The sequence below is a fragment of the Pleurodeles waltl genome, chromosome 3_2, assembly GCF_031143425.1.
Source record: "Pleurodeles waltl isolate 20211129_DDA chromosome 3_2, aPleWal1.hap1.20221129, whole genome shotgun sequence".
NCBI classification, from domain to species: Eukaryota; Metazoa; Chordata; class Amphibia; order Caudata; family Salamandridae; genus Pleurodeles; species Pleurodeles waltl.
This window is the reverse complement of record NC_090441.1, coordinates 108,071,919-108,144,007: the sequence shown is the minus strand read 5'-3', so window position 1 is coordinate 108,144,007 and position 72,089 is coordinate 108,071,919.

Below are 72,089 nucleotides of genomic sequence, written 5' to 3'. Positions count from 1 at the left end.
AAGATTGGAAATCTGATAAGGCAGATTACCAATAGTGGCATACAAACAGGTTCTTAATCCAAAATGATTATGGATTCCTACATAAAATGTCACCCACCATACCTACAATCCGAACTCTGCCCATAATTCACAAAAGCTTGAATAATCCAACAGAAGGCTCATTATATCGGGGTGTAGATCAATTTACGATTCATTATAGGGGTATATGAATTGTTTTCTGATGCTCTTTTTATACTCCACAAAAGCCTTTGTGATGGATCCAACGCACATTTTACAGGTTTTGGATGGACATGAATTTGAGCCGGCATACAAACTTTTAGCCACTGTGGCTATAAAATGATTTAATATCAATATCCCACAATGTAATGCTTTAAATGTGATCCTGGGAAAAAGAGAGTGTCCCACACAGGTCCCTACCAGATTTATTACAAAAATTTTCCCAATAGCACTTGAAATAAACTTTTTCAAGTTTCTGACTTCTATTTTCAAACTGAAGGCTGGATTTCACCAGATATAGCCAATCTATATATATAATTATGAACAACTTCACATATTTCATGACACCAATACATTCCAAGCGTTTACCACATGTTGGCACAGATATATCAATGATGTCATAATGATGCAGTCAGGGATCTAGTATACACTGGAAACCTTTTAAAGTGGCTTACTTACACTTTTACCTTTAAGTGATAAATTCAGTTTGGAAGTAGTTAGAAAATGTATTACAGGGTTCATTTTAATAGCAAATTAAAATCCCACTTAATGATCAAGTCATATTTTATATTATTAATACCACTTTTGCAAAGCTGTAATTTTCCTGCCTAAAACCAAAAGGCTTCCCTTCCATTATCCAGCTATCATCTGATCCTTGTTGACTCCCCTGTGGTGTGATGTGCACTGCTCTACAATAGTGGACAAGAGGCCCAGGGAGTGAGGAGAGAGATTCTTCAGTTGACTTATGGCCCGGAGAGCTGTTCCCAATCCCTTTCTGAGCATCAAATGATGCCTAACTTGTCATTGGCAGATGCAGGGGTTGCAGTGGGTAAGCAAACCCTTTTGAAGTTCAGCCCAATGTGGGGGCTGCGCTTGCAAAAACATTCCAGTCCTACCAACCTCACCAAACGTCCTGAAAAGCATAACTATCTAAAAGGAGTAGTCAGATGGAAATTGGCAAAGTTTTTGGCCCGTGAATATAGTTATCAAAAAGATTCCTGGGTCCTCTCAGTAGCTTACAATGGGTTTTCCATTAAACCAAAATAGTACCCTTCAAATTTAGTCTTTCAAGAATCCCTGTTTCCAACGTTGGATGTAAAGAAGGGGATACCAGATCTACTAGACAAGGAGGAATTACAGCAATTCCTTTCCCACAGAGACACAGAGGAATTTATTAAGTACTGTTCTTTGTTTGGAAACTGGTTGGGAAGTTCCATCAAGTGTTCAATCTCAGGTTTGTACATCAATTTGTTAAATACTCCACTTTCAGGATGACTACTATCTAGATGGTTATTCCTTGTATTTGACAAAGGAAATGTTCTTATATCACTGGATCATCAGAATCCAGTGATTATTTACAAATGTATTGGGTCCAGTAGTAGCTTCATTACATTGGATAACTATTCATATCTACTCCTACCGTAACAATATGTTAATCCCTGCCCCTCCTTTTTTATCTTATGGACAGACCAATGTGAAGAGGATGTGCAACTGTCTCCAAAGCCTGGGATTCATTTAGAACCAGACAAAATTAAAACCTGCATCTACCAATGCAACACTATTCATAGGAGCACAATTCCATACAGAACAAGTTTTTCTTCCAAACAACAGGTGAATATCTCTACAAGACAGTGTTCATCATCTGCTGTCTCTGGCACATGCTCCTGTTAGAGTCTTTTTTTAAAGGCCATGGTTTGATTGTAGAATCCACAGCAGGAGTTCCTTTGTCTCACCATCACTTGAAGCCCCTTTTTTTGTCAACAGCTAGAGCAGCAAAATTATGAAGCCTTTATTCCAATCTTGGTGTCAATAATTCAAGCTCTCCAGTGGTTAATGGTCCGTGAACATCTTCAGAAAGGGATTTTATTGTCTCCACTACTCCCCTAATATTAATAATGGATGTGAGTCTGGGGGAATGATGGGATACTGTGGGGGGAAAGGTAATTAAAGGGCCCCAGTCTCAAATACAATCCACCCAATCCTCTAAGTTGATAGCTATCAGCAGGGTTACGAGCCCTTTAGCGGTTTTCAACCCAGATAGAAAGAAAGGAGGTCATAATCAGAACAAATTACATCACCAGAAGTTACATAAAATGATAGGGTGGACACAAAGGAGAAATCTCTAGCTTAAATGGCAAAGAACATCTTCAAGTGGAGGGATATTCAACTCTTTTTCCTGAAAGCAGAGCATATTGAGAGGTAGTACAACTTTCATGCAGTCGGTATTTGCCCTTACCTGCCAGTTACCATCTGGGGAGTGAGGAATGCAAATAAATCATGGCTTACTTAGGCCAGCCGAGGTTGGATCTGTTTGTGTCTCACTTCAGTGCTCTGCTTCTTCCTTATTGACAAACATATAGAGGCAGTAAGCATGGACAGTGGATGCACTGTCAATCCTCTTTCTGAGAGGTCTCTTGTATGCTTTTCCTCCCATTTTTCTCCTCCTCAGGGTGCTTCAGAAGATTTGGGATGAGGTGGCATCAGTGATTCTAGTCACCCCATATTAGACTGGGAGACCATGATTTCCATAATTAGTACAGATGACCGTACAGCAGTAGATCCACATTTTCTTGCATTTGTCCCCTCTGAGCTACGCCGGTTGCCTTACAAATCTCTAGCGATGCTTCAGCTCACAGCTTGGAAATTGAAAGGGTAGATCACCAGAACATGGGGCTGTTTGAGTGAAGTAACGGTTGCCATCCAAAAGTCTACAAAACCAACTACAGTGTCTTTTTACACTATACATTCGAACATTTTAAAGATGGTGCACAAACCACATAGGATCGAGATCTTAGATTTCCTTTTAGATAAATTTGAGATGAGAATAGCTGCATCAACCTTATTTGCACAAGGACAACCGTCATGGGTATTATGGAATTCTAGGATCATCTTGATAAGCTTCACCCATATATTAGAAGGCTATTAAAACATTCTAGGCTTAAAAATCCAATCACCTCAAAAGGACTTCTTCCTTGGCACCTTTCTACAGTACTAAAAGGTTTAAAAATTAACCCTTTTGAGCCTCTAGAATCTGTAGCTAAATTGGTATATGTGATAGTTATAACCCCTGCCGGAAGATTATATGAGACAAAGGGCTCTTCTATCAACCTATCTGTATATATTTTTTTCCAGATTGGTTGGCTTGAGACTTTATCCTAAATTCAAGCCAAAGATTCAATTCTAATTTCACTCGTCAGGAGGTTTTCCTTTCAGTTTATCATTCAGATTCTGAATCTGATCCTCCCTTGGCATTAGCTGTAAAATGAGCACTTTTAATATATTTGGAGAAGCAGAAAGAGGTTAGAGACTCTGAATCCCTTTTTGTCTCTTACAGTCCAGGAAAATAGGATAAGAAGCATGGTACATAAAAGTTAAGCAGATGGGTATGACAGATTATTATTCAAACTTACTTTTCCTTGAGAACACTTGTACCGGGTAACATCCCTGGCAGATCTACAAGAGGGGTGCTGCATACTGGGTAAAGGCAAATTAAATGCCTCTGTTAGAAATTTTTAGGTCATCAAAGTGGTCAAAAGTTAATACTTTTTATATAACATCATTGCTTGATAATTTTGGTTCGGAAATGTAAACTAGATAATGTTGAAAATCTCTCAATAAATCAGCATTTATAGCAACTGAAAGCATAATAATGTCTTTATGCTTGCGGAAAGTGATACAAGTAGGTATGCCCTCAACACATGAGGACTTTGAAAGGAAGGAAGAATGAACTAGTAATGATATAATCACTTACTGGTAATATATTTTACCTCAGTGAAAAGGAAAACTAAACTGACGGGCATTTATTTCTCTATAGATACATAATTTCAAAACGTTGTTCAAAGCCGATGGTAATTACCACTATAAAGAGACAGGGAATAACTGTTACAATTTATTTTCAGGGGTTTGCATTTGCTCTATGTTTTTGTGCACATTTCAAATTTTTATAACTGGAAAAGCTGTCGACATGTTTCAGAGTGCAGTTAATATGGCTGTGGGGAACGAATATGGGAGGCAGGGCCGAATTTAGGAAAAGTCAAGATTAGGTGATCACTTGGGGTACCCCTGTCGGGAGTCACAAGGTTACCTCCCTACAGCTTGTATGATTTTTTGACTTCACTTCAAGTTTTTTTGCATCCATAATCCACATGCAGAGATCAGCGATTCAAGCATTAAGGATTTTCTCTGATTGTAAATGACATAACTACTTAATAATAATATTAATTACCCTGATCCATATTCCTGCTTGTCATAGCTTGTGTGTTAAGGTGCCTGGCCCCTCTCAGGAAACGTCACGGCCAAGTACTTCTTTATTATTGGTTCTAAAAGGAAACTACTATTACAATGCCATACATATGTGCCTCCTCCTCGTCCTATCACGCTTCCTGTTATTTTCCACGATCAACATTGTGCTTCAGAAACTGAAATTAGGAGGGAGGAGAGGATGGGTAGGATTGAGACGGGGATAACAATGGATCAGGGTAATGAGGATTAACACCCATTAATATCCCGGATTCCCTCAAATGTGTTTTTTTTTTTTATCAATTAAACAGCTATTTCTATTTCTTGCACTCACCCTTAGGTTCAAGGAGCTTATTGATTAAAAAGTTACTCATCAAAATATTGAGAAGAGAAATAAAGCCCGACAAAAATATAGTGGTCTAAAACTTGATCATAACGGTATGTATGTACATATATATATATGTATGTATGTATATATATATATATATATATACATACATACACACATATGGAATTAGTATAGTAAACCCATAGTTATGGTTACAATATTTTGGTACATGACACTTTGGCCACAAAACTCTTGAAGGATGAGATTTCAGCCACTATATTCTGAAACTATACCTGATTAAAAGTCTACATTGCTTCTTTGCACTAGCCTCCAGTGCCGGGATTTGGGGTGGGAAGGTCCTTTTGGGTGCTCTTTTTCTCTTACCAGCAAGGAGTCTTTGAAGCTATTCATTCCAGACTTGGTGACAACAGTGTTGTCTTAGGAATTTTTGGGGCCCTAGACCACACATTTTCAGGGGCTCTCAATCAAACTAGCCTTGACTTTTATTGCCTCTGTTCTGCCAATTCAAGCCTGCATGAAGGAAGCAATACAAGCAAATTGTTAAAGATGAGATCTAGCGATAGAAAGATCACATTGTCAGGGGGCCCTTGGAAGGTGAGGGCCCTGGGCAATTGCCCACTTTGCCCATGCCTTAAAACGTCTCTGACAACAGGTCTGTCCTATATTACAACGAATGCCCCCGAGTATGAGCAATATTGCAAACACAATGGTTCCCAACAATTAATTTATCAACGTTATCAGTAAAGGTGGCAGTGATTCCACCCAACCATGACTTAAATTTTCCTATACAAAATCTGAATAGTTGGATCAAGAAAAACAGTCAAAAAGACCAGTGCTGACTCACATTATTTATTAAAAATAGCATACGGTATTCAAATTTGCTTTTATAAATAATTAACATTACACTAATCCGAAAAAAGCTGAACAGGAATTAGTTGTAAAATGAACAATGTGCAATCAAATAGTGGTCAGTTAATGCATTAGGTACAGTTCAAATGAAATTAGTGAAAGTTTTAACTAATTAGATTTAATCAGGGAATGAAGTCAGAGTAAGAAGCTACACAGCAATTGGAAGGTATAAATCAATAAATGAGAGACAAACTGATCAAAGTAACAGGGGGAGAAATAAAACAAAGCTCATGTGATCACCTGTTATCACCCTTCCAGGTGCAGCAAACCATCAGGAATCTTGTGTGACTAGCTTGTCTTGGAAGAGGCTCACATTTGCAGCTTGGGATGTGGTCCAAGCATATCACCAACAGGATAGCTGGGTGCCCGCTAGCCAGATTATTTAAGCCAAACAGGAGGATAGCCCTTTCTGCCAGGCACATTTGCTTTAATCCAATCTTGTATACTCCTGTGAAAATGTGGGGTGGCACTATAAGGCAGGAGTCTTTTTTGGCATTAATTTAGCTTCTATCCTTATCACACTTTCTCAGCCAAAAATGAGCTCTGGTTTTCAAGTGGGCATATGCAGAAGCCATTAAACAGTCAAGTTCCTTAACAGTAGGCCACTTTTGAATTACAAAATCTTTGTACTGGTGGAAACAACAGGGTCAATTTATTTACATCGTTTATGCTGCAGGCGAAGCAGTGAATGAAGCAAACAAGATTTGCGCCAGAGCAATATGAAATTTGATTAAGAGGTGAACATGTGACAGGTCTAGGTCTGGTTCACATAAAGTTAAAAAACATAGTGTACATATAGTACAAATAATTGTTCCATCTTTATTGAAAATTTGCATCATACTACAGATTATATAAAGTGACCCAGAAAATAGGTGTTTAAAAAAAAAGAAAAAAATGGTTGGAATGATTAATTTTCATTCAGCTCGCAAATCATCTGTAATTGCATTTATTTGGATAAATAAACGGTGATGCCTTTTATTTCCTTTTAACCTCTTCTAAATCAATTAGTACCCTGTTATATTGCCTTTCCCTCAATGGAGATACTTCATGATTAAACAGATCTTTCTGTTCCTGCCACTGCCCTGCCTGTACACAGGCCCCGGCCATATTTATCAACTAACGTCCGGCCCATTAGAAGAGGCAGGTTTAGCATTAAATAAACAGAGTGAAGGTTGCAGTAAAAACATACCTCTTTCTGAGTCACTGAATGCCAAATCTGTTAAGCATACAGCAAATCCCACTTAACGTCAAGTTTACTGATCGTAATTGGAAATGATATAAACACAGCTGAAGTGCTATGAAAACATTGCCGGAGAAAAGCCTTTAAAATGGAGAGCATATTGTATTAGAGAAGGGCGCGTGAGCAATGTCTTTCTGCTTTAGGCAGATCCGCAGCATTACATCTGAAGGAGAGCGCGTGCTGGAGGATCAAAGCGAGACAGGCGTTTCTAGAAGAACTTGAAGGCAGGCCTTAAACAGCTGAGCGCCATCTTGAATGTTACCTCCAAACAAAATTGTGAAAGAATACACAGACCATACATGTCAACATTTTAGAGCAGCTAAGTGGGAGATTTAAAACAAATAGGAGAATGTATTTTCCCCATTGACTTAGAGACAATCTGACTTAATAGGGTCTATTGTCATGTATGGTGCCAGGCAATCAACATTTCATTTTTGGTAGTTTAATAACAGCACAAACAAAAACAGAGTTCTAGACTGTTTTTGTGTGTGCTATATAAAAGTGCCAAAAATAGGAGCCCTGTCACACTCTCTAATCTCCCCCTCCCGGAATTAATTACAAATGGTTAACATTTGACTTTTGCCTTGTTTACGCAGATCCCAGCAATCCCAACAGGACTTCTGCATGCAGGAATATGGAGGTGGAGATTAGCATTGAAATTGGTAGTCTTCCGCCTCAACTGGTAGGGTTGGCTTGTATGACACAGACCTGCATAAAGTTACTGCACTGGGCAATTAAAATGACTTAAAATGAATGAACAAAAGATGTTTATGTGGTGTGCACCCCACATAAAAATGTTTTTCAACTGTATTTGTGTCCCTAGAAGGAACTCATACCCACCCCCACCCAGGAGGAAAACTGGACGAGCCCATTTAAATTAGAAACAAATTATTCACATTAGTAAGTGGGCACTTTTTTGAAGGATTATAGCATTTCCATTCCAAGCTCGACCTAAAAAAACTTCATTACCAACATTCAACTTTTGGTTACATTAAAAAAAATGCATTGTGGGAGCTGTTTTGTCTCACTTTAATTGACACTATTTGCACAACTGAAAGCAATGAGTGCCAATGTGAGTCAATTCTTTGGTTTTGGTCTTCCTACAAGTGACATATACAATCAAATGTGAGACAGTTCGAGTGACACTTTCCCACTAGTAAATCAAAGCAAAGACCAGTATTAAAATGCCTTTGTGAGTTTTCAGACACCATATCAAGACATAACAGACAGCAATGAACATACGCCTGAAACAAGCCAGAGCTATTGCAAACGCTTATTAGCAGAATCAGATCACTGCGTAACAACAAGGAATTATTTTAAGGATTAGTGCTGAAAATGGTACAATTCCGAAAATATTAGAAAGTGAATGGGATAATTCTAGGTCTGTGCAAGGGGTAGTGGTTTCACTCCTGTTCTCCCTATTACACCATTTCCCTCTGTAGTTTCTCACTCTGATAGCCACTTACTGGGCTGATGACTGTGCTGCAATGTACTATGCTGATTTCAGGCAGACTGAGCCTGGTACTTGCCAGGGACGAAGCCTCTACTGTTATACTTAACTTCTGGTCTGGCTGCAGTGATGTTCTCCACCGTAAGGTCATCTCTGGTCTATACCTGGCTGCCTGGTGGTTTCCTGCTGCAATTTTCACACTGATAGGCAGGCTCCGCTCTGCCTGTCCTTCACAGTTTCACAGCCTTAGTATCATCGACAAGGTAGAGGCTGGCCAGGGCCGTATCTTGGTCAGTAAGAATTACATTGTGAGCTTCTGATTTTCCAACAGTCAGGCTGGCACATAAACTTTAAGGGCCAGATGTTGCAAAAGGGTTTTTCCCATTCTGTGTCAATGGGAAAATGTGTTCCTACATATGGCCCTAAATCCATTAGAACACAAGCAAGATTCATGAGAGGGGTCAAAGGGGTGGTAGAAAAGGAGAGGAATGCAGATTGGTAAAACTACTAAGAAAACTTAATATTTTTTAAATTACCAATATTTTTGAGAACTTTCAAAACAGAGAGAGAGAGTGTGTGTGTGTGCATTTTTGTCTGTAAACATTTCTGGTGAAATCTGACTAACATCTCACAATATCCAAATGAAAGCACCTGTACCCAAATATTAATCAGAAAATACATCTATTAAGGGGTGTTACACCCCAAACACCCCCTGAAGCTACGTCCCTGAGGCTGGCAGGTCGGCACATTTATTAATGTGCACTGCTTGGCCGTTGGGACAAGACACACTCTGTCTCCAAGTCAAGCCCCACCCCCAAACACACATGACCGGAGGCCAGGTGAGGAGTTATTGACTAACTTCACTAAAAGCCATTCATATCAACAAAGTCATCTGGCCCAGGTAGCTGAAATTATGTCTGGGGGGGCTGCTAAATGGGCCGCCACATTGGGTTGTTTTCCCTGGCAGAAGGAAAGATATATATATGTAGTCTCCCAATTGCGGCTCCAGTCATTAGGTGTCAGTCACAGTTCAATCCTGGTATATCTTCCTGCTGACATCGGGTCGCTTTTTCCCAGAGTTCATGCCACTGTGATGCATATTGTGCCCACTTATCTCGATTACAATCTGACATGACGTGGGACCCTATGGGTTAAGCATTTACACTTACGCCACATCTGACGTCAGCTTTAGTGACGTATTTTGATAAGAGATAGCCGTGCAGTGCGGGCTTTGTACACATATCGGATGATTTATTCCCGACGGATTCTTTAATTTGGGTAAATCCAGAGTTTCACGTAAGCTTCATGTCACTGGAATAGAATTTATGAGTCTTTGAAGAACTTTTTTGTCTTCTAATATTCCAGCTGTATATTGGTGGCCGCTCGTTCGTCTCTTTACAGACACTGCTCAGCTCTGTTGTCTAATCCCCGACTGATTCTCTTTGTTTGGGTAAGTCTGAAGTTTGTCGAGAGCTTCATGTCGCTTAAACAGTACTGACAAGACTTTAAAGAATCTCTTTATTACTTGGTTTACAGCAGCTTTTGAGCTCTGGTACTCGTGTGCTCTTATAAATTGCGGGTCAGTCCTTCTCTATTTGTAGACACGTGGATGTCAGTTTTTCTAACCTTTTTCAGGACATACATACAGTGACACTCTTTGTTAGTGTAAAAGGTCATTTATTTTAGGACAGGTTTTTAAAACACAAACATCATTTAACATTTTAACTGTATATCGTCCTTTTAAACCAGACCTTAACTTTTACAACATCCTTTTGCCTTCCTTCTCTCCTCAGATAGCTCCCTTCAATTCTCCTACCGTATACGCTCCCCTATTCCTCCCATGCCTTCCTTGCTTTAAACCTACCCTCCCCCGCTCTGATCCTTCACCTCCTTGTTTTTCCCCCTGGAAGGGTGGACAAGCCCGCATCTGGCTCTCCACCCTCCCCCATCTCCTGCTACCTCTCAAATCACCTGCCCTAAATGACTGCTAACGAACCCTACCTACCTACCCTCCTTGACCTAAATATCATCCTCCCCCCTTCCCTTCCTATGCAGGGTGGGTGGGTGGTCAAAACTTTCCCCTAACTAACTAGTCGGTGCGGAGAAAGAGGCCGACCCCACCCTCCAACCCCCTTTTATATCCTAACTAACTCCCTCCCCTACTTACCTGTCCTCCAATAGGGCGCCTCCGTGCCACTTCTTCCCGTCCCGAACGTACCCGCGGAGAGACTAGACCGGGTCTCTCTCTCCGCGGGCCCCTCCATGGGCACACACAGGTTTCGTCACTAGGGCCCCCCCGGTATGTGCACGTCAGAAATCGTACCCCTCACTCGCCCGACTCGCCACACATGGGGGCTAACATAATTTTTTCGGGCACACACGGGTTCCGTCCCAATGATCTCCCCCTCTCCCCTCCTGGGATTACATGTGCATGCCCATGACTGTTTCCTGCACTTTTTGTCCAAATATACGATACTCAACAGGGCCTGTTAAATTCAGGATGCACGTTCTGTCCGTGGCACGCGGTGACTTTATATAGATTCACATAATTGTTTGATACGTGTATATCCTCAGGAATAACTTATCGGGCACACATGTAGTACTTGTCTATATAATTTTACAAACAATATAATTTTGCACATATTGGTTGCGCCTTTTACAGACGTGTGCATGTCGGGTGGGGTGTCAGAGGTACCCCCTATTTATATAATTATTCTCTTTGGATGCTGGATGTCATACGAGCCACCAATGGTATAAGGAAACATTTTGGTATATTTTTTGATGATTAGGAAAACCCTTTCTCCTGGACCCGGTGTGGACCATAGGAGGAGAATAACTACGAAGATTCCTGGTATAAAACCTTTTGTTTTTTTAGTGTTTATTTAGAAATAATTTTTAGTCTTTATTCTTATGCTTGGTATTTTTCTGTTTCAAGGTGTCTCCACTTATTTTTTATTGTCCTGATGATGACCCTGCACTGACTGGTCTGAAAATAGGGTCGAAACATTGACAGAACACATAATTGTGGACTGGTTTTCAAATTGGTCAAATGTGGATGTTGATATCTAAAGGACAGATATCCCAGGACAACACTATAATTTGCTCCAGTCACATGTATATATATATATATAGCACCAGTGCACTTTTTTCACTTTGTCACTTGCACAGCACCGTCACTATATAGGAGCACCTTATTTCATGTCATTATACGTTTTTTTGATACTTAATAAAACTGTATATTTTTCACAAATGTCCTTCTACTACACTATATATACAATAGAGTAGCCGTGGAAGTCAAGGGCAACACTTTCCCCCTTGTGGCCATTTGTGTCTGATACTAAATGGTCCGACAGGACTGGAGATGGGACTCACTCGAGCCAGGGGAAAACAACATCCTGCCAGCACGACCTCCTCTACAGCAAAGAGCATTATTAGGATCCCATGTGGACAGCACCCATTGTCTGGCCGGTGCGCAACTTCACAGAAAAATACACCGCTGCCCCGCCTCTGGGTCAGCCATCTGATACGTGTGTGGTGTTGACTGGATGCGTTGGATACACAGTCGGGCCGAACTCTAACTATACATCCGTGCCCAAATGGCTCGCTTAGCTCAGATCTCAGTGACAAAAAGACAATTAATTTGCTATGGGGAGGCTGCAGCACAGGCACTGGCAGCAAGCCAATTTAAAGCACGCTGGCTGCTTTTGTAATTCAGCCTTGTTAGCATCTTGTATGGGTTTGAGGAGCTAGAATGTGTGACTAATACATTTTAAGGCCGTTTCTGCTGCCCCTATCACTAAAAAGCTTTCTCCTTTGTTGGGATGTCTGTGGTCAATAGACTGAGGGGCACCACTACTATGGGTCTTGTGCAGCTGTAAGTGCGGCATTCTTGGCACTATACACTTGCAGTTATTGACAGTGCAGATCTCCCACGTTCCACAGACTGCTCTTTGAGCATTAACTTTTGATTCTACACCCCTGATTACCAAAATGTGTCTAATGTATTATTCCTATTACAAGCACATTTCCTCAATTTCCCTCAGAAGAGGGAGCTTCAAACAAAGTAAACAAAGCAAGCTGAGCTGAATAAACCAAACCTGTGGCAAACAACGACTCTGAGGATTGAAATACACTGTAACTGGTTGAGGAGGAGGACATAGCATTTGGTGCAGGATGTGAATAAAGTTGAGTTAAGTCGTGATGTGATTTATTGGATTGAACTGATGAATTAATGTATCCTTACAGTGTGCTATACATTAATTGTGATAATTTGGGATTGTTCCTGATTTAGGCCCTTGAGGATAACTAGCATTCAACCCAAACTAATACAAACTTAAATGGGCAGCCTAAGGCATAGTTTATGGTGCTCGAGGAAAGGCAGAAATGACCTTCTTTATAACCCTTTTCCTCATCTGTGCACCCAGTAATGGATTATTCCTAGTGACCTAGTACTCTAGCGAATACTCTGTTTACGCCTTCGGTATCAGTCTCTTCAGTCCATTTTTAGGTCTAGCGTGCAAGCGCTCTGACGTGTTGTAATCTATCTGTGGGCTTTTAACCACGCCCACCGCATGCCCATCACTATCACTCATTCATGAGCTTGCCTTTCGAAAATCCTTGGTTATCATTGGTAAATGCTTTCTGTTTGTCCCTCCTTGGGGCAGTTTTGTACCGCCTTGGCCATCGACCCTGTTACATGGGTACATGTTTGCGAATACGCTTGACTGCGAGCGAACTTCTTTTTCCTTTTGTGTCTCTTCTTCGGACTCGCGCTCAACATAAGAGGGCACTCCAAACATTAATGTGAAATGGGACCCTTTAGCTCTGGGGGTCTAAGTGTAGAAGGGACGCACCCACAGCACACTGCTCTTACTCGTCACGTCTCTGGTTTCGTTAAGGATGCTGTTGCAGGGATGCAGCTCTCAATCTACAGGCTTTTCATTACCCTAGTGTGAGACAGGTCCAGACCACTCCTCTCAAGGAAGAGCTCTGTGTGCATGAGGAAAATACAGTGATTTTGTCCTCAAGCTTAATCCGAGTGTTCACATTGGCAAAGAAATAAAAAATGTATTTTCTCCATTTCCCAATACATAAATTCAGCAAAATGAGTGTGACATATGCTAGGTCCATGGTTATCACTCGTGCAAACAACATTTGCCCTAGTCCCTAATGCACATGTGGCAACAAATGTGAAAAAAATAATTCGCCTTTTTGTTTTTGCACCATTGGAACGAGTTTGTGATATGACACCTGGTATTTTGCACATTTACTGTCTGAAATCAAATTGTATTATTGAAAATGTGTGAAGTTGATAAAAGCAACTGGCAATAAATAACAGGCCACGATGACATGAAAATACCAAAAGATCAGGGGTAGCTACTCTGCTAAGGCGGAAGAGCATCCCCTGGTTGGATTTTCCAAAAAGGAAAAATAAAATGATAAAAACATATGCTACGTTATTTCATTTTATTTTTCCTTGTAGTAAGGGGCGCGGCTGAGCTGTAGGGATGGCGAAGGGCTATGTACCACAATAAGTGCGCATGTCTACTTGGCCGGCCGTGGTGTGCAATGGAACTTAACGCTGCTGAAACAGAAACCAGAACCATGCACTGTCCCCAGTTACAAAAGGCAGGATGCTTTTGTTAAGCAACCTAGTTAGCACCTCGCATTGGGTATAGCAACTACAATGCATGAGTAATGCATTTTAGTGCACTGATGCAGACAACAGCACTAAAATTAGTTATTGTAACCCCTGATGCATGGTACATGCCATCGCTGAAAGGATTTTATTGCAAATAAAAACAATAACCTCTGTTTCGTGGTACATGCCATAGCTGAAAGGATTTTATTTAAAAAATGTATGTCTCTGGACTCCTGAAGTAATCTGCCTTTTATTTGCTACTGGAATGAATGATATCAAGAAAACAACACATACTGCAATATTGATTATCAACCAGTGCCGTAACAAAGGCCCCCTCAGCACAGAACACTGTATGGGCGGCAGGCCCCTTACTGAGTCCAGTGGGGAGTGGGCCCCCTCCAGGTACTTTGCTGGGGTCCCCCTCAAGTTTTGTTACACCACTGATATCAATCTCAGTCCTCTCCAAAAGACCATCAGTGACCACAAGTTTCTTTATGTCTCCTATGCAGATAACAATCAGCTTCAATCATCATCAAACAAAGCTAGTACCAGGCACAGCAACATGTCTAACATTAAATCATGAAAGCTGCAAAGTTTCTAAAATGTGCCATGACTCTAAGTAGGAACTAATTTTACACAGTTCTACATGCAACAAACGTCATCAATCCTTGAATGTCAGGGGATCATGCCCAACCATTATTTGATAAGCCTATTATCTGCAATCAAGTGAAAAAGAACTCTATTCCCAGACACGATTTCTGGTGAGAACACAACACTACTATCCAAATCTACATTCATAAACCCTCCATTTTGTTATCCAGGGCACTAACAATTAGTAGTGAAGACCATAATTTCCAGCTACAATAACCCAACTGACTCTTCTGCTGATGCACCGGAATGGGACAGCCGGGCTTGCTGCTGGCGATACTCCCTGTGTCTGCATCTTCCTAAGCCTAACATCTGTCTAGTGGGTCTGGAAGGATGCTGGGTCACCTCCAAAGCCTTTGCTCCACCCACAAGTGCATCAAAGGTAGCACCTCAAAATGTATCAGCAACAGCATGTCTCCAGATTCCCCCTACAGCTCAAATGAGGTACATTCTTTGTAACCCAAGTAGTCTAATGTAGAAAATGTGACTACCACGTCAAATTTTAATTCTGTATCTCGGAAATAGAACCTGCTAGAAAAATGTTTACATCACTATTTTTAATTATTATTAAAATCCAATTGAGTTGAAGTTGGATTGCTAATAAGTATTTGAAAAAGTACCTCTTATAAAGTTACCTTTATTTTCTGTGTGAGCCTTCAGGGGGCTATTTAGCAGAAACCTCTGATAGCTGGTGAATCTGTACTTGGTCTGAATGAGTTATGAAAGTGGCGTGAAACTCCTCCCAGGAGTGACAGTTTAGGTTGACCAGAATGTGCAGAAATGACTCCTCTATTGTCAGCAGGATGGGGGTATCTTTTGACTCCACAGTATTAAATCCTGTCTGACAGATCTGTTTGAGCTACATGTAGCATTTTGGTGCACTTAAAGGGAGAGAACAAGAAGCCAGGGCAATTCTTGTGTATCCCCTTGTTTGGGTGCTGTAGGGCACTGAATTTGTCCTGCATTTGTCATACCAGACCTCTGCCTTCTAGATTGTTTTGGATATAGGGCATGCCTCAAACTGGTTTTAGTGTAGATGTGTGAAGGCACTGGAGATTACCACAGTGCATCCCCATACACACTCACAACCATGAGAGCACAAGTTTAGTCATCATCTTGGTAATGCCCTATCACATACTATTTAATGTCTGTTAGCAATATGGTAAACAGGAACCTCTGAAAACATGGATAGGGTTACATCCAGGTACGTTTACCCCATTTGTTAGGGAGTGCCTAGTAGTCATTCCCAAAAAATAGCTAGTGCCAGGCATAAATGTCACCAGAAGGCACTCCATCAGAACAGTTTAGGCACCTGCCGAAGAACAGAAGAAGGCTGGATCTGCCGTCTCTGAGAATCTCGTAAGGACTGGACCTAAAGGGAAGGATCAGTAGACTGATGACCTGTGTAACTAAAGGGACACAAAAGCCTGCTATAGGCCTTTCTGCCACAACAACCAACTGACTTGTTGCAACTAGAACCTGGACTTGGCTTTGTTGGTGGTTTCTGCCTAGCACCCTGAGTCTCTAGGTGATCCCCAGTGCCCCAAGGTCATGGTGGGCTTAAAGGTATAGTCCGGTGGGTGCTTGGGCCCTAAGAAAGAGTCAGTACATTTTGAAACCTTTTGCTCCAGTGTTCCAGTGCTCCAGAGCTCCAGAAGATCTACAGTGAAAAGTACCCAACCAGCTGTTCCGTTGTGTCTCATTCAACTTCAGGTTGAAATACCCCTGCACCTCTGAAAAAAACAACATCTCTTTCTGTTTTTGAATGTAGAAACCTTTGCCAATGAAAAAACCTCAAAGGCTCCAAAGCCATAGCATGACTGGCCTGCAGCCAGTATCTCACCTGCAATTCCACGGAGCATTTTCAGATGTGTCCCATGGGGAAATACATTTTTCTTGGAAAAAAAATAGCAAGGCCCTTTTTTGGATAAGAACTTTTACACTTTTTATACTTCCAGACTCTGCTAGACCAATCTACCATGACTAACCAAACAGCGCTCCATCACAGTCAGCCTCAAATTGTCTATATCTCCAGGTCTACTATGACTATTGACTCCTACTGTTGCTTTGCACTTTTTGACATTATAATTTTCTAAAACGTAACAAATTCTCAGGTTCCCAATTTTGCATGTTTGTTGCTCTGGTGCGATTTTGTTTATTAAATTTTGCTCTATTTTTATATGTTACAATGGCATTTTTATTGCGTTGTGTTTTTGACATTTTAACTGTTTTGGTACTTCTAAATGCTTTACTCATTTTCATTAACTTAAGTCTGTCTGTTCGGTGCCATAGATACCAGTGGTTGAGCCCAGGCTTAAATCACTGACACCTTTGACTGGACCTAACAAGATAGTGACTTTACTACATGTGAAGGATGCCAGTCTTCTCACTTAATAAACAACATTCTGACACCTCGATGGCAATAACCCCAACAATAACTTAAGTGAGTGTTTTTTGTCTCACCAGCTTGAAAGCTCACTAGCTGCTAATGGCAAGCCTCGTGAGCTTTTAGCTCCCCCAGGGAATAAAAATCTGTTTATGCCAATGAAAACAATTGACCAAATTAAGTACCTTCTTTCCCTTGCAAAAGTATGCAGAATACACCTGCTCAGGGCAGAAATACCAACTACTGAAAAAACTGAAATTAACATTTAATTTGAAAATTCTGTGCACTCTGCCAGGGAACATTATACACGTTCTAGAATACACGATTACAAGAGCAAGTGTGACAAATTCAGCTTACTGCACAATGTTGTTGCAGTGTTCAGAATGAATATTCCTCTCAGAGAAAGAGATCAATTTCCAAAAATACAATAAGCAATCTGGTGATAAAGCATATAAAGTCAAAAACAAAAGTATTCACTATTTTCTGGTAAATGGGAATACTTTCAAAGAGTTTTCAGTGTGTTGTATTTCTTTAAAAAAACATATATTTTGATATACAGAGTAGCGTTCATTTCAGGGATGGTTGAATGGAAGCCTCATCCACTCTACTGAATTTTAGTTGATGTCTCAAGCATATAGTATTCTTTTACAACAGTCATTACACCAGCTGCGCATGTGTGATTGGCAAGTGTGGTACACCCTGAAAGTCATTAGCGCATGTCTGTTATCAATGTTCTGGGCTCTTAACCTGAACTTGTGGGGACATTTAGGCACTGTGGTATGTGTGATTGAGACATAAAACACACTCCAAGCAGGTGTGGGAGGTAAGTGCGTGGCGCGTTTTCTTTCATAGGAATCAAATTCTGCCGGCCTGCCATAACGATAACTCATTATAGGAGAAAGCAGCTGTTTGCACTCAGGCGCAATATCCCTGCCGGGGAAGATATAGGGAGTGCTAGGACGAGGTAACAACAGGAAACCTGGCTTTCTTTCAGTTGACATTGCTTTATTTAAAGACTGCATTCCATTCCCTGATTCTTCCAGTGTACTCCTCTAAAAATAGTTCTCTCCAAACTGTCCAAACATTCTCAAAGATAATAATTTTGACCATGTGAATATTAGCTTGGAACATAATAAAATCTCTGGCCCTGGAATACTTGAGTATTATTGTTCACTGATGGTGGAGCTTGGAGTGATTAAAGCCCTAGTAACAGGGTGTTAACTGCTCTTAATGGCTTGCCACGCATTTTTGGTCAAGGCCAAGGTAAATGATGCACAACAAGAGGAATGCCAGTTAACAGCTTCTAATGCTAAATCGTGTGTTGGTAATATACAGAGTTGGAGATGTTTAACTGTGAATAACAGGCTGCTTTTCACTGAAGTGTTCGCAGTAGCCCGGAAACAGGATTGTCATGGGGAGTCATGTGTCACCCGGTGTCCTGATACCCAGGCCAATCAACACTGTCATGAGAAACCCCATCATTTGCACATAAAAAGTCCTGGGTGTCTTTCCACCCATCCCACTACTCATTGCATTATCCACCCTGCCCAAAAAAACACACAAAAAATACCTCGTGAAGTCCCTTCAATCTTACCCTCTGATGTTGTGGCACCCGCTCCCTCCCAATATTCTCTGCAAAGCCCCTCACTTTACCATTCTGCTCCAAGTAAAAACTTTACCTAGCATTGGCCATCTACATATTTCTTCCCCTCGCCCTTCACACTTTGTATAAATAAAAAAATACACGCTCGGCGTTCTGCAGCCTCCCACACCACCCTCTGTGAGCTTTCTCCACGTCCCAACTGGAGACTGCATCTTCACTCTCCTGTTGAGAGTGAAGGGTCAGTGTCACCTTGCAGAGCTACTGTGAGGGCCGCTCGATAGTAAATACTCTTTTCCGCAAGCCATTGGTCTGCAGAGACCCACAGCTGAAAGTGCATAAGTGAGGTGGTGGTACAGGATGCCATCAAAAAACCACAACTAACCACCAGCATCTCAAGGCCCGGAGTTATGGGGGCCGGCGGGCAGGGGTGTGGGGCTGTGGACTGATATCAGCATGAGTATGTGCTCCGAGGTTGGATACTTTGCCTCCCTGATATCAGAGCAGTGAATAACCACATTTTGAAACTAAACTGTGCTCTCTATAAAAACATTTTTATGGAAGCCACATGTAACTAGGCAATTAGGTCTTCTTGTATGAAAAGTACCTTATTAAAAAAATAGGGATCCACTGTCTTTGGTTTCTTCATGTCCTTTCCACTGAAATTGGCTGAAAAGCAGCTTAATTAAGTGTTCTGATTGGCTGAATTCATGTCCGCATTCCATAGATGGCTTTAAAAGATTGTTATCTGGGTAAGTAACTAAATATTTTGTCAATAACCAAGTTCTGAAAAAGGAGTTGCCCTGAGTGGATACAAACTTATGCCCTGCAGGTTACACACAGCTAGATCTTGGAACACTGCTGGCAGGCTTCCAAGGCAGAAACCTATTTACAAACTGCTGTAAGCATTGACAAACATACAGATTTATAGATGTGCAACACATTTTACTTTAGACAGTTCCTGGCATGCCCCTTTTCAACCCTAAGCTTAAAATGCAGAAAGGCCACCATACAGGCAATTGATCCTTATTTGTAAAGACCATTTCTGAAAGTAAAGTTCAACTAGCCTTTTTCTGTGAACCAGGGTGTGGAATTTACATTCACAAAGGGATGGCATTTGTGTAGCAGGATGAGCTCAGGTGCACACAAAAGTATGCAAATTGAAGCAAACAGTTTCAGCAGTTTCTGGTATCAGTGCCAGGGACCATGGCATGATGGACTGAGCTGCTTCAGCGCAGAGGCGAGCAACTGCTTTGTGCACCTGCAGTGTGTAAAGTAAATTAATTTAACCTGATGTTTCTCCAACTAAAACCTTGATTTTCAAATGGTACTGCTATGAAACAGTGACCAAGCTTTTTGTTTCATACCTGTGCTGTCTAAAATAACGTACTCAGTGACATATCAGGGTAAATAAATGGACTATATGCACTGGAGAAGCATAAAAACAAGTGCTCGTCACTCTGCTGAGCCGGAGCAGCCCATCGTGATATGGCTCCAGAGCTCCATGGAATGATCCATGACGTCCCTTCATATTGCACATCCTAAGCCTAAATAATATATAATTTTTGATTACATTCAGTTTTCTCAGACACATCGTTAATTGCTATATTTGAATGACTACACATATTTTCAGTGTTTTTACATCTGCAGCCCTGTCCTGCTTAAGTGTGTGGCAGGGTGTATTCCATCAATGTTCAGCATGGCTCCATTCTCCATGGACTCAAGAAAGCAAATCATAGCTGTATCATGACAGACATCTTGAATTGCATTTTCAATGGAGCTGCACTGGCAACTCACTGTCCATAACCTCCTGACAACAGTGACAGAGTAAGCACTTGTCCCTCTAGGGTTCCTTAGATCTGCCACAAGATATAGTACCAATCCCAAAGAAAGTGTGTGCTACTTGAGGCCATAGGAGAACCGTGTGGCTCCTTTAGAAGTGCCTTCTGGGCATCATGAACTCACGAAGCACAATATTCATCAAAACATTCATGGAAAGTACGACTTGAGGTGCGATGCCACCTTTTATAGAAGAGGCAAATGTCATTCAATGCGTATCTGGTGATGATAACGCTCTGGCCAGTGATAAATCCACTACCGTTAGTGGAAAATACATTATACCATTAATCTGATTACAGAAAAACAGCACATAAAACATTGGTTTGTCTTGAAAACACCAAAACCATAAGTAGCTGATGCACCACAAGCCAGTTATTGTAACAGTACAGTAATGTTGGGCAGTGCGTTTTGCTTCACAATTCTAGAATCTGCAGTTCCACATACACATTTTCAAATGTTTACCATGACTGCTCCATCTTTTACTTAGCTGCTGCAAGAAATTGCATAAGCATGCACTCGTGTTCTCTTCAATAGCAATTAATTTAAACTGTCTGCCAACAGCAATATCATAGGACAAATGGTAATGCCTTATTGCAATACCACACACATTACCACTCAGAAGAATAGTTTTATTAGGAGGCGCAAATTTATCACAGACAGGACCACTGATGTCTGTGATAATTTGCTATTTGTGTGTTTAAGCAAAAATACCCACAAAATGTCTGCATCACAAACAGAACCATATTGTAGCCTTGTTATGTATGGCTCTCATACAGACACTCTATTACGTATTTCGGTTACTAAATATGATAACTCGTTGCTATGATGTAAACACTTTACACACTGTTATGTCATAAATGCCTTCCAGGCTGGGCTGATAGGCATCCCTGGGAGCCTATCAGTGTAGCTCTACTTGTGGGCTTTAAAAGTAAGCAGAAAACACACCTTCAGTAGGGGGAAGGAAGGCAGGGAAGGGGGTGAGGGCTGGTCAAGGATGGCAGGTAAGATTTGTATTTTTTTACCTCTGGGACAAGAATACATAACATAAGCCATTTTGGGGGTGATTCTGACCTCGGCGGTAAAATGCCCTTACCGCCGGTCAGAAGACCGCCATAACACCGCCGCGGCCGCGGTCAACCGCCACGGTCATTCTGACCCACAACGGCCAAACCTCCAAAAATCCGTCCTCCACTGCAGCCCGCCACATCGGCGGGCAGCGATAAACTGGAGATGACCAAACCTCCACCGCCACGCCAACAGAAATACGCCCATGCCATTACGACCCACGAATCCACACGGCGGTCATTCAAACGCGGTATTCCATTGGCGCTACACACCGCCGCGGTCAGGATACACACACATCACCAAAACACAGCCACATTGGACAATTTGAAAAACACACACCTGATACACATACACACACCACTCCCACACAATCAACCAACTATAAAACACACACCCACATCACCCACAAACCCCTGCGACCCCAATTACTGAGAGAAGGAGAGAGAGACACAGCAGACAATCCAAAGCAAGACACACTGAGGCACACTACACCATCACACACACCACATAGTAGCACAAAGCACCACTCACCAACACACTCCTCATCACATACACCACCCCACACCTCACCCACACCACCCCATGGCACCCCAAAGGCATCCACGATTTTCGGACCAAGAACTCCGGGTCATGGTGGAGGAAATCCTAAGAGTGGAACCCCAGCTCTTCGGCTCGCAGGTGCAGCACACCAGTATAGCCAGGAAGGCGGAGCTATGGCAGCGGATCGTGGACAGGGTCAACGCGGTGGGACAGCATCCCAGGAATAGGGAGGACATCCGCAAAAGATGGAACGACCTACGGGGGAAGGTCCGATCGATGGTCTCCAGGCACAACATCGCGGTCCAGAAGACTGGCGGCGGACCCCCACCCACCCCTCCCGAATTTACATCGTGGGAGCAAGAGGTCTTGACCATCCTGCATCCTCAGGGCCTCGCAGGAGTAGCCGGAGGAATGGACTCTGGTAAGTCCCATCTCAACTACTATATCCCCCCCACCCCACCAGCATGCCAACCCACACCCCCACCCTCACCCCCAACCCCCCAGCACACATCCTTCCTGACAATGTCTCACCAGCACAACCCACCCATCCCAACACCAACTCCTGCATGCCAACACAAACCATGGGCACCCATCACCTAAGCATGACCACTGCACTAACCCCTCCCCCCCACTAAATACCCTCACAACACCTCCCTCCAGGGAATGCCTGCACTGGGGGACAAGGGCACCCACAACACGCATGCTATTGCACACACAGAAACAATAACCAAACTCTCTTACCCCATGCAGGACCCGAACGACAACACACCAGCCAGGAGGGTCCAGAAGTGTCCATCCCACCACCGGAACAGGCCCACACTGAGGATAGCAGCTCTGTCGACAGTGAACCTGATGACCAGCCCGGACCATCGGGGACCTCTGGGCAGTCGGTTCCCCTCACCCAGACACAGGCCACACCAGACCCGACCCCCTCTGCCGACACCAGCACAGCTCCCACCCAGCGGGCCCATGCCTCTGTCTCTAGGACAGCTCAATCAGCGGTGTGTCTGCCACTACAGGGCACCCAGGCTAACCCGACACCCCAACAACAACAGGGACCTGGGGGCAGTGGGAGCGGGCACACCGGCCAGGGGACAGAGGCCGGGGGAAACCGGGCAGCTCGGAGGGCTGCTGTGCGACAGGGGGGGGAGGAGAGGCCCAGGGAACCCACTCTCCAAGAGGCCCTCACCACCATAATGGGGGCATACCACCACTCCCAAGAAACGATGGCGACGGTACTGGCCAGGTTCACTGAGATCCAGGCACAGCAGGAAGAACGCTACATGGGGTTCAGGGAGGAGCTGAGAATCATCGGGACCGCAATGGGGACCATCGTCCTGGCCCTCCACAGGATAGAGGACGCGTTGCGGGACCATGGTGCACCACACAGGGCCCCTGTCACTAGGCCGGACCAGGAACAGCCTACCACCTCCGCCGGCGCTAGTGGACAGGAGGTCCCAACACCTCGACAGCCCCCCAGAACCCCACCTCCTGCTGAAGAACAACCACCCCGTAAGAGGAGCCTGAGACCAAAGAAAAAGACAGAGTAGGATGTCAAGACCCCCGCCAGCAGGACATACCCCCTCAAGTCTTCCCACTGTCCCACATTGCCACCCTGTCCAACCATGAACTGCCTATGCTCCATCCTTCCACAGGCAAAAGAACAATGCACCTGTGAGACTGAGAATTGGACTCTGCCATGGATATTCCTCCACCCCCACCCATCACCCTTAGAATCACATGTACCGATATCTAGCACTGTAAATAAATCACATTTTGCACACAAACCTGTTTTGAGTCATGCTGTATTATTAACAAATGGATATTTCTGTTCTGTCAATTAGTCATGACAACATACCAATGTCAATACGCTGTATTTCATGGGCGAACCAAGCAGAAGTCAGGTACTGAGTCAGACAGCACTGAGAAGGGAAGAGAAAGGCATAAATTAATAAAATACATCTGTGGGGAACTACAGAAAGTACAGATGCAGGAGGCTAGAAGCAATTGTGAAATGGCGTGGGTGATTCTTACCTGGGTGTTACTGGAAATACTGATGTATCACTCTGTCCCTATTGTCTGTGTCGTCCTCAGAGTCTTCCTCCTCTTCACTCTCCACAGGCTCCACGGCTTCTACAACACCACCATCTGGACCATCCTCCTGCAGGAAAGGCACCTGGCGTCGCAAAGCCAGGTTGTGAAGCATACAGCACGCCACGATGATATGGCACACCTTCTTTGGTGAGTACATTAGGGATCCACCAGTCATATGCAGGCACCTAAACCTGGCCTTCAGGAGGCCAAAGGTTCGCTCAATCACCCTCCTTGTACGCCCATGGGCCTCATTGTAGCGTTCCTCTGCCCTTGTCCGGGGATTCCTTACTGGGGTCAGTAGCCACGGCAGGTTGGGGTAACCAGAGTCACCTATAAGCCACACACGTTGTCTCTGTAGCTGCTCCATCACATAGGGGATGCTGCTATTTCGCATCACATACGCGTCATGCACTGACCCTGGGAACTTGGCATTTACATGGGAGATGTACTGGTCAGCCAAACAGACCACCTGGACATTCATCGAATGATAATTTTTTCTGTTTCGGTACACCTGCTCATCGTCTTTTGGGGGTACCAAAGCCACATGGGTCCCATCAATGGCACCAATGATGTTGGGGATATGTCCAAGGGCATAGAAATCACCCTTCACTGTGGGCAAGTCACCCTCCTCGGGGAAAATGATGTAGCTCCGCATGAGTTTCATCAGGGCAGACAACACTCTGCTCAAAATCTTAGAAAACATAGGCTGAGACATTCCAGATGACATGGCCACTGTGGTCTGGAATGACCCACTGGCCAAAAAATGGAGGACTGACAAAACCTGCACCAGAGGGGGAATCCCTGTGGGTTGGCGGATGGGGGACATCAGGGCTGGCTCCAGCTGGGCACACAGTTCATGGATAGTGGCACGGTCAAGTCGGTATCGAAGTATTATATGGCGTTCTTCCATTGTCGACAGGACCACCAGCGGTCGGTACACGCGAGGATTCCTCCTTCTCATCCCAAGTCCCAGCGGACGGTGCCTAGGAAGGACAACATGGAGCACAGAGTCAGCCAAACCACAGGTACGTACAGACAGCTTGCACAGTTAAAGAATGGCAATGGGTTGAAAGGCGTGTATCTGTGGCAATGCAAGGCCTAGGCCTGTGTGTCGCAGTCAAAATTAAGCCATGTGGGCCCTTGAAATGGCGGCTGCCTGACCTGTGAAGTGGGACAATGGGATGTGAGGTCACTGCGCTGGCGGGGCACACCGTGGCGGTAGGCGGTCGAAGACCGCGGCGCAAAGCCGCATTGGTTAACATTGAAGCCTATGGGTTTCAGGAGCCAATAACGAAGTGCGCCGGCGGTCGCGGTACGCACCGCCGCGGTACTCACCGCCGTGGACGTGACCGCCATTTTCTATCTGCTTAATCACTCGAGACCTGATCATCCACAGGAGAGGACCTATACTGCAAGTGCTGCTGTGACCTCGGTCTGGAAGATACAATGGCTGCTGCGACTGGGGAAAGGGCCCCTGCCTTCACGTCTGAAGAATTGGACAAGCTCGTGGATGGGGTCCTCCCCCAGTATGCGCTACTCTACGGTCCTCCAGACCAACAAGTGAGTACACCGGGTGCTAATGGAATGGGCTATGCCTGTGTGGATTGGGGTGGATGTAAGTTGGTGGGGTGGGGGGCGAATGAGGAGTGCAACGCCCGACAGATGAGAGCATGTGCCATATGGCAAAGTGGGTGGGGGGGGGCCAATTACATCTAACATGCAGGCCATTGATGATTTCCTCCTTTCCACCCTGTACATGTCTAATAGGTCAGCGCCCATCAGAAGATCGAGATTTGGCGTGCCATCGCCAAGGAAGTCCGGACCTTGGGGGTCCACAACAGACGGGGCACCCACTGCCGCAAGAGGTGGGAGGACATCCGCCGCGGAACAAGGAAGACCGCAGAAACACTGCTGGGGATGGCCTCCCAACCTAGGAGGGGTGCCAGTCGCACCATGACCCCCCTGATGTCCCGGATCCTGGCGGTGGCCTACCCTGAATTGGATGGGCGCTTTAAGAATTCACAGCAGACACAAGGGGGTGAGTATCAGCACATTCTCCTATCTTTCTGCGCAGGGGAGGCGTCTGGGTGGGGGAGGAGGGCTGTGGGTGACATTAGGCCAGGGCGCTTTCTGTAGTGTAGTCCTCTCCCTTAGGCATGGCCCTGTGCCCCCGGCCCCCACCTCGGTAGGGTGACAAGTACAGCCATTGAAGGTCCAGCATCTCCCATGTGCGCGTTTGACGTCTCTTGGCCTGTTGTCTTAGTCAGTAGTACTGAGTAGTGTACCCCGAACGCGCGGCTTAGTGCATTAGGCACCTGTGTCTGTCCTCTCCGCCAACGGTGTTGACATTGCATGCACTCAACCTGGTCTTCTTTTTTCTCCCCCCACCCTTTTTCTCCATCTTCTTGTGCATGTGTGCATTAGCATCATCAGGCGGAGGAGATTTGGCATCGGAGCACCAGGGAGCTGCAGGACACAAGGTCCCGGTGGGCCCAGGAACAGACACCGAGGGCACCAGTGATCCAGAGGGCGAGGGGAGCACCACGACGGGGACCGCTGGTGAGAGCAGCGAAAGCGACACGTCCTCGGATGGGAGCTCCCTAGGGGTGGCGGCAACATCCGTGCCCCCCGCCTCTACAGGTACAGCCGCCACCCAGCGCACCAGCCCCGCCCTCCCAGCAGCCCCTCAGTCTTCGCTCCGTGCCGGTTCGCCCAGGAAGGCGCGCGTCTCCTTCGCCCCAGGCACCTCAGCCCCTGCCCCTGTTGCCCCTGCTGCCCTCAGTGCGGAGCTCATTGACCTGGTAAGGACGCTCATTGTTGGGCAGACGACCCTTTTGAATGCCATCCAGGGTGTGCAAAGGGAGGTGCAACAGAGCAATGCGTACCTGGAGGGCATTCATTCGGGTCAGGCTGCCCATCAACGAGCGTTCACTGCTCTGGCCTCAGCACTGACGGCAGCCATTGTCCCTGTTTCCAGCCTCCCTCTTCTTACTGCCTCCAGCCTTTCTCTGTCTCCTGTCCCTCAGCCTATCCCATCCACACCATCAGACCAGCCTGCACACACCTCAACACCCAAGAGCAGCTCATCCAAACACAAGCACCACAGATCCCGCAAACACTCACCCGAGCAACACCCAGATGCAGACATGCCAACAGCCACTGCCACCCCTGTGTCCCCCTCCTCCTCGTCTCCCTCCTCCCTCCCTGTGACGTCTACACTCACACCTGCATGCACCCCAACATCAGCCAGTGCTTCCATCACCACCTCACCCTCCAGTACAGTCCACACTCGTGCAGTCACCACCCCCACTGCCATGTACACATCCCCTGTGTCCTCTCCCACTGTGTCTGTCACCCCCTCTTCCAAGACACACAAACGCAGGCAGCCACCCACCCAACAGCCATCCACCTCACGACAGCCTACAGCACCAGCACCTTCACCCAATGACAGCACACCTGACTCTCCTACAACCACCTCCTCTACCTCCACTTCCATCTCCACTTCTCCTACCCTTTACCTTGGCCCTAAAAAACTTTTCCTGGCTAACCTTAACCTCTTTCCCCCCGATGACCTCCCCCATCCATCTTCAAAGAGTCCCAAGAGCACCGCAGCCACCACCAGCCCAGCTTCGGGTGTCACTGTTGTGCCTGGGTTCTGGAGCCCACCCTTTGCCAGCAGTGACACATCGATCAGCAGCAAGGACACGTCCAGCCCCCCCCCGGCAAGAGGACCCGCCAAAACAAGGACCGCCGTGCGAGGACCGACAGGGCTGCCCCCAAGGAGCAATGTGCAGCCACTTCACCACCCACACCATCTAGGGGAGGCAAGGGCCCGAGAGCCCCATCAAAGGAGCGGAAGGGCAGCAGGAGCGCAGAGAAGGTGGACCCCACATGCCACATCCCAGCTGGGAAGGAGGACACTAAGGAGGCCAGGAGTCCGTCCCCGAAGGGTCCAGAAACGTCACGGTCCCAGGGCGACTGAACAGGGAGTCCAGGCCAGGTCTGGCTCCCTTGACCTGCTGGATGAGCACCGCTGAACAGGGCCCGCGGTGCAGAAGAGTACCGCTGAACAGGGCCCCGCCGTGGAGATAGGCACCGCTGAACAGGGCCCGCGGTGCAGAAGAGTACTGCTGAACAGGGCCCCGCCGTGGAGATAGGCACCGCTGAACAGGGCCCGCGGTGCAGAAGAGTACCGCTGAACAGGGCCCCGCCGTGGAGATAGGCACCGCTGAACAGGGCCCGCGGTGCAGAAGAGCACCGCTGAACAGGGCCCCGCCGTGGAGATAGGCACCGCTGAACAGGGCCCCGCCGTCTCAAGCACCGCTCCGCTGGGCCCGCCGTCTCAAGCACCGCTCCGCTGGGCCCTTCCTGTCAAGCACCGCTCCGCTGGGCCCTTCCTCTCAAGCACCGCTCCGCTGGGCACCGCCGTCTCAAGCACCGCTCCGCTGGGCCCTTCCTCTCAAGCACCGCTCCGCTGGGCCCTTCTTCTCACGCACCGCTCCGCTGGGCCCTTCCTGTCAAGCACCGCTCCGCTGGGCCCTTCCTGTCAAGCACCGCTCCGCTGGGCCACGCCGTCTCAAGCACCGCTCCGCTGGGCCCTTCCTGTCAAGCACCGCTCCGCTGGGCACCGCCGTCTCAAGCACCGCTCCGCTGGGCCCTTCCTGTCAAGCACCGCTCCGCTGGGCCCTTCCTGTCAAGCACCGCTCCGCTGGGCCCCGCCGTCTCAAGCACCGCTCCGCTGGGCCCTTCCTGTCAAGCACCGCTCCGCTGGGCCCTTCCTCTCAAGCACCGCTCCGCTGGGCCCCGCCGTCTCAAGCACCGCTCCGCTGGGCCCTTCCTGTCAAGCACCGCTCCGCTGGGCCCTTCCTCTCAAGCACCGCTCCGCTGGGCACCGCCGTCTCAAGCACCGCTCCGCTGGGCCCTTCCTCTCAAGCACCGCTCCGCTGGGCACCGCCGTCTCAAGCACCGCTCCGCTGGGCCCTTCCTCTCAAGCACCGCTCCGCTGGGCCCTTCTTCTCAAGCACCGCTCCGCTGGGCCCTTCCTGTCAAGCACCGCTCCGCTGGGCCCTTCCTGTCAAGCACCGCTCCGCTGGGCCCCGCCGTCTCAAGCACCGCTCCGCTGGGCCCTTCCTGTCAAGCACCGCTCCGCTGGGCCCCGCCGTCTCAAGCACCGCTCCGCTGGGCCCTTCCTGTCAAGCACCGCTCCGCTGGGCCCCGCCGTCTCAAGCACCGCTCCGCTGAGCCCTTCCTGTCAAGCACCGCTCCGCTGGGCCCTTCCTGTCAAGCACCGCTCCGCTGGGCCCCGCCGTCTCAAGCACCGCTCCGCTGGGCCCTTCCTGTCAAGCACCGCTCCGCTGGGCCCCGCCGTCTCAAGCACCGCTCCGCTGGGCCCCGCCGTCTCAAGCACCGCTCCGCTGGGCACCGCCGTCTCAAGCACCGCTCCGCTGGGCCCTTCCTGTCAAGCACCGCTCCGCTGGGCCCTTCCTGTCAAGCACCGCTCCGCTGGGCCCCGCCGTCTCAAGCACCGCTCCGCTGGGCCCTTCCTGTCAAGCACCGCTCCGCTGGGCCCTTCCTCTCAAGCACCGCTCCGCTGGGCCCCGCCGTCTCAAGCACCGCTCCGCTGGGCCCTTCCTGTCAAGCACCGCTCCACTGGGCCCTTCCTCTCAAGCACCGCTCCGCTGGGCACCGCCGTCTCAAGCACCGCTCCGCTGGGCCCTTCCTCTCAAGCACCGCTCCGCTGGGCACCGCCGTATCAAGCACCGCTCCGCTGGGCCCTTCCTCTCAAGCACCACTCCGCTGGGCCCTTCTTCTCAAGCACCGCTCCGCTGGGCCCTTCCTGTCAAGCACCGCTCCGCTGGGCCCCGCCGTCTCAAGCACCGCTCCGCTGGGCCCTTCCTGTCAAGCACCGCTCCGCTGGGCCCCGCCGTCTCAAGCACCGCTCCGCTGGGCCCTTCCTGTCAAGCACCGCTCCGCTGGGCCCCGCCATCTCAAGCACCGCTCCGCTGGGCCCTTCCTGTCAAGCACCGCTCCGCTGGGCCCTTCCTGTCAAGCACCGCTCCGCTGGGCCCCGCCGTCTCAAGCACCGCTCCGCTGGGCTCTTCCTGTCAAGCACCGCTCCGCTGGGCCCTTCCTCTCAAGCACCGCTCCGCTGGGCACCGCCGTCTCAAGCACCGCTCCGCTGGGCCCTTCCTCTCAAGCACCGCTCCGCTGGGCCCTTCTTCTCAAGCACCGCTCCGCTGGGCCCTTCCTGTCAAGCACCGCTCCGCTGGGCCCTTCCTGTCAAGCACCGCTCCGCTTGGCCCCGCCGTCTCAAGCACCGCTCCGCTGGGCCCTTCCTGTCAAGCACCGCTCCGCTGGGCCCCGCCGTCTCAAGCACCGCTCCGCTGGGCCCTTCCTGTCAAGCACCGCTCCGCTGGGCCCCGCCGTCTCAAGCACCGCTCCGCTGGGCCCTTCCTGTCAAGCACCGCTCCGCTGGGCCCTTCCTGTCAAGCACCGCTCCGCTGGGCCCCGCCGTCTCAAGCACCGCTCCGCTGGGCCCTTCCTGTCAAGCACCGCTCCGCTGGGCCCTTCCTCTCAAGCACCGCTCCGCTGGGCACCGCCGTCTCAAGCACCGCTCCGCTGGGCCCTTCCTCTCAAGCACCGCTCCGCTGGGCCCTTCTTCTCAAGCACCGCTCCGCTGGGCCCTTCTTCTCAAGCACCGCTCCGCTGGGCCCTTCTTCTCAAGCACCGCTCCGCTGGGCCCTTCCTGTCAAGCATCGCTCCGCTGGGCCCTTCTTCTCAAGCACCGCTCCGCTGGGCCCTTCCTCTCAAGCACCGCTCCGCTGGGCCCCGCCGTCTCAAGCACCGCTGAACAGGGCACCGCCGTCTCAAGCACCGTTGATGGTTCACTGTGCCCACCATGCCTCCTCCTTGACCAGTGGAGACTGTCATCCACCTGATGGACTGTGGCTTTGCACTCCCCAGGATGGTCCAGTGGGCAGCCCACCCACTGTAGAGACATTGAGAGACTGTGGCTTTGCACTCCCCAGGATGGTCCAGTGGGCAGCCCACCCACTGTAGAGACATTGAGAGACTGTGGCTTTGCACTCCCCAGGATGGTCCAGTGGGCATGGTGGCTCCTCGTGGATCTGGTGTCGTGGACTCATGTGGCTGTGGTGCCCCCCCCTTCCCTTCCCCCTGAGGTGCCTGTAGTTTTTACATCTGATGCCCCTGCAGTGTTCTCTCCAAAGGACTCAGGTCTCCTGTGTGGGCTTTGCCCTTGTTTCTCAAGACTTTGGCCCACGGACATGCTGAATTCGTAGGATGTGCAGGACTTGGTACTTCAGTTATACACTGATGTGTATGTCATTTGTTTTGTTGTGGATATCTTTCATGGTTGTACGCTAATTTTCTGGAGCTTTTTGGTACATAAATATTTATTCCAAATATGATTATGTCCTAGCATTTTTCAGGGGTGTTTGGGTGGTGTCACTGTGACTTGGTGCTCTGCATTGGTGAGTACATAGTTGGGGGGGGGGGTCGCATATGTGTGTGCCCGTAACCTTTCGTCCTCCCCCTCCCGTGTGTCGTAGGTGCAGTACTCACCGTTGTCGTCTGCGCCGGACTTCGTACTCGTGGTAGATGAGAAGGTAGACGAGAGCAGGTAGGATGTTTAATTCGGGTTCCATGCTGTCCTCCGTACTCGTGGAGTGTGTTTTGGTGAGCGTTTTCCCGTTCGTAGTCTGTTTCCGCCGTGTTTTTATCGGCGGTGCTCCCGCCCCGGAAAAGGTGGCGGATTGGTGAGTTATGATAGTGTGGGCGGTACATTGTCTGCCGCCTGCCTGTTGGCGGTGACCGCCGCGCTGTTTGTCTGTACCGCCGCGGCGGTCGGAGGGTTAAGTTGGCGGGCTGTGTTGGCGGTTCCCGCCAGGGTCAGAATTCCATTTTTTGGACCGCCAGCCTGTTGGCGGGTTGGCCGCCGCTTTAACACCGACCGCCAGGGTTAGAATCACCCCCTTTATGTATTGCTTCCCCATTAATCGTCTGTCACTGCCTAGCAATTCAAAGCAGGGGCAGATGATTTGGTGGGGGGGAGGGGAGGAAGGGGCATTCATAACATAAAATTGACAAGTAAAAAATCAATTATAGGATTGTTTTTCACCTAGGGGTTTTAAGTGCCATCAGAGAAAACTCAAGCTTTGCTCTTGTTGTCTATTTGATGTCATTCAGAACGCCAATGTGAGACATATCTTGCTAAATCTCAGTTATCCATCTATACTTCGACAATGGAGTGCTCCGGGATTCTAATGGCTGGTAAAAGCCCAGAGCTACAGCATTCCAATGTTTGTCTCACAAAAGGCCTCACAGAGCCCGAAGGATTTCAATCCCCTTGGGCTCCGTGAGGCTTTTGTTTTATGTATAATAACATTCTGCCCTCTAGCGGCGGAATGCTCCAATAACCTTACAGCCCTCCATAGCTGCTGTATTCAGTCCATTAAAGGCCCTCTCCTTTGCTAAAGGCGGCTCAAGCCTTTAATGGCCGGTATAGCCTACTAAAGCAAGCTATAAGGTTATAATATAATCCACTGCCTGGGCTGTACCAGTTGTTAAAGGCCCTGAACTCAGCTCAGGCCTATAAAGTGGGAAAGGACCTTTAACAACATATAGCTGGAGGCAGTAGGGCTGTCAGGCTATTAGAACATTCCATCCACTGAGGATAGGATCTTCTAAATAAAAAGGGAGAAACAGAAAGACAAACATTGGAATGTTCGATCAGAAGGTTTATGCCAACCATCATAAGCCCTGAGCCACACAATTGTCTTCAATATTCCAATATAGAATTTAGTCAGCTGCCGAGAGCCAAATTGGTTGTTCAAGGTCATGAACTTGAGCAATAGGTACAAGCTGCAAGGGCCTGTAATGTCGGAGTGGACCCTTAATAACTAATACAGCCAGAGGCAGAAGGGCTTTAAGGATATTAGAATATTCAACCAAGTAAAGCAGGTCTGTTCTAAAGTAACAGCGAGAAACAGAAAGCCAAATATTGCATGTTGGAGTAGAAGGCCAATGACAGCAAATATTGACTCTGAGCCACTCCCTTCTTTTCAATCAAACTCTTTCCATTGATCTAATACAAGTTGGACAACCTATGGGAAAAGACAACTAGAAGGGTATACACAACTGTACTGGTTGAGCAGATTAGGAAACAATGAATATAAGGTCAACTTGAAAGTTGATCATAGTATAAATTTGGGGTAATAGTTGCAATCTTGCTCATTCTGTAGAATAAATCAATTTGAAACAATGTATCAGGAAGCATAACAGAAAGAGTTGGTAGATAGATATTGTGATTAAATATATGTACCACATGTGACGGAATCCAATATTTTTCCAGATTTGCGATCAGCAAATAGGATTGTGAGTACATAAACAATCTGGGAGCAAGGTCACCTAAGATGTGATGAATAATTTTCTGGTGCACTTGATACTTTTCCCAGGTTTTTTTTCCACTGAAGAACTTTTTACAGAGTAATTCATACAATGCAATATTACCATAACAAACAGCAACTCTATTAAGAAATTGATAAAATCTGAAAATTCACAGTTTATTATGGATGTTTACACCCTTTTCTATGCAACCTTGAAGTATGGTCTGGAGGCAGTTTAAGTTGCAGTGGTAGCCATAAGTAAAAAATATCATAAATTAAAATGCATACATCTATACATATGTACACCTTTACTATTCATTGGTTTTTTCACCTGCCATTCATAATTTGCCTTCACCCACCACATTTTACAGCATTGTGCAATGGATCAGCCCATTGCAGTCATTGGCTCTGAGAAGACTGCATTTTGCCTAATCACATCCCCCTAAAAGCCCACTTTAGTGCCAGAACTGGTGGGCCTACACTTTACTTTGTGTGTTAATTTTCATGCTTTATGTTTCTGTATTCTTTGAGTCACCCTTGTGCGTTTAAACTGTCTTCAGGTTTCAGCAATTCAAAACCAAAAGCACCTTTTCTTCGCACCAATAAGAAACATATGTTCCAGTGATGCACATTAAAGCTAAAGGGGCTTTAGGTTTGTTCTATGTAACCTTGTCTGCTGGAAAGCACGCATAATTTCCCTTTGAAATGATATGCAAAGGCTATTTTTTAATTAATGCTTTATTGAAAGCATATATCATCAAAATGACGGTGTGGCATTTTTTTTTCTGTTTTTCAGGATTGTGATTTGTAATAAAAAAAAGACTAATACTTGTCAGATTTTATTCCTTCTTTCTTACCCTCAAGCCTTTCACTTCCTGATCACTCTCCATTTCCCCCACACCATTGATTAATGTCACAACATCTCTTAAGAATAGGGAAGGTGTTGCCTGAGATTAAAATTAAAGATGGACTAATGCTTTGATTTCAGGGCAGATGCCAAACTGGTGTGTGAAGCTATGTGAAACTTCCATCTTTCGGGTACTGTTCATCTTTCCCTTTCGGTCTTCACCCTCGCATTTGTTCTTTTGAATAAGAAGTGATGTTAACATCTGGCCATGCTTATCCAAAGGACAAACGTATTATAGAAGTGAAGAGTTAAGGCTGTTGTATGCAGTTGCGGCTTGCGCTGATTAAAAGGGCCGGGGTGGCATGCGCAGGGGAAGAGGGGAGAAGAATAAAATTAAATAAAAAATAATAATAAAAAAACACTTACCTCCACTACCGCGCCACTCCTCTGCCTCCTCCTGTCTCACTGCAGGCAGGCACAGGCTCCCAGCCTGCCCTGCGCCAATCCGGACACTGCTTGGAGCAGCTTCAGGATTGGCTAAGAGCACCCAGCCAGGGCGCTCCCAGGCAGACTGGGAGCCTGTCCAGGCTCTCTCCACAGCCCAGCAACGGTGTTGCTGGGCTGTGGAGAGAGCCAACAGCGCATGTGTGTTTGGCCGGCCCAGGACGGCCAACCAAACACACATGCGCTGTGAAGGGGGAGTGCTGAGCACTCCCCTCAGTGCACATCATCCCCGTGGCCCTGCCTCTTTTCCCAAAAAACGATCATAAACATAGTTTGTGATCATTTTTTGGGATAAGGTTTGAAGCTGCCGCTGCTGGCGGGGGGATGACGCTCCTCCGCCCATATGGAGGAGCCACCCCTGGTTGTATGCAAGTACAATGTCTGAAATGAGCATTACATATCCACAATCAGGGTTCGGTGTTATCAGTGTGCCAGCATCGCCCCAGTGATGAGCTGAGAAGAAAATAGCAGGGACCAATAGCCAACTTTTAAGCACAAGCACATTCCATGTTTCAAACAATGTTAAATTACACAGCATACCTGCAGTCCAATAATAAAAGTACTAGAACTATGTTTGGTAATATTAAAAAACAAAGAAAGAAACTTAACTCCAAAATGGAAATGAATTTAAAAAAAACTATAATGAGTGTTTCCCACCAGGCAGAGATGACACCCGCTTCTTTATTTAAAATGAACTAAACCGAGGGCAGAATAACTGCAGCAGCTACAAATGTTGATTCCTTGGAATCAGGAACACTTGAATTTAAAGTTATTTTTGGCTATTTCAAATACATAGCTAAAGATTTGCCTCACAACACATCATCCCCTACATTATTTACAAAAACGTTATTTGTGACTCTGCAGAGGTTACCTGTCCACTCTTTTCATTTTTATTGCTGGCCTGTATTCGTATGTGAAAAATTCTATATTTGCTGTGTGAGCTCATGCTCTCATCAAATACTTTAGCAGGGTTTCCTGCTAAAATTAAGCTAATTAAGAAAAACAATTTAAATAAATGAAAACACTCTTGCAGGATAAACAAACCAACTGTGACTGACCTTGTAGATATAATGTATTTTAAATTGCAATCACTGTCGCATTGAAAGCTTTTTTCACTGGTGAAGCTAATTCACATTTACATCACAAAATTCCAAAGCAGCAGTTGAATTTAGAACCAGAAATATTTTTCATATTTGTTTTCAAAGGTATGATGCATATAGTTTAAAACTGTCCTTCACACAAGATATTGGCAAAACTTGTTTCTGCTATACTAGTTACATGGTGCCTTTGCTAGACGGAAATTGTTAACAGAAGTTAAACCCCACATTAATCTACAAGAGATAGGTTTTCAACCATATCTCGCATAATCAAACTGAAAGTGAAACTGGTATCTGCTAATGAACACTATTTTGTATACTATTTGCTAATTATCTGTAGATTTTTTAGAAAACAAATAGTGAGCTTTCTAAACCACTATGAATATTTATATCAATACTTTATATTAGCTAGATAATTGCATCATAGAATATGCCATCAAAATATTTTTAACTTGCATAAATGCTACATTATTATCCTTTTCCATGCCACTCACTCAGTAACCCCTATGGGCCAGATGTATCAAGGGTTTTTACCCATTCTGTGTCTATGGGAAAAAGTGTTCGTACATATGGCCCTATATCTCACCAAGCCTTGTGGCCCTCTGTAGAGTGCTCTGTGCAAGTGCAATCTCTAACCCTTTCAAGAAACCCACTCAATAAAGCATTTTCTAAATGTTTTGCAGGGGCATTTCTGGCTTCGATCTTTTGGCGTCTTGGGCCCTCTTCTCGTGGATATTTACACTCAGTGGCAAGCAAGCATCTCAGTGGCCACTCGCTGAGACAAATGGCACAAAGAATTGCTGTAACCATTAGCAAAATTAAGTAAATAGAAGCATGCAAAAATGTTGTAATCGGATTCATCTGCCGAGGGTCATATTAAATGGATGGATGGATGTCAATTTATAGCTCTGCATAATCTATGAATGATATCTGTAACTCCTCAGAGGTCAACATTGAATTTGGTAATGTTAACACATGTTACAGATATACAAAACCATTACACTGGGGAAGCATGATCAATAATGATATTAACAATAAGGCGATTAGAGACAGAGCCTTTGAAGCTATCATATTGTGTCTTCATAAGACTATATACAACAGTGGTTATTAACAACCAACTCAGTGGTACTCACGTTATCAACCTCAGGCGATAGTAGACAAAGTCAGCATCAACTGGAAAATAGCCCTTAAACTTCAGGTTATGCACAGCTTTCTACAGTACAGGGTTAAGCCAAGAACCTATTTTAGAGGCTGAAGATAGCAGTGCATGTGTTTACTGGGAGTGTGTTCCAGTGAATGGACCTCTGTACTGTTTGGCACCTGCTGTGTTCAATTATAGTATTATAGATGTTATACATTAATAAATGCAAACAGTCTTGACGAATGAACACCCTGATGGCACAAAATGTATGACTCATAAGGGTGAGTTTTAAATGTTCCTGCCAGAGACAACGCCTCCAATCCCTACAACCGCAAAGAGAATTGTTACAGAAAGTACTCTGTTTCTGATGGACCAGGTTTTCAACTGTTCTTCAGTGCTAGCCAAACTCCACCCATCGCTTAACTGTAGCATGAGAAAAAAATCTATTAGTGCAACAGACAGGGTTTGTGTCATAATTCCTGGTGAGGAAGTCTCTTTCTGGAGTGGTTGGTGTCCCCCTGCAATGCTCACATCACAAGGGGATCTAATGACATACATACACATAGTGTCAGATGTATGAACGCATTTAGTGATCGCAAACAATGAGGTAACAGGTTACCAAATCACTAAATGGGTTTAGCAAGCCATACCTAATTGATATTCGGAACGGCATGTTTAAGGTGTTCCTTACAAATATCACTTAATTATGGTATTTATTAATGTTTTACAACTGAAATCAGGTGTCAAAACATTAATATTTTGCTGACACCTCAAGGAAGATGGTAAACCATTCACAATAATGTGTAGGCAGTGATTCATAGGACCACTGCATAGTCCTAAAAACGTTTGGAAAAGTTTTCACTTTTTTAAACGCATCCTGTTACTTAAACGGGTTGCACTTAGAAAAAATTATGGTTTCATTTAAAAGCAATCACAGACATAGTAGTCTGCGGACTCCAGCAGACCACCATCTCTGTGATAGTGAAGAATCATAGTGGGTCCCATTGTGCAACCTACTTTATTAATATTCTTGAGGTAGTTTGATTTGCAGGCCACTGTGATTCGGTATTTTGCAAACCGACCAATTACTACACATGCCAGTTGGATTCGCTAAAGGTCGGTGCGCCAAGTACAATCTCTTTTTAACAAACCCAATGTACGTACATCTCACCCATACTCCACAATGAAAAAGTGGTCAATGGAATGCTTGAGTTAATCTCAGCGCTGGAGATCATTTAGGGCAGCATTACACACCATCATTTTTTGCCTAATGTGCGACTCTAGACAGAGGACAGCCATATGGAAATCAGTCATAGTCAATCTCTAATAGAAACAGTCCAGTCTAAACTCCCATGCCCTCTACACACAGGTCCACCATCAACCCCTAGACTGGTTATATGCCTTGTGAGTCCTTGTCAGTAGGTTATGGCTTGAACCTTGTGCATAGCAAGCATGGACCCAAATTGAGGCACGCCATTGCACTGAGGGTGTCTACTGCACAAACAACAAAGTGATAGAAGAAATGCTTGAATTATTCTCAGCTACTGCTGATCGTTCAAGGCCATGCTCCAGTTCATCGTTTTCCATCCACTGTGCCATTCAAGACTGTGACCAGCCATATGGAAATCAATTTTGGTCCTTCGTCAATAGAAAAACCCAACCAAACTGTCAGGCCTGTACCCCACCCACATTTTCCCCCATAGGGGAACATAAGACACCACATCCCAGTTTCAACCTTTTTAGGCCTCAACAATGAGGCAAGTCCTATGGCACAGTGAGAATGGGACCCATGTCTGGGCATACCTTTCACTTTTAAGGCATCTGCTGCCCAACAAACAAAATTATGTATGGAATGCTTGAATTAATCTCAGTCACTAACAGTCGCTCAAGGTCACATTCCAAATAATAACTTTTTTCAACTGAGCTACTCCATACACAAATCACCCACATACAAATCAGTCTTGGTCCTGCCTCATGGTCTACCTACCTACACATGAAATTAAGTATCAAGGGAAAAACCCCGTCCATACTATCAATTTTTAAGGTATTAATGTCAAGGATAATCATAAAACACAGCGAGATTCAGTGGTTCCCCACTAAATACTCATTTATTACATCTCTTCATGTTTATTACATCTCTTCATGTTTTTTTTAAAAAGATGTTTTATAAATCAAACAACTAACAAAACCATATCTCACATCACACTAAACTCTTTCCTACTCAGTTATACCCATTCACTCAATATAGTGCATCAAACCTACCAATCACAAACAAAAGCAAAAGGACTAAAATCCAATAGTAAACACCATACATGGAAAAATACTGGTTGACTTCCTCCTTATTAGTTAGTCCTCAATTAAATTACAGATGTACAGTATAAAGTTCTTTCATAACACATATTTGATCTTAGTATTTCATTACAGATCACTATAAAATGTGGCTTTTTATCTGCAACATTATTTGCTAGCTACCTCATCTGGTTGGTTTAATGTCCTTCTTTCATGATTCAAAGTCCTCCGTTCATGATTGAACAATATTGGATTACAGTTCATAGCTCAATGTTGCTTTATGGATATGAGTCTACATGTGTTTCGGCTAGATTGCCGTCTTCAGGATTTCCGCATTCAGCAACTATTTAGATCGAGCCTCAACCTGCAAAAACATAACATGAGATAACCAACTGAGCTACGTCCACTTATTCACATAATGGTTAGCATCATATGATACTGCTTTACAGGTGCGTTTTCCAATTGAGGTTTGCTACAATCACAAATATCCCTCCCAAGTGAGAATTCCCAAGCTATTAATGACCAACCAAGGGTCTCCAGACATTTTCTGCCAACCGGTCACCAGGCCCCTCTGAAGGTAGAAAGAATAACCTCCCCATTGCGAGGGTATATCAATATTTCTCCTGTACTTAGAGCTAAGAGAGGCTTTAATGTTCATAAACACCTAATAAGTTCAGTATCAACCACAGCCAAATATGTGGGTCCAAACAAGCCCACCTTTCAACAAAATCTTCTTGGTAGTTTCATGTTCCCTGCCCCCTTGCCTATGTGTATACAGGGACTCCCTTTTTTCATGCTTTGTTTTCCATCCACCTACGCACACATATCTGATTTAATCCAAGAGAATGTAGTTCCAAATCTGGAAAGTGTATGCCCTTCTATCACTAGTCTTTCAAACCCAAATAGGTAGCAAATACATTAAAAGGACTGGGTGGGAACACATTTGAAAAGTTCATGTTTCAGCAAGTCAGGTAGAATAATGTGATGTTTGTCACTTGGCTGATGTTTAAATCCCACAGTCATATGATCACTGTGAGAAATTGGGTTGTTGGTTGAGGAGAGTGGGAGTCTACTCAAGCAACAGCCACAATCCTTGTCAGGATGAACCACAAACAGTCACTAAATTTACCTGTGCTCAACCTTCTAAAAGCTTGGCACAAAAGCAGTCAGGCTTAACTTAAAGATAATGTTTAACTTATTTATATAGCACTCACACATTAGGAAAAGGAAAGCACAGCACAAGAAAAACCCCACACCAATTTAATAAATTATTTGACACCAAAATGACAAAAGCTCAATCAGTAGAACCATAGATATACAATTTAAAAAATGTAAGGGACATATAGCATGTAGAAGCACAAAGTGCCGCTCACGTTTATCTGGTCATGTGCGCTGGAGGGCAGGCAGGATACAGGGACCAGGTTAGTCCCACTAAAAAAGTCGCCTTCTAAAGTCCAGCACAAAGAGTGTTGTGGTGGAGGGGACCAGGAGGAGCAGGGAGAGGCTCGCAGATGGTCATCACTGTAGTGAGAAGAGAAGGCTGGGCCTTGAGGACGGTCAACTCTATAGCATGAAGATCTTGTAACATACCATGAATAGTTGTCGCTGGAGCTTCACGTTAGTGTTCACCTCTGGCTGTCAATCCTGTAGTGAGAAGTGCAGATCTTGCGTTGCCGGTCATTGCTGATCATACCAGTAGCATGAAGCACCAGGTTCAGCAGAGCATTGCACTGGGGTCAGTGCGAACAGCAAGCTCTGGGCCCATATTTCAGATTTTCTTCTTTTCTTCACAGGCGAGCTCAACCCTTGCCACACCAGGCCATGGGAGGCACCTCTTGGGGATCAGGAACTCACTCCAACAGAGGCCAATAGGGCTCAGATAGCTACAGTTGCTGGTCCAGTTTCAGCAAATGAACTGAACAGTTGCAGAGAGGCCTCTGGAGCTTGTTGTGTCATTGTAGCTCAGAACAGAAGGTCAGTCAGCTTACTCTCCGAATCACTTCAGCCTGGGATAAAGGGTGCAGGTCCAGTCTCAGACAGCAGGGCAGGCCTGAAGCAGCAGGGCAATCCTCTGGCAGTAGGGCTGTCCTTCTGTAGTATCCATAGGTCCAAGAGTGCACTGAAGAGTGGGACTGAGAGTCCTATTTTTATACCTGGTGCATCCTTTGAAGTGAGAGAAGCTTCTGGTGTTTTCCCCTCACAGAAGTATCTAGATTTTCTGGTCTCCCTGCCCTCATCCCTGTCTGTTTGGGGGCAAAATAGGCTAATGTGAGCTGGGCCAGCCCCTCTAAAGCACAAGCATAGTAGGTGACAGCTCCTCCCCACATAAAGCCAGGATGACCCATCCTCCCAACACCCAGCCCTCTATTGTGAAGCTCTCTGGGATGAATACACAATGGCCAACTGCTAACTACAACTATTCATGTGATCCAGGAAACAGTATGCAGGCACCAAATAGAGCAAGAAAATGCCAACTTTCTAAAAGTGGTATTTTTAGAACCATGGCCTAAAAGCAGACTTTACCATTGAAGTGGATTTTAAATTTAAATTCCTCAGACACCAAATACGACATTGCCACCTGCTCCCACACACAACATATTGCTTTTTAAATGTAATAATGTTACCCAATGTTATCCTATGGCTGAGGTAGGCCTTGCAAGAGTGGAACATGAATTTTGGACTTTTTCACTACCAGGACATGTAAAACTGGAAAGTTAATGTCCAGCTTTTTAAAAACAACACACCCTGCACTCTGGGCTGTTTAGGGTATACAATAGGGGTGACATATGTTTAGGCCTGGTAAAAAGTTTATTTTGCTTGGTTGAAAGGGCAGTTTAAAATTCCACACACAGGCTGCAACAGCAACCCTGAGACAGATTTTAAAAGGCTACTTACATGGGTGGCACAATATGTGCTGCAGGCCCACTAGTAGCATTAAAGTTGCCAGGCCTGGGCTCAAGATTTACCTCTTTACTAGGGACTTTCAAGTAAATTAAATATGCCAAATAGATGAAAGCTCAATATATCTTGTTTAAAGGAGAGAGCACTGCTAAAGTACACAGAGTCCTAAAGACCAACAAGAATAGGTTAAAAAAACAGAAGGGATGAAGGCCAGAAGTTTGGGGGTGACCCTGCAGAGAGGGCCAGGTCCAACAATCACCCTCAGATTTTATTTCTAAACAGGATAAGTTTGATGTAATTGTAGCTGCATCACTGAGGTATTTTGTAATTGTTGTCTGAATATGCTCGTTGTCATTCAGAAGCATTTGAAGATGACCATAGAATTAATGGAGAAATATAAGTTACCAAGTCCATCAGTTAGATAAACTCCCAAATTACAGACATTCATAGAAGATGGTGTCACAAAAATACTCTTAGATCCATATAGTCTTTCAGTGTCTTTACCTGTTGCAGCGTCTGGCACCTTTAACCCTCCACTTAGTCTCTGGCTATGCCCCAACTACTGTTTGAGAATAATATTGTGATTTAATTTGTATGCTGCCTACAGCTTTTAAATATAATTCATTTTCGAAATTACCACCTTCACCATGTTATATGTCTACTGGTCATTACTATTGTGACGGTTCCTAGATCAAGTATCGAGAAATAACACTGAATTGATGAACATTCATAAGTATGGAAATGAAATTTAAATATAAATTAGGCTTCCTATCGCCTTAATCTGATTTCATAGAAACACTTCCACAGGAGCTAGAAATTTTGAGTATATTTATTTAGAAAATTGAGACCTCATCATCTTTATCATACCATGATTATTTTTTAGAAAAAATCTAAGTGTAAAGGACAAATGTGGGGAACAAAACTTCTATATGCAGCCTTGCAGTGTTCTTCAGCGAGGCACCAACTACACATTTGTTTTAATCCCCCAGATCCACGGTAAAACTGACATTTAGATAAAAGGATGATCTCTTCAATTATTATCTACGATGCCACATTCAGGGCACTTAACTACAGGTGGCAGATGATATGCTTAGCAAACTTTAATACAAAACCTCTCAACATTGTTACAATTAAGTCACTCTCAAATGTCATGAGCCCGCTCCAGTCCTATTAAAATGTTCAGACGCTCATTAAAGAGCGTTTACCGACTCAAAAATGTTCCTGATACATTATTTAAAGAGGCGTGATGCGCTGCTAAACACGGGTCTAAGGAAAGAGAAACAGGCATGGTCTTGAAAATAAATCTGAGGTAAGCGGAGATTTCGCAGAGCGCTCAGAATATCATTTATTTAAAAAAGATAATGCCAAGGAAGGGGATAGTTTAAACTGTCGATATTGTTATTTTATGAATAAGATTCCTATTGAACTTATTGAGTAAAAGCGACTTGTTTCACTGGCTTCAGTCTAGCATTTAAGCACAACACCTAGGTTGGGAGAGAGGACATGCTAGGGTTTAACAAAAATTTGGCCTAACTTTTCTGAAAAATTAAGGGAAACGTGAGAAACGTGTTGAGTGGTAAAATTCACTTTTGCAGGGGGAGCAGTACTTGAAACTAAGATTGAAAGCGGTAATTGCCCTCCATGTAAGAAATTCTGAGACCTAGAGGATGCCAGCTGTTGGACACGTGATCTCGTCATTATTTTAGAGGCCACCACCAAACCGGATTTACCAAAGTAGGTCTCCCAGGTTCTACCCTCCACCTGGGATTGTGGATTAGCATGCACACGTCCACCGCAGAGGTCAGAAAAAAGACATTTCCAAAACCACTCCATCCGATCACGCAAACGCAATGCACAGATTGCATTTTTTTACAGCAACAAAGCAGCATATTTTCAAAAGGCATACAGCTCACGTAGAGCAGTAGGATTGGGTAATGTTGGTGACACAAGAGGCCACGTGCCTGCTGCAATAGATTGAGAAATTGGGCCATCATGGGCTAGGTTGTCTTTGTGGGTACTCCTTTCTAGGACTAATAGCTAGTACAAAGCGCTTTTTGGTCCTGCATAAGGATAGATATTATGACAGAAAGATAATCTAATGTTCTGCATATTCACAACCCCCTGTTGAATGTGAAGAACAAATATCATATTTTATTGGAAGGAAGATATTTCTAAATTTGTATTTAATGAAGTATTCATTAAAATTATTTAAAGATGATTCTGCTACCTCTAAGCCAATAGGAACAACCGCCTGAGGCATGTTGTCATTTTAGAAAAGGATGAGACCTCATATTAATGAAACTGCTTGGGATGGCCCAGTACTTTAAATGTTATGTTTCAAACAAGAAGAAAAATCCCTCTTAATTAAGCAAGTGAGTAAAGCTGTTTCAGTGAGGATTCTAAGGCATCCTTATGCATCACTATCCCATTTCTCAAAGAAGGTACTGCTCATGTTAAGGCATGAAATGGAGCCCAGTCATGAAGGCTGCGCATTAAAAGGTCCCCGTTCTGCACAACACCCATAGTCCATGACCCCTGGGTCCAAGGAAGCATACAGTGGCATTGCAAGGCAACTAGCACAGACTGGCTTGTCAGACTGGCTAGTCAGATTGGCTAATCAGATGGCAATACCATGTGATTACACCTTTCAGCCCAGGGTGGACTACAAGATTCAGTAGCACTCATTAGCCTCACTAAGCTAATTGTGTGAAACTTGTGAACAATTAAACCTTCACATAGCTTCTAGAGCTGATGTCCTTGCTAATATCATTTGAATTATACAATGCTGTTTAGGTTTCACTATTACAAATATCTTATCATCCAGATGATATGGAAAAATATGCAATTTATAGATTTTAAATAGGAGCAGAAAGAGTAATGGTGACAGCAAAAAAGCTACTTTATTGAGTCAAACCCAGGGGATGGGGCGATGATTGCTCAAGGATCGAAGAAAGAGCGAGGGAGTAGGTGTCTGGGAAATTGCCAAGAGAAAGCAATGTGGTCATTTCAGTCTGTTAGCCAAAAAGACATAAGAAGTGATACATCATTTTATTTTATGAGGTCAAATTGACTGCTTTCTGATGAAAGCAATTTATATAAAACACCCTTATCTATCAGCTATCATCCTCATACTTATGTTCAAGAAAGTCAGTGAATCAAGCTTCTGTCATCTGAAGTGGCATTCTGTTTACAGGAATGCACTCCACTGAAGTGAATCACAGAATACTGCAGGACATAAAAGAAATGCATATCCTTAATGCCATTTTTAAGGCTTCAACAAACAGTAAAACTATATCAAGTGAAATATGATAAGAGGCTGGGAGCACTTTATTCCAAAGAATGCCTCAGTGTATCCTTTTATAAGAGCTTCAGTTCATGTTCCTTCGATAGCCAAGCAAGCAAAGCGTAAGAGAAATTTTGAGCAGTCAAGTTTTAATAGCCTTTCATGGCTACTCAGAGCCTGATTCAGTGAGGGTCGAGTTGGAATGTCAGAGACCTTCTCCCTAATGGTTACAGTAATGCTTGGCAGAAATGTCCACATTTTCAGGGAATCACAAAGGATCCCTGAAGTACTCAATTAAATGTATAACAATCTCAGATGTCCTGGAGTCATTAACATATGAAATGGGTAACGAAAGGAATGGCAATTTGTCTCACCATGTGAAACCACTTCCCATTACACACACATAACTTATGGTGGTCTTTCCATTCAAGACAGCAATTACTCCTACAACAAACATCAGCAAAGTTCTATATTTCCAGCATGGAAACCTATCTGCAAATACTCACAAACCTAATGGTTTGTGGCTGTTGGATTTGTCCCTCTCTGCAGAGTCACCCTCAAACATTTGGCCTTCACACTCTTTTTTCTGCCCCATTTTTGTTGGGGTGTTAGGATTCTGTGATTTTGGCACTGGTATCCAGTCATAACCCCCACCCCATCTGCCCCCTGGGGTGGGGGTTGAAAGCCCACTGTGTTACTTTTTTTTAATTTGTTTCAGTCGGGGCTGCCCAACATGGGCATGTCCATGTCCCCACCCAAAAAGGGAAACAGTCTTTCTGTCCCCTGCTGTGGGCAGATGGGGCAATTACCTCCATCTGCACCGCTGGTGGGGCAGAAACCCCACTAGACACCAGGGAGAATACTTATTTTGTGTAGAGGCGGGAGCTTCCCAGCATGGGCATGACCATGCCCTCACCCCCTCAAAAATGGGTAAACAGTCTTTCTGCTCCCTTGTGAACTCAAGCATTTCAATCCAATGGCAAGTAAGAGGATATTTGATTTTGTTGAGTGTTGTTTTTACAAATTAGACAGGAGAGTTTGGCAAACTCCCGGTATCATCCCACTTGCAATGGTGAACAGCTGCACTTTTCGGGCTTGGGTAGGCTGCCATCTGGAAAAACCTTCCAGACCCAGACAATTCTGAATACGAGATAACTGAGAGAGTCCAGGGCTGTGTGCTTCGCATCCATCCCACACCATTTTCTTACCCACAATACCCTGCAAACCTCAAAAGTTGACTAAAATCACACATTTTCCTGGCATTTTTGTGCCATATTCTTCCAGAAACAGAAATAAACCACACATTTCTAACCACCAGTCTTCAGATAAAAATTATACCCCATTTGTGTGGGTGCCCAAAGGAGAGTCAGCCTAAAAATGTATTTTAAAAAACTGCCCTTTTGGACCTGTTTTAGTTTCCCCTCAAACTATACACTTTTTTGGCCCTTCTCTGTCACAGGCCCTTGGCCAACAACACAAGTGAGGTATCATTTTTATCCGGAGACCAAGGGAGATGCTGAGTGGTAGGACACTGGTGGCTCCCCTTAGATTCCAGAACTTTCCATGTCAGAAATGTGAGGAAAATGTTTTTTTTTTTTTTAGACAAATCTTGAGGTTTGCAAGGGATTCTGGGTAAAATAATGAGGTGAGAGACACACAAGTCACCCCTTCTTGGGTTTTCCTAGGTGTCTAGTTTTCAAAACTGTACATGTTTGCTAGGTTTATCTATGAGTTAGGGCTAAAAAACCACAGCTACCCACTTTGTAAAAAACGGGTCAGTTTTGCGTCCAAAATTTGATGTCTCCATGTTGCATTTTGGGCCATTTCCTGTCGCGGGCACTAGGCCTACCCACACATGCAAGATACCATTTTCATCATAAGACATAGGAGAGTGCTAGGTGGAAGGAAGTTTGTGGCTCCATGCAGATTCCAGAACTTCCCATCACAGAACTGTTAGGAAAATGTGGTTTTTAGTAAAAGTTTGAGATTTGCAAGGGATTCTCGGTAAAACAACCTGATGAGAGACACACAAGTCTCCCCATCCTGGATTCCACTAGGTGTCTAGTTTTTAAAAATGTACAGGTTTGCTAGGTTTTTCTAGGTGCCACCTGAGGTTGGGTCCAAAAATCAAAGCTACCTACTTGGCAAAAAACGAGTCAGTTTTCTGTGGAAAAACATGATGTATCCATGTTGTGTTTTGGACCATTTCCTGCTGTGGGAACTGGGCCTACCCACACAAGTGAGGTACCATTTTTATTGGGAGACCTAAGGGAACACAGACTAGTAGAACAAGTGTTATTTCCAATTGTATTTCTCTGCATTTGCACCTTCCAAATGTAAGACAATGTGTAAGAAAGAAGTCATTTTGTGAAATACCCTCTAATTCACATGCTAGTATGGGTATCCACGAATTCGGAGATGTGCAAATAACCCCTGCTTCTAAACTCCATATCTTGTGCCCATTTCAGAAATACATTGGTTTTCTTGATACCTACTTTTCACTATTTATATTTTACCACATGAATTGCTGTATACCCGGTACACAATGAAAAGCCATTGCAAGGTGCAGCTGTTATTGACTCTGGGACCTCGGGTTCTTGATTAACTTACAAGCCCTATATATCCCTGCAACCAGAAGGGTACAGCGGATGGAACGGTATATTGCTTTCGAAAATCTGCCATACTTGAAAAAAGTTACAGATGAAAACATAGGCCCAAATGTATTTTTCATCTCAATTTCAATATTCCTTTATTTCAACTGTTACTTTCTATAGGAAAACCTTGAAAGATCTACAAAAATGACCCCTTTCTGAGTTCAGCATTTTGTCCACTCTCCAGAAATGTATAGCTCACTGGGATCCACCATTGGTGGCACACCTATTTCTGCCACTAACTGGAAGGAGGTTTAAAGCACAAAAAATAAGAAAAATGGACTTGTCTCTGTAAAATGCCAATACTGGTTGAACAATGTATTTTTCTGATTCAAGTCTGCCTGTTCCTGAAAGCTGGAAAGATGGTGATTTGAGCACGGCAAACCCTTTATTGATGCCAACTGCAGGGGAAAAAACTGTCACTTTCTCATTTTCCCCAAAATCTCAAAATGCAGCCATATTTTGCCCAGTTTCTTGGTCCCCTTTAGGGGAATCCACAAACCATGGGTACCTTTAGAATCCCCAGCATTTTGGAATTAAAGGACACAAATTTGGCATGGATTGCTTATGTGGAAACCTAAGAGTGAACTACCTCATTTAGCCAAAAAAAGGCTTAGCACAGGGGATGAAGGTCTTGCAGCGAAGGGGTTAAGGGTGAAGACAGTGACCAGGTCAGTACGTCTACCTGGCTGCAATCTGTCCTGGTGAAGATCTAAAGTTTGTGCCCTTCAACATACTTGAGAACTGAATGTATACCCATTTGTCTAATGTTTTCCCAAAGAAAGGTAACAGGGAAATAGTCCTACAAGTGCTAATTACATCTACATCTGGGATATATTTCATAGAGGAGGAATAAACGCCACCTGTTCCAGACTTTGGACACTAAGTCACATTTTAAACTGCTATTAAATAATGGCAATCTAATCTCAGATTTCAGGGATATGAAAGATTTAAGTAATTTAGATATGGGTGGGTGATTTGGAAAGCCCGATGGGTGCATAGTGGATAGTACCCCTTCTAGGGAAAAGTGTGTGATTGATTTAAACTGCTCCAAATAATTTAGGTCTGATAGTGAATTGATTTCTGTACCAGTCTCTTTTTCTACTGGTTAAAACAACATCACAATATGTGATTGTGGGTTTCTTAGCAGAAATAACAAAAGCAATGCCTGATTCAGAAAGTTCTTTGTGCACCTAAGATCAGCATAAGTGTGCAAAAAAGCAGTTTTCAAATTCAAATGTCACATCCTGATTCACAGCTTTAGTGATTCATGGAATTTAAGTTTGTATGATGCATAATCAAAATGTGCCATTGAGGCATTTGCTAGTACAGACTTAGTTGCTGCCTTGTGTTAGGCTCTGGGTGGGCAGAACTAGGGAAAAAATACTGTTTCCTTATTTTTTTTTTTGGGGGGGGAAGCCATGCCTATGCTGGGCAGCCCCCAGTAACACAAATAAAAAAAGTAATTCTGGTGTCCAGTGTGATTTCTATCCCCACCTCTGTGGGGAGCAGATTGGGATAACTACCCCCATCTGACCCCCTGGGGGAGGCAGAAAGAATGTTCCCATTTGTGTCTGGGGGCACTTCCATGGCGACTGTGGGCAGTCTCCTACCCCTCTTTTATTAAAAAGAAAATCCCTGGTGCCTAGTGGGCTTTCTGCCCCCAGATCCCTATCTGCCCCCCAGAGTGCAGAAAGGCTGTTCCTACTTGTGTCCGGGGGAGGGGGCGGGGAGGAAGGTGTAAGGTATTGGTATATCAATTGTAGTTAGCCCCCACCCATCTTTAAAAGAAATTGCTGGTGTCTAGTGGGCAGATCAGGGGTAATAACCCCCACGGGGGTCAGAAAGACTGTTTGTATCTCGGGAGGGGTGGGGGCATTGGCATTTTGGGCAGCTCTACCCCTATAAGATAAAAGAAATAATCTCTGCTGTCTAGTGGGCTTTCTGGGGCTATTTCCCCCATCTGCACCCCACGGGGCAGAAAGACTGATTATGACACAAAATTAAGTGGGGATCTAAAGCCCTTGCCCCCTCCTTCCTGCTGTCTCCTGCGGTGATCACCATGCAGGGATCCACTAGGGAAAGGTACCATTGGTTTCAGTGGTACCTCTTCCGTGCATAGGTGCTCACGGGGCTGAGATAGCCCCATGAGTACCTAGGTAGTGAAAGTGAAATGAGCTAAACAGCTCCTTTCACTTTCCTTTTCAGTGGAATGACGTCAGCACGCCATGCGCACTGCTCTGCATTTCACTGCAAACTACAAATAGCCTTGGGAGCTGGGCTATTTTTACAAAAACCAAATCCCTCTGCTGTAAACGGCGGAGGGATTTGGGACTAATGTGATGAGGATGGAATTGTTCCATCCTCAGAAAACAAGCATCTGTGCGCATGATGGAACCATTCTGTCATGGGCACAAAGGGGTTAATGACCTTTGAAGAGACATAGGTACTAGATCAGTGGTTTAGTTATCATTTACATCTCCTCCACATTTGATACCATAGACCATTCTATGATGAGATATAGCCTTGAAGAAATTGGTATTATCAGCACCACTCTGAAGCGATTACAATTATTTCTGAAGAACAGAAGTCAGCTAGTAGCTTACCAACTCTTCTGAGCCTATCCTAAAACTCTTAAGTATGGCTCCTCCAAGGGTCGTTTCTCTCTATTTTCTTGTTTAATAACAACATACACCCTATGGCATTGACCATCTATAACAATGGGTGGCTATCTACATGCACTCTAATTATACAAAATTTCAGACTGAAGAAAGTTTTAACTTCCACCTCTTGTAGAGATCTAAATAATTACATCAACAATATTAGATGGTGGATGTAAAACATGTATTGAAATGTAACCCTTCTGAAATAGAAATCTTGTTTTCCCCTATTGGATTACAAGGTTCTAGCCTTTAGGACTGGCCTCAGGAAAGGGGAGTGTGTCCATCTCTGTCAAATCTGTCCATAATCTAGGGATCGTTATTGACCTGAATCTGTCCCTCAAAAATCAAGTAGCAATTGTTGTTAATTCTTTGTTCTGATTACCAAAATAGGTCAAAATAGTGTTACCCTTTCTAGAAGATAATCTTTGTTAGAAATGGGGTATTTGGTTGGCGGTCAGGTTACCCTCTTTCCAAGCAAGGGCTCTCACTCTAGTCAGGGTAAATCACAAACAATCCAAATTATCCTGTGCACACCCTCTGGTAGCTTGGCACTGAGCAGTCAGGCTTAACTTGGAAGGTATAAAGTATTTGAGCAATAAAATATGCAATACCACAGTAGAACACCAAAAAAATACACCACACACTGTTTAGAAAAATATATAATATTTATCTGATAAGATGCAGGTCAAAACGATTAAGATGCAATAAGTATATGTTGAAATAGCACTGTAAAAATGATATAAAGTGTCTTTAGTCTCTTAAAAGCAACACATGTCTCTTGCAAGCACAAAGTACCTGGTTTGCATTCAAATTCTCCGCAAAAGACCACAGATGCGGAGATGCGTTGAAAACAGGGTGGTGTGCATCGTTTTTTCCGGCGCACACAGACGATGCATCGTCGAGTTTTCACACAAGGCAGGCTTTGCTTCCATTTCCGGCACGTAGACTGGGATCCTCTTCGGGTTGCGGGGTTTTCGGACGCACAGGGGACGATGCGTTGAAATCCGGCGCTTGCAGGACGAAGACACAGGGGCTGCGTCGATCCGGTGGGTGTTGCGTGGAAATTTCTACCGCTCACCAGGTGCTGCGTTGATTCCTCTCAGGAAGTCAGGCTGTGTCGTTCCAGCTCGGCTTTGCGTCGATCAAATGGGCCGTGCAGCGAATTTCCAGTTGCGATGCTGGCGCTACCTCGATTTTCTCCTTGCGAAGTCGGGCTGCGATGTTCTGGTTCGGCGTGCAGTGATTTTCTCACCACAATGCAGGCTGTGCGGCAATTTTCACCGCACAGGGAGTTCTTCTTGCAGGACTTTTTGGTCCTGAGACTTCAGGGAACATGATGCAAGCTCTATCTAAGCCCTTGTAGAGCACTTCTCAGCACAGCCAGAGAGCAGCAAGGCAGCAGGGCAACAGCAAGGCAGCAGTCTTTCTCAGAAAAGCAGTCAGGTGAGTCCTTTGGGCAGCCAGGCAGTTCTTCTTGGCAGGTTGCAGGTTCTGGTTCTCTTCTCCAGGAAGTGTCTGTGACAAGAGTGTCTTGTCAAGAAGTGTCTGAGTTGGTAGGGTCAGAGTCCCTGCTTAAATACCCAAATGTGCATTTTAAGTGGGGGAGACTTCAAAGGGTGGCTTAGAAGTGCAAAAGGTCCCTTTTCAGTTCCATCCTGTCTGCCAGGGTCCCAGTAGGGGGTGTGGCAGTCCTTTGTGTGAAGGCAGGCTACTGTCCTTTGACCTGTAAGTGTCAGGCCCTCCACCCTCCCAGCCCAGGAAGACCCATTAAATATGCAGATGTGTGCAAGTGTGACTGAGCATCCTGTGTTTGAAATTGTCTGAGTGAATGCACAAGGGAGCTGTCAACTAAACCTAGCCAGATGTGGATTCGAAGGCACGGAAGGACTTAAGTGTAGAGAAATGCTCACTTTCTAAAAGTAGCATTTTTGAAATAGTAATATAAAATCCCCTTTCACCATTAAGCAGGATTTTGTATCACCATTCTAGCCACACTAAATATGACCTGGCTACTCCTTTCTGATCAGGATCCACCACTCAAACAGTATATGAGGGTAGCCCTAATGCTATCCTATGAAAGAAGCCGGCCTCACAGTAGTGTAAAACAAATTTAGGAGTTTTACACTACCAGGACATATAGAACACACATGTTCATGTCCTGCCTTTTTCCCACATGGCACCCTGCCCTATTGGCTACCTAGGGCCTACCTTAGGGGTGACTTATATGTAGAAAAAGGGAGTTTAAGGCTTGGCAAGTACTTTTAAATGCCAAGTCGAAGTGGCAGTGAAACTGCACACACAGACACTGCAGAGGCAGGCCTGAGACATGGTTATGTGGGTGGCACAATCAGTGCTGCAGCCCATTAGTAGCATTTAATTTACAGGCCCTGGGTTCACGTAGTGCACATGACTAGGGGTTTACAAGTAAATTAAATAAGTCAATTGGGTATGAGCCAATATCACCATGTTTTAAGGAGAGAGCATATGCACTTTAGCACTGGTTAACAGTAGTAAAGTGCGCAGAGTCTTAAGGCCAGAAAAAATGAGGTAGAAGAGAGAAGGAGGAAGGCAAAAAGCGTGGGGGGGGGGCCCTGCAGAAAGGTCATTTCAAACAATCTATATGTGCGAGTAATGCCTTAATAGAAACAAGACTGGTTAATGTGAAAGCTGTTTACCTTCACACCTAATTTACTAATTCAACTTCTACAATTACTACAAAATGCTACGGCATGCCTGATAAGAAATTAATCATGGGGAGCGCAATTCGCTCCTCTCATACACAGACTATATTGGATGAAGCAAAGCCTTTAAGTGGATGAATTTCAGTGGTACCTCCCAGTTATAAACCTAGGACTGAATGTACAATTTCTAGGAACCATCCCTAAAACTAGGATGTGCAAGGTGATGGACAGAACTTTCTCAGTGACTGTAGCAACATTTTGAAATACTATTCTGCTACAAATGTGCACAGAGCCAAAAAGTGTAAGGTTAAAAAAGCGTTTAAAAAAAAACATCTTTTTTCTTTGAGAGATACTATATTGTAGATGCATGAATGCGCCCACACGTTTTGATGATAGCTGTGCCATAGGAATTACCTGCTATAGCTCATAGTGGCATTAACCACATAACGTACTTCTAGACAGAAAAGAACTGGCTGTTGAGGTTAAGTTATTAGGTTTGGATCAATTTGTTGAGACGTATGATTCACTGAAAGGGAAGCTCTGGAGTTACTCTTGGATATAAATTTTACAAGTATTTTTAACTTACTGATAATCTAATCTAATATGGACACATAAAATATGATCATAGATATCGGAGCTGCAACCAAAACAACTTCTTACTTTAATAAATGTAATGGGTTCAGAACAGATTCTTGTTCAGACTCTTGAGCGACGCTTCTTGACTTTCGTAAAATTAACTGTACAAGATGGAGCACACTACGATAAACTGTGTTAAACATTGATACTGGCAGTAAATCCTGTAATTGAATTGTAAAGCTACTGAGAGAACACAGTCCCAGCGCTTTTAAAGCTAATACAAGCAGACAGGTTTCCACGAAGGGAGAAAAACCTTGTAAAATTTGTCTTTTAGTGCTGCCGTATGAAGAATCATGATGTTCATGACAGAAGACACAAGTGTAAATTGTTTGTCCGTTTTACAGATGGCTGGAGAAATTACACTCAAAAACAAATTCGCATTTAGAATTCTGTCTAGGTGTGCTGGGGATGCCCGAATGCAGACATACCACCTACATTCTATGTTTGTAGCAGTGGCGCTCACCAGTAGAAGCTGCAAACCTTTCACAACAAAAGGATAATAAACTATATTATTATCCTTTCGTTTTGAAAGCGGCAGGGCATTGGGGGTGAGGAGCAATAAGTGGCGTGCACTGTGCACTCCCCTCAGAGTGCATGTGTGTTTGGCCGGCCGCCTGGGGCCGGCCAAACACACTTGCGCAGTGTGCTTTCTCCAGCTCGGCACTGTATTGCCGGGCTGGAGAGAGCCTGCACAGGCTCCCAGTCTGCCTTAGAGCGCCCTGGCTGGGCGCTCGTAGTCAATCCTGATGCTGCTTTGAGCAGTGTCAGGATTGGCCGCAGGCTGGGAGCCTGTGTCTGTCTGCTGAGGAGACAGAAGAGGATCGGCGGCGGGGAAGTACGTTTTTTAAATTTTTGTTAATTTTTTTTTTAATCTGCACCCCTCCCCGCCCGCGTGAGCCGCCCCGCCCCCTGTCACTTCCACAAGCCGTGACTGGTTTCTAGTAAGCCTTTCAATCTTTATAGAAAATAATAGAATCATCAGACATAAATGTCCATCTTTCTCAACCAATAAAGTGTTTTTAGTTACTATTTGTTTACTGTTTCAAACATTGGCACAAAGCATTAAAAGCGGTAACACCCAGCCTGTTTAACCTTGTTCAACTAAGTAATTTAATGAAAACTAAACTTTAGATACATTTCAAAAATCTAAGCCACATTTTTATATAAAAAATAAAGATTATGGCCCTTATTATAAGTTCCTAGTTAACTCTGCATGGAGACACTGTGATCCAGATTGCTAGTGAATGGCCCCAAAATGGGTAATACCACGTGGGGAAGGGAATTCCAGGTTCAATTCCACATGTTTTTCCCCTTCCAAGCGAAAACAACAGGCCCATTTCTGCACTTATTTACTATCTGCTTGAAGCATGTGGTAAATGGTGCTGGGGGTTTTCTACCCCTCAGCCCTAGAAGGGAGATGGATGACAGGGATGAAAGGAGGGCAGAGGTCTTTAACTAGTGAAGGTTTGTTGTCAAGGGTGTAGGGGCTCTGCCCCCTTTATTTCACCCCCAGTACAGGAGTGAAGATTGAACCAATTTGTTCAATCTACAGTACTCTTTTTTTTTTTAAAGAAAAAAACAAAACAAATAAATAAAATCAAACACGTACCCACACACTTGATCTTGCTGGCTGGGGACCTGCTGCACACTGCCACTTACCCCTGTTGTGCTTTTTGTTCCCAACACCTGCCACCGGGCCCAAAGTCTAGAGTATCTGCTGGACAGACGATCTCACAGCTCTGACGCCTGTGATGTCATCAGCTCGGCAAAGACATAGCCTTGAGGACAAGTCTCCACCCCCTGATGATGTGGGGGTAAAGTTAGCCCAGTGCTTTTGAGACTGAAGTCCTGTAGCGCTGGGGCTTGACGTCAGTCAGGGAGTGGAGAGCATGGTCACCCCATCTTTTCCCAACTCATCACATGTGGGGTGTATCCCACCCTGTGATGAGTTCGGAAAGGGCGGAGGAGAGGCTGAAAGCATGATGCCGAGCAATTGAGTCTGCACAGATGACCATCATGATTTTTGAAGACACTCTGCATAGACTCAATGTGTCTGCTTCCTGTGCTGCTTTTAGTGTGTGGCACCATTTCTGCACAGTGTCCAGTGATCTATCAGCAGACTCGCGGAACAAAGGTGCACGCACTGCATTGCAGGTTAAATGTATGTCAGTATCAGCTAAGGTGCCTAGCTTACCGTCCCTACATTCCCCAACACTGTGAGTGACCAGGTAGGAAAACAAAACTTAACAGCATCTGTAGTTCAAGAGTGTTGGAAGCAACAAGTGCCCTAAATGAACCGTGACATATGTGCCTCTGAGTTTTTTCAAATTACTTTTTATAATTTATTTTCCAAATTAATGTGGGCGTCCTGATTCACTTAAAATTCTATTGTGCCACTTACTCCACCTATGAGTTTGTCACAAATTCAATATTCACTACAAGTAAGAAGAGAACCCAACTACTTCTCTCACACTGCATTTCCTAGCCATCAGTCTGCTGGGTCCCACATGCTCGTATTTGTTTTTTTTGACAAATGCATTTTTTTGCACCTTTCAAAACATTAATGTAGATTATATATTATGTAGATCCTAGTTCAAAGTGTTGCAGTAGTCATCTGTTATCTATTTTTTTGCCAACATTTAAATCCAGAGACACTATAAAGTCTGAGCCACTAACTGCTCCACTGCTGAGCCGTATGAAGTGCAACATATTTACCCCCATAGCCCAGGCTTGCAATCTTCTATGTGACTGTAATCCAGCCAGCGAAGGAGCTCAGTATCTTAATGTACCTTGTATCTATTACAGAGACCTTTGTGTAATCTGCAGATTACGGTTCCTACATACAGCAGGGCTGACACAGTGTTTTATACTTAAAACCTGGCTCTTCGACTGAAGTTCAGAGGACAAACCCTTGAGATCCTTACGAGTGAGTAGTTGCGCTTTATAAACCCTGATTTTATTTGATTTGATCTGCATGAATACCGCTAACTCAGGTTATAAACCATACCTATTTTTAATAGTGCAAAATAGCTTCAGGAATGAGGCTGCAAGCACTGTTTAAAACCAAGCTATGTCTGAACTTGTTCCCAGCATGCAATGCTTTATATTCCCTCATAACACTGTTTGATGGGGTTTCTCTCTATAGCATGACACTACATTTTTCCTCACACGCCATGGGCATCCGCAGAAATTTTTCAGGGGTGGGGGCATCTTGGACTGTTTTTGGCGGGGGCCCCTGCCGTACTAGTGCAGGCACCACAGCGGCCAAAATGTGCTACGCTGCACTGTGAGATTGCACACCAGGCTGTACCTAAATCCGGGGGGGGGACCTTGCACCCTCCCTTGCCCCCACTGCGGATGCCCATGTCAGACACCTGAACACCGCTTTTACTCTGGAATCCACAGAGGGTTGTATAATATTCTTATTTTAAATCATGAATAGGATAAAAGACATGTGGAAATGAACTTAAGATAGGGTAAAACAAATGTTTCATGAATGAACAGCAGAGAGGATGAAGCTAAAAACGTGGCTGCTCTGTTGCTCTGTCAGGCCGCTACACTCAAGAAAGTATTGGACAACTGATGCGCAGAACATACCTTTAGAGTCAGATGTCTGGCACTTAATCTGCCCGGCAGCCATCAGTGTCTAGTCTTTTCGTTAGCCCCACGCAAGTCTTTCCAAAGGTATTTTTTGGCACTGTGTCTTGCTGCAGCGTTGTTGCAAAGCCCCACAAAGCTACATGTGAGTGGTATATGCAGCACCCACCAACACCCAGTTAGGGCATCATGTGGCCTGTGTGTGGACGCTGTAGTTGCCACTTTTCTCACCAAAAATACCTAACATTTGTTTTCCTTGGAGGGTCCAAGAGGTCATACTGAAAAGAGATTTGTGTAAAATTATCAATATTTTTTTGTGACACAGCAAGTGCCCCTCTTTTTTGTCTTTAGTAATTATTAAGAAATAATGTAGTTTTCAAGGTCTTTAGTGGTTTCCTCTTGTTTTCTACTTAATGCTATGGGTGGGCTGTAAACTCCGCTCTGCTTGCGGAGTTCTTCCCACTCCACACAGAGCGTGGAGTTCCTAAAACTCCTCATAGAGCGGAGTGGAGTTTTTTCCTCGCTCGCGCTCCTCAACAGTGAGCAAGGAAAATCTTACCCAAGACCACCTCCCGGGAGATTTCTGAACGAGCCGTCGCAGTCTGGTTTCAACTGCTCACACTGAGAAACCTTCCGTTCATATTGAGGTAGCTGCCACTCCAGTAGAAAATCAACTTGAGTGGCAGAAAAGATGTAGCGACTTCTTGCGCTGCGCAGGGAGCCATTCGTGCTGATTTTTCAGCAAAGGACAAACACCTGGAACTAAAAATCAGCGCAAACGGCTCGACCTAACGCACTCCGCCGCTTGCAAAACTCTGCGTAGCGCGGCACCGTTTTTTGAGCACTTCGTGGAGCTTCACGTAGCACAACTCCGCAAACTCCGCCCAGGCCTACTTAATGCATATATCAGAAAAGTGGGAAAATACCAGATTTCTGCAATTTTCACTATTTGTCATTGGTATGTGCATACACAGACACCCAGGTCTGTAACATACCAGTCTGGTGACCAGGAAAGTCCCCTTGAGGCATGCTCCATTCCAACCAAGACAATTTCTGACCCCCAGCAGGTGTCCTCGTGTGGGGAAAACACATAAATCGTAAACTCCAACCTGTGCTCTCAGATCCCTTTTCAAGAAGGTAAAGGGCAAAGACAATGGATTTGGCAAGCCTTGTGCTACCCAAAATCATAATATAACCCTATTTGCCAGCCTGTTGTGGCAGTCCTCATGAGGGTGATGGCAGGTGAATCCATGATAGTGAAGGCAGGATGAGCCCAAGGTCACAGTGAAAGTAAGCAGCTAATATTTTTTTAGTGGCTAAGAGTACTTTGCTGCACCTATACTGAGTGTTACCGAAAGTCTCACCTTCCTTGTTTGACACACTCTAATGAAACTGATTTGAGAATTCAGGTGACTGATTGCCGCCCTCTGTTCCAGGGTAGAATGCAGGGCAGAAAACCAGCTTAGCCACCAAAATTAAAGTGACCACCATTAGCAAATCAGAGCTAAAAAAGTTGCCCACATTTGCAAATCACGGCAGCTTTGAACTTTTACAGACAGGATATGAATAGGTGTTTTGTAAGGTATGGGAGACCATCTGTCCTTGCCGTAGGCAATGTACGTGGTAATTTTGGGGAAATCAACAGCATACCCTAAAACAGTCCAACAAACAGCCAAAATACCCTGTGAAACTGCTCCTCTGTGGGCACTGCACGAGGGGGGCATTGTGCATAGGGCCGGGGATCTCGAGATGCCCCATGTCTTGTGTGAGTTGTGCAAAAGTGTATCAGTTTGTTTTTTTATTTTTTTATGTTGCATAACTTCCAGTCCTGCCTTGTTATGAACTGAAGTAAAACTGCTTAGACCAAAATTGAAAGCACTATCAGGCAGGGCTGGGTGAGCATTGCAGGTCTGATATGAAAAGCCCTGATCTCCCTAGGAAAGGGGTTTCAGTTGAGTCCAAAACCTATTTTGAGAGAGTGGCAATCTTTAAAGCACATAAGACTCCAACCTGGGACTCCTTTTGTGCTTTATTGTCACACCCTTGTTTTGCTTGTTATATGTGCTTTGGCAACCCCGGCTCATACTGACCCATGTCTGTCATCTTTGTTTTGGTGCAGACACCATCTACAGAGTGTGTTATCCATCTCCAGAGTCTCCCTAGAACGTGATACCCCAATCCTTGCCCTTTGATTATTCAATGTTAGGTCACCTGACTTCTGTTTCGCAGATGACACATTTGGGACCTCCAATTAAAACTCAACCCAGTTCCATGTCTTCATATCAGATTTCCCCAAACCATTTCCTTTGTCCCGTGCTCTTTTATCCTTCTCCCCTTCTTGCTCTTCCCCGTTTCACGTTCGTGTACCTTGATTTGCTTTATTGCCCCCCTCTTTCTTGCTCCCTGCTGACAGCACTTTTGGTACACAAACGCACACAATATTAACACATATAGAAATATAGAGGCACAAAAAAGACATAATGCACATATGTCTATTTACCAAAATGCCAGGTTTCGCGTAAAAAATGCAGCTCTCCCCTAACATGCCCCACCCGCTCAGCCCCACCACTATCAAACTTCACCAGCAGCCACTGCCCTTTAAATTTAACTCAGGGAATCTTTTCTCGTCCAGCTATACTGTGGTATACAGGCAGGAGGTTGCCAGGTGCAAAATCTGCCCACACCCTCAGACCTACCAACCCACACAGTGCTAACGTGTGTTACACGATTTCACTTCTCTTCACACGGTCACCCAGTAAGGAGCCAGAATCACACGGTGGCAGACAAGAGGAGTTGGAAACCAGTGAAAAGTGTGCATTTCCAGCTCCTGTTTGGAGGCAGTCAGCAGCTGTGAGAGATGTAATAACACCCCAGGACATCGGCTAAAGTCCCAGCAACCTTTGTGTATTTTGTTTTATTGGAGGGGAAAGGAGGTGGATGGGGGCAGACAGAACTCCAAGGTAGTTCTCAGTGTAAAGCCCTGCCCCCTCCAAGGCCACACCTCTTCTCACACAGCAAATTTATTTTCAGTTTGGCAGGTCTGCACCCCCGTGTACGTTTATCTAATATACACAATTTTAATATGTATGCCCTACATTCTGCCTTCAGAGCTAGTGGTCAGTCAGTGGCGATTCGGATTTTTCATCACATGAATCCCTTTTTCTCATCTCCATCTACAGTCCAAATACCATACTTGGCTCCGACAATGACTCAGTTTGGTCATATCACACAAACAATTGTATACCTGCAGTATCTGGGTTTTTAGAAGCATTTTCCATTTCTCTTTAGGGGATTTTGTTGTCAATATTTTAATATGTCGATGGTAAAAGGTGCGTGCTTTATTATAATTTGTTGTTCAGCTTGCTATCTACTGAAAAGCCATTGGTAACAATGCAAAATATACTTATTGTTGCAAGATGGCACTAACATCAGGCTCTGCACATTTTACTTCCAACATACTAAAATAATGCCGGTAGATTTTACATCTGGCAGAGTCACATATTACTTACACAAATTGGTCTGCATGAGACGGTCATTCCTTCACCTCCGACAAATTCAAATCTCGCCATAAAATGTTTTTTTGTGATACAGCCAGAGTTATTATTCCTATATTTCTTTAGGTTTCAATTCCATGTCTCAAAGGAGAAGCACATAAAATTAAACTAAGAATATCAATCAACACTTTCCAGATGGTGGTCCTTGAGGCTGGAACCAGGGGTGTTTCTTGATCAGTAAGGTTGGGGGGAGGGGGTTTTGTGAGTTTCAGCTTTCCCAAATATCACACTGAGCTAGCTTGTTCAAACTCAAACACATTGATTGAGAAGCAGGACATTAGGGGCTTAAGCGGCATTGAAAAGAGAAGATGATCTAATGCCTTCCAACCAGAAGTTGAGGGGAAAGAGGGAGAGAGAGAGAGATTGTCTGTTAGTGAGGGCATGCAAAACTCCCTGGTAAAATCCGACATACACTTCATCACACCTGACTTAAATCACTTGTACCCAAACATTTGCTACAGAGAAAACGTTTCAGGGGGATGTAGCACCCTACATACCTCTCACCCCCAACTTACTTGGCAGTCTTCAAGGGAATGCAGGGATAAATAAATCATATAATAAGCATTCAGAACCAGGTAGCATAAGTTGCACTGGAGCAGGGAGGGATCAAAATGGCGTTCATGACAAGCAAATGCCAAGGAGGCACTATGCACAATGGAAGAGGGCCAAGGACCTATGTGTGGCGAAGATGCAACTGTAGATTAGCACTTTTCTTGGAAATGTGTCATTGTCATAGCAAAGGTAAACTGCTGTGGTTGGCTCCTTAGTGACAATCCAGGTCTCTGTGATCCTGATGATCAGAGAACACAAGGACTACTCTTTTGGATTTCAAATAAGTAGAGGAAGTGCTGATAAAATATACAATTGGGAAGTTTACCTACTGTCTATATATGTTTGTAATCATAAAATTATTCTATATAAAGGGTAAAAGAAATAACCTGCATATTTCTTTGGCTTTCTACAACATATTTGACTATCAAGGCACATATTCCAGAAGACATCTGATTAAGTTTAATTCAGTGAATGTACAAGCAACTGCAATTTACTTCTGCCTCTATGGTTTACAAATCTCTCCCAGGTTTCGGGATGGGCTACAAATCATCAAAAACGAATCAGCATATCTACATTTTGGTAAAACTGGAAAGGTGCGCTAATCCAAAATATTTTTCAAAAAGCTCAATTTTTTGAAAAATAAAACAAACATTTGCAATGCAATATGTCTCACATATTTTGAACAAGTTAATTGTCATCTCTTGACAACAGCGCACACAAGCAAAAGCAAAAGAAAACAAGAGTGGAAACTGATAAAAGACAACTTAACAAAATAGTTTGCTTTAAAAATTAAAACTTTGCAATTTTGTTTGTCCTGCTGGGCATGTGTTTGCCAGTCACAAGCCTTCTGTTTGTGGGGCACTGGATGTTAGAGCAAAATAGTACCTCGATCACGTTGAGAGCAGTGGGTGGGCACTAATTAAGTTGAAATCAATTAGTCCTTCATCCCTGCTCAACACAGAGGAATAGAAATGATGCCATACATTTTTTGACTAATTATGAGGCTGCAAAGAAGAGTGCCATGCAAACCAATAAATGGTGAGCAAAAGGCAGACTCCAAGCCTTTTACTGAACGCAACAGTGTCTCGCATACGAGACACATCTAAAAAAGGGTTTCAAAGAGGACTTTAAAGACACAAAGAGAAGAAGGAGGGGGGTCTGATAAAACAAATTGGAGAGATTACAGCACAATGATGGAAAATAACACAAAATGATTTATTTTTAATCATACCAGGCATTGCACTTAGGAAATATCCCCGATTACATTTTTGCAAGTGTGAGTCTGTCCGTTCTTAACCACTTTGTAAGTATGACCACTAAGTGGGTTAATTTGATCTCTGTAGTGTCAAAACAAGTAAAGTCGATCAGTTTGTTAAAAAGTCACTGTAGAGGTATGAACGCAAACCTCAAATGTTTGTGCCCCAGCAATTGTTTTTACAAACTGTTAATATGCTTTTTTGCAGATATTTGAGTGTTCTTTGAAAATTACAGATTTCAGTACCTGTAGAAAAGAGTACTAGTTACTTGCTGCAATCATGTGTATGGAACTATACCTACAGTAGAAGTCTAAGTCGAACTTGAACAGCATAGGATTTAATACCGGTCAAATATTTCTTGGGTTAACATTCCTATTTTCTTTTACTTGCAGGTTTTAAGCAGAAATACAGACAATCATTTAATATTTATTTTTAAATGAAGTACTTTTCATCCAAAAAACAATAATTACAAAACATCAAATTCCATAATAACACAAATTACAAATAATGGGGACTCAGTACAGAAAAGGTGCTGTGAATTACTTCAAGATATCTGGAAATAACTTTGGTGGTAAAATGAAGCAATTTAAAAAATGAAGTAAATATTACCCATGTAAAACTAACTCTGATCCGTTTGTGCAATGTTAACATTGGCTGTATGTCTGAATAGCTTATACAGCAATATTGTCTGGCATGAATATTGTATCCTAAATGTTGCTTCCATAAATATTGGGGCTGATTACGAGTTTGGCGGTCGGAAAAACCAGACCGCCAAATCCCGAATAGGAGACCACCACGGTGCTGGCGGGCTCCCCACCAACCCCATTTCGAGTTTTCCAATAGGCTTGGTTTCCACCAGTCAGACCAGTGGAAAACATTTGGCGGCATAGGACTCGGCTCCACATGGAGCTCAGTCTAATGCCATTGCACAGGCCCCCCCACAACCCTCAGAATGCGCACTGCCTGCTAACTAATGTTCTGGGCAGTGCAGGCCCCCTTGTGGCTGGCAGAAAACATGGTTGTAATCAGCACAGCGGTGCTGACTTCAAAGATCCTACCGGAGACGGTGGTCTTTTGGCAGTCCAACCACCAGGGTCGTGATGTGGCGGTCCGACCTCCACCACGAGTTTGGTGGTCTTCTCATCATAACTTTGTCCTACTTGGTATAGATCTTCTATTATCAACTCGCTTGTAGACAATATTTAGGACACAATATTTATGATAGCCAATATTCGAATAGCACTATTCTCATATCATTTCATTCAAATTACCAATATCATATAAGACCTTAGAATACTTTTGGGAAACATTATACAGAGAAATGTTTATCACCAAAATAGTGCTTATTAATCCCGATATTAAGATCTAATGGGGCAATCTGAGCCAGGGTGCTTCTGCTTTAGCAGACAGCAATTTTCAGAGGCAGCCTGTAGCAATCGTGGTAATGCTAGATCTCTGGCAATAATATGGAAAGGCATAACTACAGAGATTACCACTCACAAAAGTGGTATTCTCAGCGGAATGGCATTTTACCACTGACACCATCTTCTCATAAAGAGAGCCTTGAAATCAGAAGGAGGGGAATATGACTGGGAGTTCCACATGCCATATACCAATTAGGTATGATTTGCTTTTTATGGAGAAAAAATATGCAGAAACTAATCTGGCAAACAACAATATGCTATGTAAAGCTCCTAAACCATCAGAAAGTATCTGTTTGAGAACTAGAAAAGATGAATTGCCAAATTAACAGATCTATATACTAATTTAGGCAAAAGCCCTGATTTCATATGATGGTAAATTAGGGAGTGGGGCACTGTATAGTTCTGAGTGTAGCCTGCAGATTATGCATTAAAATAGTAGTAAAATAATTTAGCAACTTAATGTGGTTGATATTATTTAATCTGCAACTTACATTGCTGAACCCTGGCTCTGGATTTATAGAATAGACTAGACATTCTTTATTTATTCATACCACTGATAACATATTTCTAAAGTTTTAAGAGGTAACCACTCATGTTTGGATGTGGGATAATCAGGCAACCAGTAGGAAATTGCTTCTTAGAAACAGTTACCACTCCTCCTACGTCTGTCTTTTCAGGCTCTGAAAATGACAACAGATTTTCCTTGGTCAAAGCTCCAGGCAGAATGCCATACATTTTTCACATTTGTTCAATTGAGATCCTGTGTAGCAGCAGCCAAGATTTACATGAACTTTCAAAAAATTGTCTTGCTCTGCCTGCAAAGCATAACAGTCTTAAACCCATAATCAGCTGTCATGCTGATTTTTGCCTGCTGCGAAGTATTATTGTATGTTTGTCTGTGTATTCTTTAGGTGAAACTAATAAACAATTTTATTTTAAAAAACTTTTAAAAAATTCTGACTCTCCTCAGAAACCAGTTTTCCCAAAACCTGTAGATGGTTTGTATTTGCTTGAATGAGATCGCCCAGGTTCATTTATCTTGCCTGAAACATCAAAATACTTCCACTGATATGCCTGAGTACATTTGAATATTTTCAGTTACAGTAAAAACCCTAGAACAATATTTGTGTCAAGGAAATACACACTCTCAATATTTACTCAAATATGTAGCTTCAAGATAGCTTTAAGTTAAGTGATAGTTCATTTTGATATAAGGTACTATAAAACCCACACACCATTGGTACAGAATAGTGGCCTAGACACCACATTTGATCAGACACATGCCCGTGTTGTTGTGTGGGCACGAATCCCATGGTACAGATAAGTGATTTTTGATCCGGACTGCAATACATGTCAATCCTGTGGTGTTGCGTGAGTTCGGAGCGAATCATTTCATTGTTAAATAATCTTCATATAGCATGTAGGTGAAGCTACAACTCACAATTCAGCGGTGGGAAATCCTAATTACATGCTAGGCAGGGAGCACACACTACATAAAAAACAGAGACTGCAGAAGAAAGGGTGAACCCCAAAAAGAAACAGGATGACAGCAAAATGCTTTTTACAAATGCTCCAGTTGTCTCAAGATGTGACATAAGAGGAGGGTTGAAGAAAATATTCCAAGTAAATAAGATCTGCCTGGATCCTCTTTGCCTTTCTGACCCTCGCACCCCACTCCCCTCAGTACCCTTTATTTATTTAAGATAGAGGTAGCAGGCAAGACACTCATTTTGGGGGACTTTTTATCATCAGACTTTGTCCCAGACTTACAAGAAAGAAAGAAAGAAAGAAAGAAAGAACTAAAGAGAGAGAGAAAGAAAGAAAGGGAGAGGAGTAAGGAAGAAAGCAGTTATGCAAAGGAGGGGTGGAAAAACCAGAGCAAGATGAAGAGATAAGAAGTGAAGGGAGATGAAAGGAAGAAACCTCGGGTGGACTCGAGATTAGACAGCCTTGTTATCAAGCAAAACCAGACTCTTTGCACGTCAAATTATATTTTATATATATTTATTTCTGCTTTTTCAAATTAGGCACAGTTTCCACGCCACATTCAGAAATAAAGAATTGCATACCAAAAGGTATATGAATTTGTCTTGCTTTCTTTCCTGCACTCCCTCTTTGTATCACTCCTTATTGACTAACACTGACTGGCACAGCCTAGAACGTCTTTTGTTTATGCCAGGCAGGTAACTTGTTAATTATGCCACCACAGAAACCATATTCCGATTCATTAGCAGCATGCCACACAGTCATAAATTCCGCTCCCGGTCACAAGTGAAAGTATCCATAACTGGTGCCCCGCTCTTACCCCTGGAGTTAAAATGAACCTTCCTCTGGTGTTAGTTAAAACAGCACCACTTGGCCACCCATCAGCGTGCGTGGACCATCCTAATCGCGTGATTTACAGTGTGCCGGATGAGGGAATGTCATATGTCACATCTGCCTGTGAGTGTAGAGCACAACAATATCCTGGCACCAATGCCACAACCAGTGATTCATTGGAAAAAAGTCGGTGCCAGGTCCTGTGTCAGGAGGCTACTACAGCTTGCACCACCCGTTGCCCCTACTAAGGATGCCAATGATGCCATCAACACAGCTACTAACCATCAAACTCCTACAAGTGTGACAATTCAGTCTTTTCCCGGCACAGTTGCAAGTAACACGACGTTGATTCGTTCATCGTTCATTCCTCCTGGTTTTTTTTTATGGCAACATTGTTACAGACTGAGGACATCCTTGGCATAAAATAAATCTAAATTAACGTGGCCTTTCAAAATGTCAGACTTAAACATTTTTGTGAAAACAAATCGGATTCCCAGCACGTCACCATGATTGATTCATGAATCATTTGGCAGGATATTGACAGAAATGTCACCCTGGACATGTGACATACCCTCTAGGGTACCTTCAGCCAGAAGCAAATGACCCTTCAAATGTGCTATGCATCAGGATACAACATGTCACTAAGGAGCCGTGAACAGCACATTTCAGCTGTGTTCTTCTAGTAACCTTTGTAATATTGTAGCCAACTGATTCAGTTGAAGTGAAAAAGACTACAACTCCCAGAGTGCATATCAGTAGTGAAATTACTCTGCAAGACTGGAACATCTTGTCCATAATGACATAGATCATTTGATAATTTTTGTTAAGAATCCTTTGGAATCAAGCAAGCTGGGCACCTCCGTGAATAGATTGCAGGTTGAATCCCTAAGAATCCATTGCCATACTCTTGAGTGAAACTACAAAGTATCAACTGCTCTTTTTGTACAGCGTACCATCTTTCGTTAACCTTAGGTTTGCTGAACAACGAGCCCTGAATCACTGATAGGACTCTGGCATACCAAAGAAATAGATAACCTGAACAAGTTAATCTCTAATGGGACCTCAAAACACCTTTAATTCTCTTGCCAAGGGAGCGGAAAGGAGAGGGCCAAATGTATCGAAACATTTTTCATTCGCAAACAGTGCGAATCTCAAGATTCCACCGTTTGTGAATGCAAAATAGCCTTTCACGATGTATGAAAGGAATCGCAGTCCAATTTTAGGGAATCACAATTTTTAGCGATTCCCTAAAATTGCTATTCTGAATAAGGAATCGCAATTTGCGATTCCCTAAATAGCAAATCACAAATAGGGAATTCCTATTTGCACTTTCATATACGCACGTATTATGCATTTCCTAAATGCGAACTAGGCATTTAGGAAATGCAATTACCATAACTTTAACTCCTTTAAAAAAAAATGCATTAGAAATGCATTTTTTTTAAGTGCCATGTAGAGCACGTGCTTAGGGCATGTGTGCGTTTTACACGTACACAATTTTTTTTGGGGGGGCGCATCAAAGGGGATCTTAGGCCCTCAGCATCCTTGGTTTTTCATTATGAATTTGCAAATTCCTAAAAGCAACACATAGGAACAAATGGAGTCTCATTCCCTAATAGTGATTGTGAATTTTAAGATATCGCTTTTAGGGAATCGCTGTTTTGCTATGTTCCATTTTGCATTACCTAAATAGCGAATTTCCTAAAATTTGCTATTAGGTAATGTAAAATGGAACTTTGATACATTTGGCCCATAGATGCTTGATCATGCACCAACTGCATGATCACTGCAGAACAATGGATGATATCCAACTGACTGAAGCTCAAATCTGACAAGACGGAAATACTGGTCTTTGGAAACAACAACTCTCCATGGGACTCTACCTGCTAGCAGCTAGAGCTAGGACCAACACCCACCGACTATACCAGAAACCTGTGAATTATCTAGGATGCTAAACTCAACATGACAGCACAAGTCAACAAAGTGAATCCTCCTGCTTTCACATCCTACGCATGCAATGAAAGACTGCCCCAGAACATGAGATGCTCCGTCATGCAAGCACTCATCAAAAGCACACTCGACTACAGCAACACATTCTACTCTGGGATCTCCAAACAGCTCCAACACAAACCAGAACAGAACACTGTTGCAAGAATCACTCTCAACCTCCCCAGTTGCACCCATATCTCACCACACCTCAGAAAGCTCCACTGGCTCCCCATGCACAAACACAGCCAATTCAAACTCTTAACACACTCATACAAAACACTGCACAACATTGAACATGCATACCTGAACAGCTGAATACACTTTATCCAGCATGCCAGGCACCTACACTCAGCATCACTTCCACTCACTCACAAACCCCGCATTCATAAAAGCAATACAGAAGGTCACTCATTCTCTTACACCACACTCAAAACCTGGAACCACATCATACAACTCATCAGAGGCTCCTCTTTGCTTGTTTAATTCTGCCAGAAGCTGAAGACCTGGCTCTTTGACTAACTCTGCTGCACCTCATGCAAACACACCAGTTCAAGCATCTGGATACGCCCATGGGTGATTAGTACAATATACAAATCCACATAACTTAATATAACATAAAGGGCCTCAATCTAAGTCTGGACGCAGCAAGGGTTTAGACCCATCTGATACTGACCAGCGGTGGCTGCAACTGTGGCCCACCAGCTCTCATTTTTGGAGTCCAGCATTCATTTTATCATCATCAGCCTTTGACTAAGAACAAGAGATAGAGAGGCAGGAAAGGGGCAAAGGAGAAGAATGAGAATGATGGAAAAACACTGACAACGGGAAAAATGGTGGATGAAAAATAACTTGTAAGAGTAAAATAAATAGGCAGGGAGTGTTTGGGTGTTAATGAAAGAGACAGGAGATGGATTTAAAGATAGTTATTCTGGCTGGTATCTCAGCCTCCAATTACTGGCCCACTGGGTGCAAGTATTGACATGGATTCATTGACAGAAGAAGTGCAGATCCAGACAGATGAAGGCAAGCACTAACCTGCCCCTCCCTTCTCCAAGCCAAGGCCACCTTGATTAAGGACACTTCTTGACGCTTCTGGAACATTTACTGAATTGCTCAGCTTTTGCCCCTAGGTAGACTGCAATTAATACTTCTTGGTGATTTACTAGTACCCCATTAATTACTCATTTATTTTCCCTGTTTAAACTCAATAGATGCATCTATTTTCACACTTTTCTGCAGCACCAATTCTTGTGTGTAGTGATCCTCCATTCATCATGTGCCCTCTGCATCATCAAATCTTACAGACCTCAATCAGCATATTCCATATTGGTGAATCTGTAAACAATAGCGTTCAACCATGCACTCTGAAGGGAAATAGATGTCCTATTGTTTTACACATAGTGAGCCTGAGAAGTCACCTTGAACCCAGTACATTCAGGAACTGTGGGAATGGACTGTGTACAATAGTTTCACCCATACAGATGAGCTAAAATGGATGCCTCTCCCATGATGGACTTGGGGATATCTCCCCATGTTGCAGTTCCATGATGGACTTTGAGTGGACAATTACACCTTCTGATTCATGTGGAGTGATGGATGAGCGAACCACCTTGCAATATGGACTTTAATATACCATTCTCAAGCTGGATCAGCAGTATTCTGCTTGCCACGTTGGCCCTAGCACTCTTTTCCTGATCTCCCTGGACTCTAAGAGGTACAGACCTTTCTGTCCTTACCCTTCATTTCCATGCTTTGCGGAGACTTACAATTTCCCCTGACCCAATGAGAAGACTCTTGACCAAGCTTCTGAAATGTTGATGCCTTTCCTTTTTTATCTACTTTTTGCCAACTTTGGTCAGCCACATACTGCCCCAGATATTGTTTTTTGAAATTCTTTTTGTCTTTTATTTCCTTTTAGCTTCTGTCCTCATGGGTTTTAGCCCTGCACAAGCTAACTTAGATGATTTTAGATTGGTCTTCATGCTTAAAAGAACTGAACAGCGTTTGTTTTTGATGCCTCAAATAATTTTGTTGATGTTTTGTAACGCTACTGTTGAGTGCTTAGTTCTTTTAATATTAGTTCGCTTAAACATTTTCCAATGCCTTGTCCAACCCATGGTGATGTATCTTTATAGTTTTGTCTTGAGAGTCATTCTCATGAGCTTGAACATTAATAACATATTTGTCTTTATTCCTAACTGGAGTTTTCCTTGTATAACTAAATAGGTCATACTGTAATTAGAAATTGCTGTTGAAATTTTGATGTCTAACCTTTCTTAACCCCAGCTGAGTGAAAAGATTTATTGACCTCATTAAAATCATAATTGAGAAATGCTTTAACAGGTACAAAGGGTAAGCTAAACATTGTGATTGTAAAGAACATACTTATGTGTGGATAAACGTGCCCTGTATACAATGTGATTAAAGGTGACTAAAATGCCACTAAGTCCCAGCAGCCTTGGTCAGAGTGGGGGCCCAATGGAAGTCAGCCTCCTCCTCTAAATGGCAAGAGTTTATGTTGCACCTCCGCTCCAAGTTCCTCTTTATATAAATAGCACCTAACAATTAACTAAATAATTGGCAACTTTCATACAGCATTCCTAAGATTCACTCAGGATAGATGGGAGCAAATACGTTGTTCCAAAGGTCAAGTTTGAATGTCTCTCTGAGAGATTTCAGCAGTAATTATTTTCTGTATTAATCCATCCGATAAGCGAGATAGGCTCACACTGGCCTACTTCATTGTGGGATCTCATCTCTAAAATGGAGGAAAAAATGCAAAAATCCAGGTCAGAATGTAAAACACATAAGGCCTCATTAAGAGTTTGGCAGATGGAAATCTCCCTCCACCAAACTCCCGACAGGGTGGCTGCCGCCTACACGGTGACCTCCCCGACGGAGTTATTAAAGGTTTCCCACAAGGTCAGTGGGCGGAAACCTAAGTTTCCGTCTGCTGGCCTAGCGGTAAAGAGGAAATAACATTGTCTCCAGCTCGTAATTGAGCCAGCGGCAATGCTGTAGCATGCTGGGTGCACCAGCACCCTTGCAATGGTCACTGTCTGTAAAGCAGACAGTGAACTTT